We start from the raw sequence: 72089 nt of genomic DNA on the forward strand, positions 1-72089 counted from the left end.
GCGGTGGGTGGGGAGGGAGGCGGGGAGTATGGAAGTTGAGAAATGGAGAGGTATGTGGCGCGCTTGCAGAAAAACGACCAATGCCCCAATTCAAGCACCAATGGGAGCGCTAGTGCTCCAGTGGCAACTCACTTTGTTGAAACACTGTGTCTGAAGTAGGGCTGCTAGGCACAATCAAGTAGCTCAGGGGCGGGAGGGACGCGGGAACAGGAAGGAGCTGGCAATAAGCAGGGAAGAGGGAGAGTGAGGAAAGGGTCTATCTAGGGCAGCACACGCACCTCATCCACCAGCCAGTGCTAAGATGGCTGGGATGCAGATGTTGGGGAGAGGAGATCCTCAGAGATGGAAAATACAGGCTTCTAGGGCCAATAACGCAGCTCGGGGTAGGAGGTTGGCAGGAACAGGAAGGAGCTGGCAACACGCAGGGAAGAGGGAGAGCGAGCACGCAAAAACCAGAATTAAAGGCCAAATAGGTAAGCACACTCACCTCACCCACCAGCCAAAGCTGAGATGGCTTGGACGTAGGGGTCGGGGAGAGGAGACCCTCGGAGCTGTGTGCTGCATCGCATCCTAACTCGTGAGATAGCTCATTGAGTTACGCGTTCATGTAGCTAGTGAGATAGCAGAGTCAGCTAGGCTCAACCCCTAGGACCCCCACAGCCTTTGGACTGATTACTGACAGGCAGGGCCAGCCCTTGATCCTTATGTAATTGAAAAATGGAGTACAATTTAATTGGCTAATAATAACAGCTTTTATTACAGCGCTTAGAATAGCAAGGAATCGTGCATGACGCGCTGTGTATATCCATTGCAGCAGAAAACAGTGCTCACGCCATCCCGGTTCCAAGCTCGATATAACGAGATCACCACAGAACACCGTGCCACAAAGAGGGGATTTCAGGGGCCGAGGAAAAACACTGGCAAGTCCACCGCCCAGGGACCCCCACTCGCCGGATAGAGCTGACCTCGCTGGCCGCTGTCATTGAGCGCCTTCATGCCCCAAATATGATTTTTAAAAGGGATTATCCACTTCAAAAGAAGCCGAGCTTTGAAGATAACGTTTCCACACGGCTGCTAAAACCTCTATTCAAATCTTTTCATTTGTATTTCAGGAAAAACTGGTTAAAGCTTCCTTTGTCATCATAATATTGTAGAACAAATGTGCATGCGTCCTTCTCACTTCCCCTTCCGTTGCTCCACTCTCCGTTATTTCTCAATTTATGTCTTTTTTATTTCTCTCTCTCCCTTGTATATAGTTTATATTCAGAAAATAAATATATATATCTACTGTTGAAAATTAGGGATGTCTGCCTCTATTGTATTTTTGCTACTCCTTTTTATCTTTTTCTTCTTTTCCTCAGTTACGTTTCCTTTTTACTTATCATTTGAATCTGTTTAATTTCTGTCGCTTTTTTGCTTTCCTTCTTTAGTCTTTTACCTCTTTTTAGGTTGTGTCTATTGTTCTCTCGCTCTCCTTTTCTTCTGTCTCTTTTTCTCTTTTAATCCCTTCCTTTTTTATCCACACTCCTTCCTTTCCCTCTTTAGTTTCTTCTATCATTTTCATGCTCATTCATGCTAATTTCTTCCTTGCGTGTTTATTTACTTCATTCCCCGTGCTCATTTTACCACTTTTTTCTTATCCCGGTATTCTTTACTTTGCATTCCTCTGTCTCCTTCTTTCTCCTTCTCACTCTCTTTACATGTTTTCCACTGCAGCCTGTCTCACGGTCTATCCCTGTTGTCTAAATAATGCAAAGAGCTGCTGCCTTGGACAAAGAATGGAAAAATAACCCCATCTGACCCACCAAAATAAGAAAAATTACTTATTCAGATAGAAGAAAAGGCTGCCTGCGATCTTCAGATGCTGCGAGGAAAGATCTCTCCAGCGAGAAGCAAAAATGAGAAGAATTGAAAAAAATCGTGATAAACAATGCGTCCTCGGCCAAGATAGTTGGAGGGAAATGCTCAACTTTCAGACAGAAAATCAAAGGGGCAGGTTGGGAATCGTCAGGAGGACCTGGGCTGATGGACAGGTGAGGGGGGAGGTCTCCCTCTGCTTGCCTCATGTTTGGACTCTTGGTCCAGCAATTGTTTTGTACAGTTCCCCTTTGTGCAATGATTTCGTAAAGGGGGAGCAGTGTGGGCTTTATTTCTTATTTACTAAATATTCTCTTTTTCTCAGTGGAGGAAGCGCTCAGGTGGACTCAAAAAGCTCAATCGACCTGCTCACTTTTTTCCCTCCGGTAATCTCTTCGCTTCCGAATGGGTCTGTCACTCTTTATTAGCTGGATGGATGCTCTCTAACTTCCCTTGCGTAATGCGCCCTCTCGTTGTGCATTCCTACTGCGTCATACAAGCCTGGCCAACTCCACACATGATATGATATGATAGTTTATTTATATAGCGCCTATACACAATGGACCTCATTACGAGTATGGAGGTAGCCATGCCGCTTCTAGCGGCATGGCTACCCCCATACCGGGTACCGGTTCCGAGCTCCGGGTTCCAGGAATAAGGAATTACCAGGCCATTCCGACCTTGGAGGGCCCGGTAATTCCCTTTCCTGGGACCCGGACCCTGGTACATCCCCATTCCCATTTGAGCCCCGATAGGGCTCAATGGGAATGGGGAGGATTCTAACAACAGGCCCGTTACTGACGGGCCCGTTGTTAGCATCCTGGTCTGCTAGCGGGTCCCGCTAAGGATGCCTGGTTTTACCAGATGTCCTTAGCGGGACCCGTGAGCAGACCTCGTAATGAGGTGGTAGAGGGTTAACGGCGCCGGCAGCTCTACCAGCAACGTTAACCCTCTACCGCCTTCCTCGTAATGAGGCCCAATGTGTTTCAAAGAGCTTCAAGGCAAGGGAGGGAACAAGGGAAAATACAATGACATTCTTACAGGCCATGAACAGGAAGGATGTGAAATTAACTATCGTACTCGGCCTGACGAAATTTCAGATAGTGCAAGAGCTAAGACATAGATAAGGAAGGGAGGGGGAGAGTGGGAAGGAAATGGAAACAGACAGGGGACTACCATACTAGGCCTGATGACATTTCTGGTAGAGCCGGAGAAAAACAAAAGGTGAGGGAGAGGGGTGCAGAAAGGGAGGGGAGGAACAAAACAAGCAGCTATCGCACTAAGGCTGACGACATTTCAGATTATGAGCTCAAATGCTACAAGTGTGGCACGCTGATTAATTAGTACACAGGGACACCGCAGAGACCAATCCGGATGCAGGGGAATGGGGCTGTTATGTCTCCCTAGATGCAGTGGGACCCAGGAAACAAGGAAGACACGGGGACACCAGGTAAAGGGCGACTTTCCTCTTTATTTCTCCTATGTCCTACTGTCCTTTCTATCACTGCACTTTCTCCTCCTCCAACCCTCTAAGGGCCTCACCTCATATACTGCGGTGTCCCTGCAACAACTTCCCCCCTCTTATCTGTCCAGTTCTATATCTCTTCCACCCATCAGCAAGGTATTCTAATCACTCTTCCTGACCGTGCCTGGGTCATCTGCAAGTGAGGAGTCCCACCGAGTACCACCTCTCCGGTCACAGGGCTTTCCTCTGTGCCTTCCACCTGTTTCTGCTCTCCTTTGCCTCCTGCTTCTTCTTCATCTGCTCTTCGGAATGGTCAGAAGTGTGATGCGTTCCGAGTGACCTCCTTATCATCTAGGGCTACTGTTAGCATGGACCCTTGTAGAGGAGGTCCCAAATAAAGCCTGCACTCCAGTCGCCCATTTTGAAGTACCAGGAACGTTCACACCAAAATATGTGACGTATGTTGAGCAAATAAACCAGCAGAGAGCCGCAGAGGGCTCTGCCCAGTACCTATCAGAAGAGCAACACCTATTGAAGTACCGATACCCAGAAAACCATGGACAGTAAGGTATGCATTAAGAAAACCCTACCACAAATGAGACGAAATGAATAGTGCCTAAGTACAGTCACGGAAGAAACCAAAAAGGTCTTAATGGAAGACGAGTTGAGCTGTAAGCAAAATTAACACAGTCGATCAGTTTACACCTGTACATATGCTTGGAACTGCAAGAAAGCTAAGAAAACAGTGCGGCTTGCTATGCTAAGTAGAAGAATAGTGTGGCAAGTGCCATTATAAATAATCTACCTCAAACAAAGTACTTTAGTATAAGTATATTCCACTTTGCAAAAGAAGCAGAATCAACCCAGGTTACTAAAGGCCGAATGAGCAGAGATTCAGATTTAACAAAATGAGGAAGAGACGGCTGAATCGAAACTCGGCAGGAGCAACTCGTGCCAAGGAAGCCAAGGTCATACCAATAGACGAGGCGAACAGTAGCTACATATAGTTGAAACTTAAGAACAGAATATCCTGTCTCTGAAAGTTCAAGGTAAGGAGGCGTAGGCAGGTGGCAAGCTAAATAAGAATCAAATACACAAATTGAGAGAAACTGGACAAATTCATGGTGTGGGAAGCATGTGACATGCCGAGTGAGAATAAGCACAGGTTCACACCTACGCTTGGCATCCGCCCAGGCAGTGATATCAGAACTTTTCCAGACAAACAATGCAGAGTTGCGTCCAACACAGTGAAATAATTGACACATAGTTGCTGAACCAATGATTGATTGTAACCATAATTGGAGAAAGGCCAGGTAACTAAGGGGCACCCCGCACCTGGCCGACCGTTCTGCGTGCTGCTAAGCGAAGTTCAAGATGATGCATTGGGTTGGTGCCAACCCAATCACAACGGACCAAATAATCTAGGGTCCTATAGTTAGTAGAACCAATGAGACGTCGTACTTTTAGTGACGTTTTCAGTAGTCATTTTTGAAGGTAGGGCTTAGATGCCCACCTGACAGTGTTTACCCAATCCCCTCACTCCATATACAGATATAGTGCCTATATTAAAGTTATCTTTTCCTAACCAATAGAATTGCATGTTAAAGTTTGAGTGTTAAACGGCAATTATGATGAGTTTTGAGTATAAATGTTACAACTTGTATGAAGTTTGTTGGAGTTAAAGCGAGAAGGGCGATCGCATCACTGCTGATTTCCATGACTCCCTGTTTTGTGTACTTGTCATTAAACGGACTCCCTTTGCCAAACCATTGAGATGTCATTATTGATTGGAGTTGGAGTAATAAATCTGTACCCCCATCCATCTCAAGGGTGCAGCTATCTCGTCTTAAAGTACTTCTGAGCAAACCTCAGCTCTATGGGCCGGCCAGGGGGTCTCGGAGTATACTTGGTAGCAGAGATTGATGGTTATCGATGATCGATTATTGATTAGAATAAGACACCCATTGACCGTCGACATAAAGTAACTCTAGGACTTTGGCAATATCACAAGTCCTTTGCCATTCGGCCAAGTAGACTGTGAAGCTCCCGGTAGACAGTGGCAGTGTAAGAAAAAACTGCAGACCAGGGTCTGAAGGGACCAGTGTTCCCCACATTATCCCTTCACATTCCTACGGGCAGCTGAGAGGGTGAAAAGCTGAAGAAGGCGATAACAAAGGCAGTGATCCTGAGGGTCCAGAGAGATAGTTAGAAGTAGAGAAGAGTGTATATATATATATATATATATATATATATATATATATATTACACAATAGCGTCCATGTAGTTATGGTTAAGTTGGTGTTTCCATAGTAAGAGCATTTTTTGGGTGGCTTATAACTTCGCTCCTCTGGACGAATCCTCACCAAACTTTGCAAAAAAAGTATATGGCCCACTCTGAATATTTTTGCAAAGTTTGGTGAGGATTCTTCCAGGGGGGAAAAGTTATAGGGGGGGTCCCAAAACTTGTGTTTTTTCCTATAGACATAATGGGAAAAAACTTTGCGCACGGCCACAGGCCAAACCACTGGACGGATTTACACCAAATTTGCGGCAGGAGCGGGGGCTTGGTCCCGAAAGTGTGCTTTTGCAAATGTGGTGTAAATCCGTCCAGTAGTTTGTTATAAAATTACCAAAATGTAAGGCAAATAAATTAGTGATATCTGTGTTCGCTTCGCGGACGGACTTCCCTGTTCGCTCCGCGGACAGCACCCCGATTGGCCCATGGCCTTGCGTCATGTCCGCGGACATGCGACGCGTTCACTGATTGGACGGCGAGGGGCGTGGAGCGCGTCAGATTTTCTGTGGCGCACGCCTTCTTGTATTCGCCGTCGACCGCGTACAGCGCGGTGAAACGTGGATAAAAAATTGTATTTAGTGCCGTGTGTTGGTGTGTAAGAGTGTTTGGGGAGGGTGGGGGAGTATGAGATAGGTTCAATGTTTTGTTTTTTATGTGCTAGACGTTTTTGTTGTGTTCGATTTGTCCGCGGAGAACACGGCTGTTCTGACATTTTGTAGATAAACTAAATGGTGGGGTGTTTAGAGGACGGAGTATGTGTCATTTTTGTTCGGAAGGAAGGTTAAAATTAGCTATCAACACTCGCGGTGTACTTAATTGTTCGTAAATACACAAACTGGGGGTGTCCTCAGGACGCTGTCCGTATTGTAATCTGTCTAGTTGAATGTGTTCTAAGAACACTCGCGGTGTCCCGAAATGGTTGCAATTACACAAAATGGGGGTGTTCTGAGAACGTTGTTTGTATTGTTCGTTGTCAGGGTGAAAGTGTTTTAAGACCGCTCCTTTTGTCCGCTAATAGTACAATTTCCTATGGGCGTCAACCGACTTTTTGTCCACTAAAGAAACGATAAATCCGGCTGGTGTGCGCCGACATTATGTGATAATCCTATGACTGGCGCTATTGACCTGGCTGACTTGCTTTTGCGACACTAAATCATATCTCCCGCCCCTAAGCCTGATATTATCAAAGCATTCATATTCCCCGCCTCTCTCCGTGACGTTACAGGGTGCGTCATCAAACGCGCCCAGTCCTCTCCAGTCCTAAGTGACTTTACACAGAACCTGGAAGACAACACATATTATGTCACAACACAGCGCGCCACAATTCGGAATATGAAACAGTGATTTAAAAGCAAACAGCAAGATTGTAAATGTTGTAAAGTACATTTATTTGACATCAAATGTTTAGAGAATATTCAGCAATTTGCATTTGTCTTTGTTGTCGATCCGCAAAAGTTCATGTTGAGGCACGCGATGTTCCTTTGCGGTACAGAGGGTGTTAGATCAGCTTACAACTCAGTGCGCCACAATTCGGAATATGAAACTGTGGTTTAAAAGTAAACAGCAGGATTGTACATTTGGTAAAGTACATTTATTTCACATGAAATGTTTAGTGAATATTCAGCGATTTGCTATTGTCTCTGCTGTCGATCAGCAAAAGTTTATTTTGAGCCACGCGTTGTTCCTTTGCGGTAGATAGGCTGTTGGTTTATGATAAAAGCAGTAAATGGACGGTCTGATAATCGGAAGGTTGCTCCAACAACGAGCCATTAGACCACCCTATTGGTTGGCATGTTGTTTGTAGCCGCTAGTACTGCGTAAGGGCATATTGGTCCTTGGCGATTGTCCCATAAAATGGTGAGGGTCATGAAGTTGCATATTTGGACCTGCACCTGGCAGTTGAAGACCCCATCCGCTGGAGTCTGTAAATCGTGACATAGGCAAAATGGGGCGACATACCTGTTTTAAAAAACATAAATTAGTCTCACCAGCCGATCTTCATTAAAAATCATCATTTTATTTATTAGGGCGTGAAACTATTTGCTATCGAAGATAGTGCAATGGAGTATGTGCCATGATGCCTACCTCCAAGGAGCCAGGTCCGACCCAGCAACCCCAGAGGCAGGCATCATTCCCCCCAGGGAAGTTCCAGCGGGCCCAAGCTGGGGCCCTTTGGACGCAGTCCTGGCGCCTTAGGCGCCAGGCTCATGTTGGACCCCAGTCCTGGCGCCTTAGGCGCCAGGCTCATAAAGCTGGACATGTGTTCAAGTGTTTTAGTGTGCACTTACCTGATGCAGACCATGCTGCTACATCCAGGCCCTCTTGAGGCCTGAATGGGACTACTTTACCTGTGGGACTACTTTCCACCCGGGTGTGGTCGGGGAAGGATACATACCTGATCGGTGGAAGGATACATACCTGGAACTTCTTCCAAAGCTATTTAAACCCCACCCGAACAGCCACACGTGCTTCGCGTTGTTCTGCACCTAGCAGCTCGACGCTCACCATGTCTGCTCCTGCTTCTGGACTTCAGCCACGCCTGTCAGCATCCTGGGACACCTGCTAAGGGTAATAAGAAGAGAATTGGGGAGGAAGAAGGCTTACCTGCTAAACCTGCATCACGGAGACATTTCACCGACGATCCTGAAAAGGAAGACATCATTTTTTAAAGCATTTCGCTCCGATCGCTGCAGCGCTGCATTTCACTCACCTTTCTTGGGCACCTACATCTGGAGTACGATCATCCGGATCCGCAGCTACTTCCCAGAGCCTAGAGAGAAAAAGACAAGAACACAAGGTGAGAGAAGGAAGGGAATAGGAAAAGCTCAGTTTCCTTCTAAGACTTACCTGTTGGGTCATTCCCATTTCATTTCGGGTCTTGCTGCTTCCAAGCATTTTCCGGACCCCGGCCCCTATTGGGAAAAAAGACAAAGACATTAGATGAGCGAATGCAAAAACATTACCTGAGCGCTCATCTAGGATTTACCAGATCTTTACTGGAACTGCACGTTTCACTTCGGGTCGGCGCCATATCTCCGGCATTCCGAACCCCGGCCCCTATGGGGAAAAGACATCAACATTAGCGCTTTGTTGCAAGAAGTCTCCAAAGGAATCTTCATTCATCATCTGAAAAAAGACAATGAACATTATTATTTAAAGCTTGAACTTTTGAACTTGCAACAGAACTTTTACAGCGCCTTACCAGTATAATCAAGCTTACCTGAACTCCCATCCAACCTCAATCCAGTGAAGTAACTGGGTTCAACGCGCCCCTGCGTCAGAAGCAGGATGGAGAGCTCGTCCTTTCAGACCCTAAGGTGAGACTTCACGGGGAATCGTGGAAGGGTATCGAGGAGGGTTGGAAGGAAGTGGGAGGCTCGAGCATTATTCCGCCAGATTGTAATACTCCCTTTTCACGTACAGGAGGATATTCCTGCGAGCCAGATTAGCCAGAGTTGAGGGGCCCGTCCTATCCATCTTCAGAGCCCTGCGCTTCACCATTGAAGAGGCATCAGCACTCGAAACCAGGCCAGCGCCCCCGTGGGAATCAGGTGAGCGTGACAGAACGCAAAGCCTACCCACAATTTCCCACCCGGGCGCTATGGAGACTTCCGAGACTGACCAGCTGGCCCAGCTTTTGGGGGAATTACGGGCAGAGGTGCACTCAGCCCGCCAGGAGACTAACGCTCTCAAAAGAGAACTGATCCTATCCAAGGAAAGAACAGATGACCTGGCCAAAAGGTTATTGCAGGCCGAGGCAGGGCACACTCCTTTACCGAATTCCGGTGGTACTTCCACATCAATGGGATTGAATAACCCGGTACAAATCAATCTACCTGGACACATGCCTTTGGCCCCGCCTGAACGTTTTGCGGGGGATCCCAAGAAATATGCCGTCTTTATGAACCAATGTCGTTTACACTTTCATTGCAGACCCGAGGCCTTCCCTAACGACCAAACCATGGTAGCCTTTATACTATCTTACCTCAGTGGCAGTGCTGCCGATTGGTCTATTCCATTGGTAAATCAGGATGATCCCATTCTCCAGGATTTTCAGAGCTTTCAGGCCAGCATGGAAAGATTGTTTGCTCGACACTCTCAAGGACAGGCCCTTGATAACGAACTGCTATCCTTATGACAAGGTAATCAGGATCTCCTGTCCTACATTGCCACCTTTAATAGACTGGTTGTGGAAACTGGATGGCCAGAAAATAAAAGGATCACATTGTTTCATCGAGGCCTGCGCGGAGAGCATAAAGATGTTCTAGCTCAGATAGTAAATCCACCCCAGGTCTGCGCAGACTACATAGACTTTGTGGTTCAACTTGATCACAGACTTCAAAATAGAAAAGCAGATCGGTTCAAGTATGAAACCCGAGTACCGATCAAAACCCACGCTAACTCCAAGAGTGCCGATGTATCCGAACCTATGCAAATCGGTGGTGTTAAAGGACCATTAACGCAGAAGGAACGGGAGAGAAGGCGGCAAATGCAACTTTGTCTGTATTGCGGGGCTTCCGGTCACTTTCTTCGAAATTGTCCGGTTAAACCACCTAAGAAGGTGGTTGGAGCCACTGATAACGATTTATTGACACCTGATTCGGGAAACGACCTAGCCCGACAAGCCTAGGGGTCCGCTTGCCGAGCTTGAAAACAAACTCTTTGACCTCGCATTTTGTCATGCCAATGGTGCTCGTGGACCCAAAACAGCCTCAGCAGTTGCATGCTATAAAAGCATACATCGACAGTGGAGCTATTGGAAATTACGTAGACCGTGAATTGGCTTCCAGGATTAAGCTCCCTCTCCGCCCGAAAGTAACCCAAGATGTCATTACTACAGTAGATGGAACCGAAATAGCCTCAGGGCCTGTAACACATTCCACTGTTGAATTGACACTGGTGGGTCAGGATGGACATCGGGAAGCAATTGTGTTTGATGTGATCAAGGCCCCACAATTTCAAGTAATTCTTGGAATTCCTTGGTTAGAAACACATAATCCAAGAATAGACTGGCGAGCAAAGAAGATAAGTTTTCCTGATTGTGAACCAACTTGTTATCCAAGAAATTCAGCTATGGGTTTAGCCTCAGCAACTTCCACCTCTGTACAGCTACCGTCTGAATACCAAGAATTCCAAGACGTTTTTCAGAAAGAACAGGCTAACACGTTACCTCCCCATCGATCTTATGATTGCCAAATCGATCTGGTACCCAATGCTCAACTACCTTGTAGTAGGATTTATGCTCTTACGGAACCTGAGAACCTGCATTTGCGTCACTATTTAGATCAGTACCTGGCCAATGGTTTTATTCGCCCGTCCAAGTCTCCTGTCTCTTCAGCTTTGTTCTTTGTGCCGAAAAAAGAGGGCGACCTTAGAACATGTATAGACTATTGCGCCCTAAACCAAATAACGATTAAGAATCGTTATCCTCTGCCCCTGATCCCTGAGCTTATCGACCAGGTGAAAGACGCTAGTGTGTACACCAAGTTAGATCTCCGAGGAGCTTATCACCTGGTGCGTATAAAAGAAGGCGACGAATGGAAGACTACATTCCGCACCAAATTTGGGCTCTTCGAATATCAGGTGATGCCCTTCGGTTTGTGCAATGCACCTGCCGCCTTTCAGTACTTTATGAATTATGTTTTTCGGGAACTTATTGATGTTTGTGTCATTGTTTACATTGACGACATCCTGGTGTACTCTTCTTCAGAATCCGATCACAGAAAACATGTTAGGGCAGTTCTTGAGAAATTGCGCCAGCACAAACTATTTGCCAAGCTCGAAAAATGCGTTTTTCATACCACAGAAGTTGAGTTTCTCAGATTCATCCTGACACCTCAAGGAGTCCGAATGGACTCGCGAAAGGTGGACGCCATCCTCAAATGGCCATCTCCTAGCTCGGTGAAGGGAGTTCAGAGCATGCTTGGCTTTGCCAATTTCTATCGAAGATTCATCCCGGAATTATCCCGAACAGTCCAACCCATCACAGCTCTCCTAAAGAAAAATAAACGCTTCGAATGGACTCTTGAGGCCGAACAAGCCTTTCAGGACCTGAAAACCAAATTCACCTCTGCACCTGTATTGAGGCACCCGCACCCAGATCTCCCTTACATTGTGGAAACCGACGCATCCAGTTCGGCCATGGGAGCTGTCCTGTCGCAAAGAGACCCAGAAACCAACCAACTACACCCTGTGGCCTTTTGGTCCAGAAAATTCTCTCCTCCTGAAATCAACTACGCAATTACCGACAAAGAGTTACTGGCTATTAAATCTGCTTTCAAGGCTTGGCGTCACTACCTTCTCGGGGCCAGACACACCATCACCGTAATTACGGACCACAGAAATTTGCAGTATTTAAAGACGGCCAGAGCTCAATCTTCACGACAACTCCGATGGGCTCTATTCTTTGCGGAATTTGATTTTGTAATTACCTACCGCCCTGGCTGCAAGAATGGTAAAGCAGACGCCTTATCCCGGATTGGCATGGAAGAACCCAATTCGAGTTTAGAACCTGTGCCAATCATACCTGAACAAAGAATCTTAGGCTTAACTTCATTGCAAACTATTGAGGATATCCAAACGCAAGTAAAACAACTTCTAGACTCTTCAGCCTTACTGGAATGGAGTGAAAAGGGTCCTCATTACACCGTTAAGGATGATTTACCCTACTTCCAGGAGCGGTTGTTTCTGCCAAGTAAAGAATTGCAGGAACTTGTTATTGCCCATCATCATGAATCATTAATGGAAGGACACCCTGGTATCGCTAAAACGGAGGAAAAAATCAAACGCCACTTCTGGTGGCCTTCTTGGAGAAGAGGCATAAAGTCTTTTGTGTTGTCTTGCGGAATTTGCGCCCAAAACAAGGGTCAAAAGAAAAGGCCAGCCGGCCTACTTCAACCCTTGGATATTCCACCGGCACCATGGCACACCTTGTCAATGTACTTTATAACTGACCTGCCTCTTTGTGGTGGTTACAACACTATCCTTGTAATTGTGGATCTAGTCTCCAAAATGGCCCACTTTATCCCTTTAAAAGGGTTGCCTTCAGCTTCCACCTTGGCCAAGGCATTTCTGGAGAATATAGTTTGCATACATGGTTTCCCTTTCATATTAGTCTCGGATCGTGGCAGTCAGTTTGTCTCCCATTTTTGGAAGAAGTGTTGTCAACTAGCACAAATAGATGTGCGGTTATCCACCAGCCACCACCCCCAGACCGACGGACAAACCGAGAGAACCAATCAGACTCTCGAGCAATATCTTCGGTGCATGTTACACCAATCCGAGTTGAATTGGAAAGACATCCTTTGGATCGCAGAATATGCATACAACAATTCAGTGCATTCTGTAACCGGACAAACTCCTTTTTTATACTTTGTATGGTCACCATCCTCGGACCTCTGACCTAGATCCACCTCTGACCCTGGAAATGCCCGCATTAAATCATCTGCATTCCACAATAACCCGAGCCTTCAAAGAAGCTGCAACTCATTTACAGCAAGCCAAGAAAAAGTATAAAGAAAACGCTGATTTGCACCGAAGTAAAACTCCTCCTTACCAAGTAGGAGACCAGGTATGGCTAGCAATGAAACATTTACCCCTCAAGGGCCCGCGAACCTTCAATCCCAGATTCATAGGACCTTATCCCATCAAAGCTATAATCAACCCAGTGGCCTTTAAACTGGATTTAGCATCCAACATGCGTATTCATCCAGTTTTTCATGCGTCACTTTTGAAGCCAGTACAACCAGGAACCCGACTGTCCAAGCCTCCAGACCCAGTTCAAATTGAAGGGGAATTAGAATTCGAAGTTAAAGACATTTTAGACTCAAAGGTGTTAAAGTCAAAACTCTTCTATCTTGTTGACTGGAAGGGATATGGACCTCAGGAGAGATCGTGGGAGCCTAGTAACCATGTTCACGCACCTCGATTAATACAAAGGTTCCACTGGAGATTTCCGAACAAGCCAAAACCCCCAGAGGGAACAACCTTGGGAGGGGCCTTGAGGGGGGGTACTGTCATGATGCCTACCTCCAAGGAGCCAGGTCCGACCCAGCAACCCCAGAGGCAGGCATCATTCCCCCCAGGGAAGTTCCAGCGGGCCCAAGCTGGGGCCCTTTGGACGCAGTCCTGGCGCCTTAGGCGCCAGGCTCATGTTGGACCCCAGTCCTGGCGCCTTAGGCGCCAGGCTCATAAAGCTGGACATGTGTTCAAGTGTTTTAGTGTGCACTTACCTGATGCAGACCATGCTGCTACATCCAGGCCCTCTTGAGGCCTGAATGGGACTACTTTACCTGTGGGACTACTTTCCACCCGGGTGTGGTCGGGGAAGGATACATACCTGATCGGTGGAAGGATACATACCTGGAACTTCTTCCAAAGCTATTTAAACCCCACCCGAACAGCCACACGTGCTTCGCGTTGTTCTGCACCTAGCAGCTCGACGCTCACCATGTCTGCTCCTGCTTCTGGACTTCAGCCACGCCTGTCAGCATCCTGGGACACCTGCTAAGGGTAATAAGAAGAGAATTGGGGAGGAAGAAGGCTTACCTGCTAAACCTGCATCACGGAGACATTTCACCGACGATCCTGAAAAGGAAGACATCATTTTTTAAAGCATTTCGCTCCGATCGCTGCAGCGCTGCATTTGACTCACCTTTCTTGGGCACCTACATCTGGAGTACGATCATCCGGATCCGCAGCTACTTCCCAGAGCCTAGAGAGAAAAAGACAAGAACACAAGGTGAGAGAAGGAAGGGAATAGGAAAAGCTCAGTTTCCTTCTAAGACTTACCTGTTGGGTCATTCCCATTTCATTTCGGGTCTTGCTGCTTCCAAGCATTTTCCGGACCCCAGCCCCTATGGGGAAAAAAGACAAAGACATTAGATGAGCGAATGCAAAAACATTACCTGAGCGCTCATCTAGGATTTACCAGATCTTTACTGGAACTGCACGTTTCACTTCGGGTCGGCGCCATATCTCCGGCATTCCGAACCCCGGCCCCTATGGGGAAAAGACATCAACATTAGCGCTTTGTTGCAAGAAGTCTCCAAAGGAATCTTCATTCATCATCTGAAAAAAGACAATGAACATTATTATTTAAAGCTTGAACTTTTGAACTTGCAACAGAACTTTTACAGCGCCTTACCAGTATAATCAAGCTTACCTGAACTCCCATCCAACCTTAATCCAGTGAAGTAACTGGGTTCAACGCGCCCCTGCGTCAGAAGCAGGATGGAGAGCTCGTCCTTTCAGACCCTAAGGTGAGACTTCACGGGGAATCGTGGAAGGGTATCGAGGAGGGTTGGAAGGAAGTGGGAGGCTCGAGCATTATTCCGCCAGATTGTAATACTCCCTTTTCACGTACAGGAGGATATTCCTGCGAGCCAGATTAGCCAGAGTTGAGGGGCCCGTCCTATCCATCTTCAGAGCCCTGCGCTTCACCATTGAAGAGGCATCAGCACTCGAAACCAGGCCAGCGCCCCCGTGGGAATCAGGTGAGCGTGACAGAACGCAAAGCCTACCCACAATTTCCCACCCGGGCGCTATGGAGACTTCCGAGACTGACCAGCTGGCCCAGCTTTTGGGGGAATTACGGGCAGAGGTGCACTCAGCCCGCCAGGAGACTAACGCTCTCAAAAGAGAACTGATCCTATCCAAGGAAAGAACAGATGACCTGGCCAAAAGGTTATTGCAGGCCCAGGCAGGGCACACTCCTTTACCGAATTCCGGTGGTACTTCCACATCAATGGGATTGAATAACCCGGTACAAATCAATCTACCTGGACACATGCCTTTGGCCCCGCCTGAACGTTTTGCGGGGGATCCCAAGAAATATGCCGTCTTTATGAACCAATGTCGTTTACACTTTCATTGCAGACCCGAGGCCTTCCCTAACGACCAAACCATGGTAGCCTTTATACTATCTTACCTCAGTGGCAGTGCTGCCGATTGGTCTATTCCATTGGTAAATCAGGATGATCCCATTCTCCAGGATTTTCAGAGCTTTCAGGCCAGCATGGAAAGATTGTTTGCTCGACACTCTCAAGGAAAGGCCCTTGATAACGAACTGCTATCCTTATGACAAGGTAATCAGGATCTCCTGTCCTACATTGCCACCTTTAATAGACTGGTTGTGGAAACTGGATGGCCAGAAAATAAAAGGATCACATTGTTTCATCGAGGCCTGCGCGGAGAGCATAAAGATGTTCTAGCTCAGATAGTAAATCCACCCCAGGTCTGCGCAGACTACATAGACTTTGTGGTTCAACTTGATCACAGACTTCAAAATAGAAAAGCAGATCGGTTCAAGTATGAAACCCGAGTACCGATCAAAACCCACGCTAACTCCAAGAGTGCCGATGTATCCGAACCTATGCAAATCGGTGGTGTTAAAGGACCATTAACGCAGAAGGAACGGGAGAGAAGGCGGCAAATGCAACTTTGTCTGTATTGCGGGGCTTCCGGTCACTTTCTTCGAAATTGTCCGGTTAAACCACCTAAGAAGGAGGTTGGAGCCACTGATAACGATTTATTGACACCTGATTCGGGAAACGACCTAGCCCGACAAGCGTAGGGGTCCGCTTGCCGAGCTTGAAAACAAACTCTTTGACCTCGCATTTTGTCATGCCAATGGTGCTCGTGGACCCAAAACAGCCTCAGCAGTTGCATGCTATAAAAGCATACATCGACAGTGGAGCTATTGGAAATTACGTAGACCGTGAATTGGCTTCCAGGATTAAGCTCCCTCTCCGCCCGAAAGTAACCCAAGATGTCATTACTACAGTAGATGGAACCGAAATAGCCTCAGGGCCTGTAACACATTCCACTGTTGAATTGACACTGGTGGGTCAGGATGGACATCGGGAAGCAATTGTGTTTGATGTGATCAAGGCCCCACAATTTCAAGTAATTCTTGGAATTCCTTGGTTAGAAACACATAATCCAAGAATAGACTGGCGAGCAAAGAAGATAGGTTTTCCTGATTGTGAACCAACTTGTTATCCAAGAAATTCAGCTATGGGTTTAGCCTCAGCAACTTCCACCTCTGTACAGCTACCGTCTGAAAACCAAGAATTCCAAGACGTTTTTCAGAAAGAACAGGCTAACACGTTACCTCCCCATCGATCTTATGATTGCCAAATCGATCTGGTACCCAATGCTCAACTACCTTGTAGTAGGATTTATGCTCTTACGGAACCTGAGAACCTGCATTTGCGTCACTATTTAGATCAGTACCTAGCCAATGGTTTTATTCGCCCGTCCAAGTCTCCTGTCTCTTCAGCTTTGTTCTTTGTGCCGAAAAAAGAGGGCGACCTTAGAACATGTATAGACTATCGCGCCCTAAACCAAATAACGATTAAGAATCGTTATCCTCTGCCCCTGATCCCTGAGCTTATCGACCAGGTGAAAGACGCTAGTGTGTACACCAAGTTAGATCTCCGAGGAGCTTATCACCTGGTGCGTATAAAAGAAGGCGACGAATGGAAGACTACATTCCGCACCAAATTTGGGCTCTTCGAATATCAGGTGATGCCCTTCGGTTTGTGCAATGCACCTGCCGCCTTTCAGTACTTTATGAATTATGTTTTTCGGGAACTTATTGATGTTTGTGTCATTGTTTACATTGACGACATCCTGGTGTACTCTTCTTCAGAATCCGATCACAGAAAACATGTTAGGGCAGTTCTTGAGAAATTGCGCCAGCACAAACTATTTGCCAAGCTCGAAAAATGCGTTTTTCATACCACAGAAGTTGAGTTTCTCAGATTCATCCTGACACCTCAAGGAGTCCGAATGGACTCGCGAAAGGTGGACGCCATCCTCAAATGGCCATCTCCTAGCTCGGTGAAGGGAGTTCAGAGCATGCTTGGCTTTGCCAATTTCTATCGAAGATTCATCCCGGAATTATCCCGAACAGTCCAACCCATCACAGCTCTCCTAAAGAAAAATAAACGCTTCGAATGGACTCTTGAGGCCGAACAAGCCTTTCAGGACCTGAAAACCAAATTCACCTCTGCACCTGTATTGAGGCACCCGCACCCAGATCTCCCTTACATTGTGGAAACCGACGCATCCAGTTCGGCCATGGGAGCTGTCCTGTCGCAAAGAGACCCAGAAACCAACCAACTACACCCTGTGGCCTTTTGGTCCAGAAAATTCTCTCCTCCTGAAATCAACTACGCAATTACCGACAAAGAGTTACTGGCTATTAAATCTGCTTTCAAGGCTTGGCGTCACTACCTTCTTGGGGCCAGACACACCATCACCGTAATTACGGACCACAGAAATTTGCAGTATTTAAAGACGGCCAGAGCTCAATCTTCACGACAACTCCGATGGGCTCTATTCTTTGCGAAATTTGATTTTGTAATTACCTACCGCCCTGGCTGCAAGAATGGTAAAGCAGACGCCTTATCCCGGATTGGCATGGAAGAACCCAATTCGAGTTTAGAACCTGTGCCAATCATACCTGAACAAAGAATCTTAGGCTTAACTTCATTGCAAACTATTGAGGATATCCAAACGCAAGTAAAACAACTTCTAGACTCTTCAGCCTTACTGGAATGGAGTGAAAAGGGTCCTCATTACACCGTTAAGGATGATTTACCCTACTTCCAGGAGCGGTTGTTTCTGCCAAGTAAAGAATTGCAGGAACTTGTTATTGCCCATCATCATGAATCATTAATGGAAGGACACCCTGGTATCGCTAAAACGGAGGAAAAAATCAAACGCCACTTCTGGTGGCCTTCTTGGAGAAGAGGCATAAAGTCTTTTGTGTTGTCTTGCGGAATTTGCGCCCAAAACAAGGGTCAAAAGAAAAGGCCAGCCGGCCTACTTCAACCCTTGGATATTCCACCGGCACCATGGCACACCTTGTCAATGTACTTTATAACTGACCTGCCTCTTTGTGGTGGTTACAACACTATCCTTGTAATTGTGGATCTAGTCTCCAAAATGGCCCACTTTATCCCTTTAAAAGGGTTGCCTTCAGCTTCCACCTTGGCCAAGGCATTTCTGGAGAATATAGTTCGCATACATGGTTTCCCTTTCATATTAGTCTCGGATCGTGGCAGTCAGTTTGTCTCCCATTTTTGGAAGAAGTGTTGTCAACTAGCACAAATAGATGTGCGGTTATCCACCAGCCACCACCCCCAGACCGACGGACAAACCGAGAGAACCAATCAGACTCTCGAGCAATATCTTCGGTGCATGTTACACCAATCCGAGTTGAATTGGAAAGACATCCTTTGGATCGCAGAATATGCATACAACAATTCAGTGCATTCTGTAACCGGACAAACTCCTTTTTATACTTTGTATGGTCACCATCCTCGGACCTCTGACCTAGATCCACCTCTGACCCTGGAAATGCCCGCATTAAATCATCTGCATTCCACAATAACCCGAGCCTTCAAAGAAGCTGCAACTCATTTACAGCAAGCCAAGAAAAAGTATAAAGAAAACGCTGATTTGCACCGAAGTAAAACTCCTCCTTACCAAGTAGGAGACCAGGTATGGCTAGCAATGAAACATTTACCCCTCAAGGGCCCGCGAACCTTCAATCCCAGATTCATAGGACCTTATCCCATCAAAGCTATAATCAACCCAGTGGCCTTTAAACTGGATTTACCGTCCAACATGCGTATTCATCCAGTTTTTCATGCGTCACTTTTGAAGCCAGTACAACCAGGAACCCGACTGTCCAAGCCTCCAGACCCAGTTCAAATTGAAGGGGAATTAGAATTCGAAGTTAAAGTCATTTTAGACTCAAAGGTGTTAAAGTCAAAACTCTTCTATCTTGTTGACTGGAAGGGATATGGACCTCAGGAGAGATCGTGGGAGCCTAGTAACCATGTTCACGCACCTCGATTAATACAAAGGTTCCACTGGAGATTTCCGAACAAGCCAAAACCCCCAGAGGGAACAACCTTGGGAGGGGCCTTGAGGGGGGGTACTGTCATGATGCCTACCTCCAAGGAGCCAGGTCCGACCCAGCAACCCCAGAGGCAGGCATCATTCCCCCCAGGGAAGTTCCAGCGGGCCCAAGCTGGGGCCCTTTGGACGCAGTCCTGGCGCCTTAGGCGCCAGGCTCATGTTGGACCCCAGTCCTGGCGCCTTAGGTGCCAGGCTCATAAAGCTGGACATGTGTTCAAGTGTTTTAGTGTGCACTTACCTGATGCAGACCATGCTGCTACACCCAGGCCCTCTTGAGGCCTGAATGGTACTACTTTACCTGTGGGACTACTTTCCACCCGGGTGTGGTCGGGGAAGGATACATACCTGATCGGTGGAAGGATACATACCTGGAACTTCTTCCAAAGCTATTTAAACCCCACCCGAACAGCCACACGTGCTTCGCGTTGTTCTGCACCTAGCAGCTGGACGCTCACCGTGTCTGCTCCTGCTTCTGGACTTCAGCCACGCCTGTCAGCATCCTGGGACACCTGCTAAGGGTAATAAGAAGAGAATTGGGGAGGAAGAGGGCTTACCTGCTAAACCTGCATCACGGAGACATTTCACCGACGATCCTGAAAAGGAAGACATAATTTTTTAAAGCATTTCGCTCCGATCGCTGCAGCGCTGCATTTCACTCACCTTTCTTGGGCGCCTCCATCTTCAGCAGCGATCATCCGGATCCGCAGCCACTTCCCAGACCCTAGAGCGAAAAAGACAAGAACACAAGGTGAGAGAAGGAAGGGAATAGGAAAAGCTCAGTTTCCTTCTAAGACTTACCTGTTGGGTCATTCCCATTTCATTTCGGGTCTTGCTGCTTCCAAGCATTTTCCGGAAAGCATTTCCCCTATGGGGAAAAGACATCAACATTAGCGCTTTGTTGCAAGAAGTCTCCAAAGGAATCTTCATTCATCATCTGAAAAAAGACAATGAACATTATTATTTAAAGCTTGAACTTTTGAACTTGCAACAGAACTTTTACAGCGCCTTACCAGTGTAATCAAGCTTACCTGAACTCCCATCCAACCTCAATCCAGTGAAGTAACTGGGTTCAACGCGCCCCTGCGTCAGAAGCAGGATGGAGAGCTCGTCCCTTCAGACCCTAAGGTGAGACTTCACGGGGAATCGTGGAAGGGTATCGAGGAGGGTTGGAAGCAAGTGTGAGGCTCGAGCATTATTCCGCCAGATTGTAATACTCCCTTTTCACGTACAGGAGGATATTCCTGCGAGCCAGATTAGCCAGAGTTGAGGGGCTCGTCCTATCCATCTTCAGAGCCCTGCGCTTCACCATTGAAGAGGCATCAGCACTCGAAACCAGGCCAGCGCCCCCGTGCGAATCAGGTGAGCCTGACAGTATGTTAATAATAAAATAATAATATTTTCCCATTCATATAGCGCTAAGAACCGTGAGGTATCTAAGCGGTGCTTATTATTACCCACGGTGTGTGGTGCTCATTTATCGACCACGGAAGGATGAAAGGCTGAGTTTGGCCTTGCCGGGATTCGAACTTGCGTTAGCAAGCTGTGCACGGATGTCAAAGCGAGGGTTGTACTCGCTGTGCCACTTGACAGGCTACAGTGAAGTGGCACAGTGAGTAGAGTGCTTGACCGCCTATAGACCGGTTAAATTATTTCTATTAACCCACCCTGTGTCGTCTGCCTTTTTCAGAGCCCTCTAAACGACAGGGGATCAATTCGGCGGTGATAGTGCGCGTTAGAGAACATTATGCCACTTTGAACGAACAAATTCAACTTGAGCGGTCTTTAATGCTACGCTATTGTAATTATATTTGGTATGAAATAATCTAAAGGGTTACTTACAGTACAATTGCAATTTCCATTGTCTACGAGTAGTGCAGTCCCAAAATACGACTCCGCGTGTGCGAACGATCTATCGCATAGTGATATAATATATAAAAGTGGTTTCGTTTCAGAAATTTCATCCTTATCTTCTCTTACGTTTTAGTAACACTCCTTCAAGCGAAGTCTTTCATCACAATCTCTGTCTGTCAAGGTCAAAACACAATACAACCTTATAGTCCGCTTCGTGAGCCTCTCCGGGGCCCAAGAAAAAAATGGAAGCAGCTGACCTTCACTGTGAACGAGCATAAATTCTTACTTTGCAACATTCTGTGTAAAGCCATCTGTGAGAAGTTGGTTTTTGCACGCCATGTTTGTATATTGTTTGCATGATATTAAAAAAAGTTTGTTTAAGGGACGTTATGGTTCTAAGTACAGCCGAAAGACCCCTGAAAATCGCAAGTTATGGTAAGCTATGAAAAATAACTCGCGCCACCACTGTGCACTGCTAAGACTAACACCCAGGACATCAAAGATGACATCGCAAATGTCATTGATGAAATCACTGATGACATCACATGTGTATGTACTTTTCATGGAATTTGTGTACTAGGGATTTTTGCTATAATGTTGCGAAAAAAGTGTCAAGGATATTGTAATAAATATCATACCATTATTAGTGCTTTGAACGATGCATTGATATAAATAGCATTGTATTATGGGATTCTATCTAGTATACTGAGCTACTAATGGAGAAACATAGCATTGTGTGCAGAGTACAAGATGAAAGTATAATATTTGTAATGTTAATATGTTGAATAATGAAATGATAATTGTCCTGAAATGTTCGAAAATTCACAAAATGGGGGTGTTCTGAGGACGTTATTCGTATTGTGTGATTGCTTAGCTGTATGCAATGAGGGAATGGCACAGAGAGTAAAGTGGACGCCGTCCGCGGACACCGCGGCTGTTCATGGACAGGGCGTGCTACATCCGAGTTTTTCCAGGAAATCCTGCATGGAAAGAAGACTGTACGGATCAGCCAATCAGATGTCGAGGTTGTGGATTTGTGTTGAAAGAGACTGTGTGGTGAAGATGGCAGAAGTAGAGAAAGTCAGGGTGTTGGTGCTTGGAGATATGTTTGTGTATGATTTACAACAGTATGCTCAATGCAGGCATGTTGCAAAGAACTTTGATGTGAAAGGAGTGGAGGTGGTGTGGAGCACTGTGCCTGATTGCAATGTATAGGGAATTGTACAAGTTTGTGAGGATATGGCCACGATGAACAGTCCGCATGTGGTAGTTTTGCACTATGGTGCTTTCCATTTGGGCAACGTCAGTGCCCCTACTTTGTTGGCTGATTTGGAACGCTTGGTTCAAGCCGTAATGAAGATCCTTCCAAATGCGAAAGTAATTTTTTCTGGATTACTACCTAGGGCAATATAGGACAATAGTTCAGTTTTTTGTCCTCAGCAAAACATTGCTAGGTGTGTCATCAACCGAGGCATGTGTGCCTTCATGCTTAGAGCTGGTATGTTCTTCTGTAATAATGAGAATATTGATGCCAGTAATGCTGTTAATTTTAAAGAAGATGGCATCTCTTTATCTTTTACGGGAAATGCCTTTCTATTTTGGAATGTAAGGGTTGCTTTGGAGAAGGTTATGTGAAGATTTTAGGAGTAAAGTAAGAAAAAAAACAAGAAAAAAAATACAAATTAACAGGTGTCTGTCAAGCATCTGTAAAAAACCCAAAAAAAACGGCTCTTTTCAGAGCCAACTTCAAAGGGGAAATGGGGCACACTATTTAAATTTACATTCACCACGCTCAGATTTTCGAGATGTCCACGGACATGAAAATCACTACGAGGGGGTTAGTATGTTCTATGTTACATGTATATGAAGTCAGGGATATTATGGTTAAGTTGTGCTACTAAAAACCTATGAAATTCAGTGAAAAACTTTGTTAAAGGGACGTTATGGTTAAGTTGCGCTACTAAAAACCTATGAAATTCAGTGAAAAAACTTAGTTAAAGGGACGTTATGGTTCAAAGTAAAACCGAAAACCCCCTGAAATTCGGCAGTTATGGTAAGATAAGCAACCATAACTCGCGCCACCGTGCACTGCTAACACTAACACCCAGGACATCAAAGATGACATCACACATGTCATTGATGACATCACTGATGACATCACATGTCTGGCCCCCCTTTTTTCCTTTACTGACATATCTAGGCCACATGGTTTTGCTCAGTAACAGTCATGGGCCTCATTACGACCCTGGCGCTAAGGGATTACCGGTACCGGTAAGGGTACCGGTACCGGTAATCCCTTAGCGCCTGATTACAAGGTCCCTTTGCGGGTTACCACCTTAACGGCTGGTTTTACCAGCCGTAAAGGATTGGACCCGCAAAGGGACCTTGGTGCTAATTACGGTACCTTCACAGTACGCAAAACTCTAATAAGGAAGCAGTTATCTTTTCACTATTCAACATGGCAAGATTATGAATATTGCACCTTCATCATGTATGCTACGCACACTGCCTATGTTTCTGCATGAGTAGCTTACTATACTGGATAGAACTTCATAATAGAATGCTATTTATATCAATGCATTGCTTAATGCACTAATTAGCTCATGATATTTATCCCATTGATCCTTGACAGTTTTTAGTCAGCATTATAAGAATCCCTTGTACAGAGTTTTCATGAAAAGTACATACACATGTGATGTCATCAGTGATGTCATCAATGACATTTGTGTTGTCATCTTTGATGTCCTGGGTGTTAGTGTTAGTAGTGCACGGTGGCGCGAGTTATGGTTGCTTATCTTACCATAACTGCCGAATTTCAGGGGTTTTTCAGTTTTACTTTGAACCATAACGTCCCTTTAACAAAGTTTTTTCACTGAATTTCATAGGTTTTTAGTAGCGCAACTTAACCATAACGTCCCTTTAACAAAGTTTTTTCACTGAATATAGATATATATATATATGGGAATAATGACGCGAGAATAATTAAGTAAATAAAGGTTACCCGGGAGGACACCCGAAAAGAGAGAGGTTACCGGGGAAGAGCCTAAGAAGTGAGAGGATTTGCCTTATTCCTACACTTTTAATACGAGTGGCTAGAGAAACATGTACCCATAGTCCCAAAGAAAGGAGAACAAATAGACTATCATAGCGATTAAAGACGCTGTGAAAGGGGTACGTTTAAACTCAATGAAGAGGTAATGATTAGAGGCAGAGATACCTGTGACCAGCTGGTGTTCGTCTAGTCTGTTAAGCGTCTGTCTTACATGTTTTTTGTTGTGACGTCATACATCGAAAAAGTTTACTTGAGAAAACTGATTTAAATTTTACGCGATTGAATAGCCGAGATAATATTCTATACGAATTGATGTTTTTTGAGTAAAATAGGAGGTATAAAATATTTTGAAAAATCAGAATTGGAGCATGCAGTGTTTGGTGCTCGGTCAAATTGTTGGAACTGTTTAACGCGAAAGTGTTGACAAGTGTTATATAAGGGCCAAAGGGAACAGATTTAAGCATTGAAGACATAACTCCATTAACACACTTATGCAAACAGTTGCCGAAACACCCACCCAAATTGAAGAAATATAGTACAGAGTGGGTTAAAGGAACAGCCCACAAAATGTTTATGCCATGGCCACAAGGTGGGTCCTTATCTAAAGCTGTCTTGCAACATATGACGACATATTTGCACGCCACCGACATGGGCAAAAAGTTAGACAAATGCATAGCTATTTTAGAACTTTGGAAAATGTATGAACAAGAGAAGGGAGAGGAGCCGGCAGTAGATTGGATACTTAATGTATGCTCAGAGGGGGGTGAGACACCTACTGCGCCACCTGCCCCTTCCGAACTGAAAGTTGAAGAAAGTAAAGACGAGGGATTATACCAGCTGAGAGAACTTAAAGCAGCTACAGGGTACAGCAACCCCGCATATGTGTCATCTATGCAAAGTAGTGACGAACATTAATGCAAAGATAAGGATAAGGATATTACCTCCACAGTCCCAAGGGACAAGGGGAGATGCGATGATGAAAGAAGGGATCAAGCACAGACAAGCGCATCTCTCAACAAAGATAGAGAAGGGAAAAGATGGAAGGGAAATGAAGATAGAACTGATGAGATAGCATTCGCAAAAAACAAATGGATGGGGCAAATTTTATTAAAACTTGATGGCAAAGGCATTGATGACGTGAAACAAAAGGAGATGTTAGATGATAAACATAGAAAGGAGAAAGAGAAGGAGTTAAGAGACGAAAGAATAAGAAAGAAAGACAGACAAAGGCGAGAACAGCTATATCGCGAAGAGCAAGAAAGACAGCTTGATCGCAAACCAAGAGCAGCCAATGATCACGACAGACAAAAGCAGCAAAGGTCAGAGGAAAAACAAAGAATATGAGAGAAAAGAGGCAAAGAGATGATGAAATGCGAAGGGCAGATGAATGTAGGAATGAAAAGAAAAAGGAAGAAGATAGGGTTAGAGAAGAGGCGATGAAGCTCAAAGAATTCAATGACGATGTAGAACTTAAGCGATGACAGAGAGCACGTGATCTTGAATATCTGGGGAGAGAGGTTATAAAACCTGCTCCAGTAGTAGATTGAGAAGACATACAAGAATTCTTTCCTGCCTACTATTCAGTACCAGGCACGTCTACGGCAAATATGGAAGATGACTGACACCAGAAGCATCAGAGAAACGATCGATAAAATATATGATGAAATGGGGCTGGAACAAACACCCCAAGGGGAGGGGGAAGAAGAGCGCCTGGAGAGCACCCAGCTTTACGAGACTGAGGATGTCTCCCGAAGTAGTGGGAATAAGGAACTATCCCTGGATACACAAGAAATAAGTAGGAACAATGAAGATACAAGAAGTTGCACAAATTGGGGACAGACAATGTCCGACACAGAGAGGGAAGAGAGCGAGGAAAATGAGGAAGAGAGACAAAGTGAAAGACGACTCCCAAGGGAAAAAGGAATAAGATGGTCAGACACTAGTGAGTCTGCACCAAGAGCATCAGAATCAGCCACACAGTTAGACCGGCATGAAGAAGTATCTCACGGTCAGAAGGGGGTGTCTTCACCGCCCTACATGGACAGACTTAGGTCCCTAACAGGCAGGTGAAGATGCGGGAATATTACCCCTGTCATAGATAGAAGAACCATGAGAGAAGAGAGAGAGAACTATACATCCGAATTTCCGCTACTCGAGAAAGGGGGAGTAAGATCATAATATATTCCATGGCCACACATGGATCAAGAAAATTTGACGAACAAGCTTCCAATGCTGACATCGGGAGCTGGAAAGTGGATACATGAATTGGAACAAATGGCAGGAGGAAACACGCTAGCAATAGGGGAAATCGAAGGTCTCCTAATCGCCACACTTGGTGAGAGAGCAGACGATGTGTGGACATGGGCAGGCTACCCTGGTGTAACCACAATTAATACTGTGCATGACAGAGCTCCATTTAACAATTGTAGAGCTGCAGTATGGAAAGTGCTATAAGTGCTATATCCAGACACTTCTGACATGGGAGCTATAATGACACGAAAAATTAAGGAGTCTGAGGATCCGTTAATTTATATACAGAATTTTCAAGACGCATGGGTGCTCATGACTCATGAATTTTGGATGAAATCTATACCTGTGTTCTACCATATATTGTGCCAAGGGCTGCCAGAGCCGTTACCAAAACAGCTCAAGAAATTGGTAGGAATTGAGGCTAAACCTTGGGCAGAAATACAGCCGACCATCGCACACTATTGCAGATTGCTGCAAGAAAAGAATCGCAAAAAGGAAGCTGCACAAAAGGGTGAGGAAGCGAAATTGGTGCAGAAAAACTATCAAAGTATGCGCTTGAAGGAGCCATGATAACTAGCGCAGCATGCAGCAGGTCAATAATCCGCAGCAGACTAATCAGGGCAGTTTTGGGTTTTATCCCAGGGGAAGAGGATTCAGAGGAAGAGGATGGCAGAGCAATCAGGGAGGCTTTTGGAATAACCAAGGAGGTTTCCAGAATATGCAAAATGGCAATCAAGATATGTCAAATGGGCAAATGATCCGACCACCGCCAGTATGTTGGTTGTGTGGAATGACAGGGCACTTAGCGTGCACATGTGGAAACCAAGGTATGATGCAGAGCGGCCAGGGGACAAGAGCAGGCATGGCAAATCCACCTGCAGGTTTACAGCAGGGTGTTGCACAAAATCACACGGTGCAACAACAAGCGCCAGGAGCGCAACAAGGCGGGCAACCTCAGAACATGGGGAATTTTCCACAAGGACAATCCCAACAGGCACCAATGCAACTATCACAGACGATGAGCACAGGGCAGACCACGGACCCTGGAATGGGAAGTAACAATGGGAATGGGGGAAATCCACCAGCACACAGTGGGCCAAATTTGTATATGGACTAGGACAGCTCACTGGGAACCCTGATGTGTTCTATCCTATCAGTGACACCAGACCCTCACAGGGAACCTAGGGTGGATGTCGTTATAGGGGATAAAGAATATTCCTTCCTAGTTGACACGGGTGCAACACGCTCGTGCATACGTGAAGCAAGTTTTCCTTGTCCGGCAAGGCAATAAATACTCAGAGTTTTACAGGAGCTACAAGTCGTGTTCCCTTCACAAATGCACTTCCAGTCTCCATAGGATAATGTGAAATTAATGTGCCTTTACTATATTCACGTCAGACCCCAGTAAACATTTTGGGTCGAGATTTAGGGGGTAATTCATAGAATCCAGCGCACAAGTGGCGCACGCGGCTGGCGCACAGTGTGCGCGTGCGAATCCCTGCACCAGCCGCGTGCGCTAAAATCCATTTCCGCGCACAGCGTATTCATGGATTCCAGCCACCAAAACCAGCCGTGGCGCACAGTGGCGCAGCGACCCTGCAGCAGCGCCAGTTACGCCCCCAAGAACGCCTCTCGCGCAGGGAAAAGCCATCAATATACCCAATCCAGCGCAAAGGGCTGCGCCAACCCTGTACCAGCACAGCAAGCGGGCTACATGTACCACTGGGGTGCGCGGGAAGTACCTCACGCGATTGGCCCCGTGCGAGCAGGGTACGCGTATTTCAGGGGTGCGCGGGAAGTTCCACACGCGATTTCATCATGGTACGTGTATTTCAGGGGTGTGCGGGAATTTCCACACGCGATTGGGCCCGTGCGAGCAGGGTATGCGTATCTCAGGGGTGCGCGGGAAGTACCACAAGCGATTCCATCAGGGTACGTGTATTTCGGGGTGCGCGTGAAGTTCCACACGCGATATCAGCAGGGTATGTGTATTTCAGGGTGCAGGGGAAGTTACACACGCAATTTCCGCAGGGTACGTGTATTTCAGGGGTGTGCGTGAAGTTCCACAGGCGATATCAGCAGGGTACGTGTATTTCAGGGTACGGGGGAAGTTCCACATGCGATTTCAGCAGGGTACGTGTATTTCAGGGGTGCGCGGGAATTTCCACACGCGATTGGGCCCGTGCGAGCAGGGTACACGTATCTCAGGGGTGCGCGGGAATTTCCACATGCGATTTCAGCAGGGTACGTGTATTTCAGGGGTGCGCGGGAATTTCCACACGCGATTCCATCAGGGTACGTGTATTTCGGGGTGCGCGTGAAGTTCCACACGCGATATCAGCAGGGTACGTGTATTTCGGGGTGCGGGGGAAGTCTCACACGCGAAATCAGCAGGGTACGTGTTTTCCAGGGGTGCGCGGGAATTTCCACACGCGATTGGGCCCGTGCGAGCAGGGTACGCATATCTCAGGGGTGCGCGGGAACTTCCACACGTGATTTCAGCAGGGTACGTGTATTTCAGGGGTGCGCGGGAATTTCCACACGCGATTTCAGCAGGGTACGCGTATCTCAGGGGTGCGCGGGAATTTCCACACGCGATTTCAGCAGGGTACGTGTATTTCAGGGGTGCACAGGAATTTCCACACGCGATTCCATCAGGGTATGTGTATTTCGGGGTGCGCGTGAAGTTCCACACGCGATATCAGCAGGGTACGTGTATTTCGGGGTGTGGGGGAAGTTTCACACGCGATTTCAGCAGGGTACGTGTATTTCAGGGGTGCGCGGGAATTTCCACACGCAATATCAGCAGGGTACGTGTATTTCAGGGGTGCGTGGGAAGTTCCACACGCGATTCCATCAGGGTACGTGTATTTCGGGGTGCGGGGGAAGTTCGACACGTGATTCCATCAGGGTACCTGTATTCAGGGGTGCGCGGGGAGCACCACACGTGAATTGCACATGTGGGCCCTCCCAGGTGTTCCCTCTACACCCTCCACAGCCCCTGCAGGTGGCTCACACCACAGGGGCCTACCCTGCACATGTCCTGCAGGCACCCCATCCACCATGGCCATGCCCCCCAGCCAACCCACATGTCAACTTGCACTACTGCCCACCAACGCATGTCCCCCTGCACCCCCAGCCACCAGGGGCACCCTCCACCAGGCCCCCACCCATGTCTCCCACCACCCCCACCCCCCCAGTCACCAGGGGCAACCTCCACCAGGCCCCCACCCATGTCTCCCACCCACCCCCACCCCCCACTCCCCAGGGGCAGCCTCCACCAGGCCCCCACCCATGTCTCCCACCACCCCCACCCCCCACTCCCCAGGGGCAGCCTCCACCAGGCCCCCACCCATGTCTCCCACCCCCCCACCGCCCAGCAGTGCAGGGGCAGCCTCCACCAGGCCCCCACCCATGTCTCCCAGCACCCCCACCCCCCAGCCACCAGGGGCAGCCTCCACCAGGCCCCCACCCATGTCTCCCACCACCCCCACCCCCCACTCCCCAGGGGCAGCCTCCACCAGGCCCCCACCCATGTCTCCCACCACCCCCACCCCCCCAGTCACCAGGGGCAGCCTCCACCAGGCCCCCACCCATGTCTCCCACCACCCCCAGCCCCCCAGTCACCAGGGGCAGCCTCCACCAGGCCCCCACCCATGTCTCCCACCACCCCCACCCCCCAGCAGTGCAGGGGCAGCCCCCACCAGGCCCCCACTCATGTCTCCCACCACCCCCACCCCCCCAGCAGTGTAGGGGCAGCCCCCACCAAGCCCCCACTCATGTCTCCCACCACCCCCACCCACCAGCCACCATGGGCAGCCTCCACCAGGCCCCCACCCATGTCTCCCACCCCCCACCCCCCAGCAGTGCAGGGGCAGCCTCCACCAGGCCCCCACCCATGTCTCCCAGCACCCCCACCCCACAGCCACCAGGGGCAGCCTCCGCCAGGCCCCCACCCATGTCTCCCACCACCCCCACCCCCCACTCCCCAGGGGCAACCTCCACCAGGCCCCCACCCATGTCTCCCACCACCCCCACCCCCCAGCAGTGCAGGGGAAGCCTCCACCAGGCCCCCACCCATGTCTCCCAGCACCCCCACCCCCCAGCCACCAGGGGCAGCCTCCACCAGGCCCCCACCCATGTCGCCCACCACCCCCACCCCCCACTCCCCAGGGGCAGCCTCCACCAGGCCCCCACCCATGTCTCCCACCACCCCCACCCCCCAGCAGTGCAGGGGCAGCCTCCAACAGGCCCCCACTCATGTCCCCTATCACCCCCACCCCCAGCAGTGCAGGGGCAGCCCCCACCAGGCCCCCACTCATGTTTCCCACCACCCCCATCCCCCCAGCAGTGCAGGGGCAGCCCCCACCAGGCCCCCACCCATGTCTCCCACCACCCCCACACCCCACTCCCCAGGGGCAGCTCCACCAGGCCCCCACCCATGTCTCCCACCACCCCCACCCCCCAGCAGTGCAGGGGCAGCCTCCACCAGGCCCCCACCCATGTCTCCCACGACCCCCACCCCCCCAGCAGTGCAGGGGCAGCCCCCACCAGGCCCGCACTCATGTTCCCCACCACCCCCACCCTCCAGCACTGTGGGGCACCTGCCAGCAGGCCCCCACCCATGTCCAACTCATGTTCCCCACCACCACCACCCCCCAGCACTGTGGGGCACCTGCCAGCAGGCCCCCACCCATGTCCAACTCATTTTCCCCACCACCCCTACCCCCCAGCACTGTGGGGCACCTGCCAGCAGGCCCCCACCCATGTCCAACTCATTTTCCCCACCACCCCCACCCCCCAGCACTGTGGGGCACCCTCCACCAGGCCCCCACTCATGTCCCCTATCACCCCCACCCCCAGCAGTGCATAGGCAGCCCCCACCAGGCCCCCACTCATGTCTCCCACCACCCCCACCCCCCCAGCAGTGCAGGGGCAGCCCCCACCAGGCCCCCACTCATGTTCCCCACCACCCCCACCCCCCAGCACTGTGGGGCACCTGCCAGCAGGCCCCCACCCATGTGCAACTCATGTACCCCTGCACCCCCACCCCCCAGCACTGTGGGGCACCTGCCAGCAGGCCCCCACCCATGTCCAACTCATGTTCCCCACCACCCCCACCCCCCAGCACTGTGGGGCACCTGCCAGCAGGCCCCCACCCATGTCCAACTCATGTTCCCCACCACCCCCACCCCCCAGCACTGTGGGGCACCTGCCAGCAGGCCCCCACCCATGTCCAACTCATGTTCCCCACCATAAGGATTTGCCTTATTCCTACACTTTTAATACAAGTGGCTAGAGAAACATGTACCCATAGTCCCAAAGAAAGGAGAACAAATAGACTATCATAGCGATTAAAGACGCTGTGAAAGGGGTACGTTTAAACTCAATGAAGAGGTAATGATTAGAGGCAGAGATACCTGTGACCAGCTGGTGTTCGTCTAGTCTGTTAAGCGTCTGTCTTACATGTTTTTTGTTGTGACGTCATACATCGAAAAAGTTTACTTGAGAAAACTGATTTAAATTTTACGCGATTGAATAGCCGAGATAATATTCTATACGAATTGATGTTTTTTGAGTAAAATAGAAGGTATAAAATATTTTGAAAAATCGGGATTGGAGCATGCAGTGTTTGGTGCTCGGTCAAATTGTTGGAACTGTTTAACGCGAAAGTGTTGACAAGTGTTATATAAGGGCCAAAGGGAACAGATTTAAGCATTGAAGACATAACTCCATTAACACACTTATGCAAACAGTTGCCGAAACACGCACCCAAATTGAAGAAATATAGTACAGAGTGGGTTAAAGGAACAGCCCACAAAATGTTTATGCCATGGCCACAAGGTGGGTCCTTATCTAAAGCTGTCTTGCAACATATGACGACATATTTGCACGCCACCTACATGGGCAAAAAGTTAGACAAATGCATAGCTATTTTAGAACTTTGGAAAATGTATGAACAAGAGAAGGGAGAGGAGCCGGCAGTAGATTGGATACTTAATGTATGCTCAGAGGGGGGTGAGACACCTACTGCGCCACCTGCCCCATCCGAACTGAAAGTTGAAGAAAGTAAAGACGAGGGATTATACCAGCTGAGAGAACTTAAAGCAGCTACAGGGTACAGCAACCCCGCATATGTGTCATCTATGCAAAGTAGTGACGAACATTAATGCAAAGATAAGGATAAGGATATTACCTCCACAGTCCCAAGGGACAAGGGGAGATGCGATGATGAAAGAAGGGATCAAGCACAGACAAGCGCATCTCTCAACAAAGATAGAGAAGGGAAAAGATGGAAGGGAAATGAAGATAGAACTGATGAGATAGCATTCGCAAAAAACAAATGGATGGGGCAAATTTTATTAAAACTTGATGGCAAAGGCATTGATGACGTGAAACAAAAGGAGATGTTAGATGATGAACATAGAAAGGAGAAAGAGAAGGAGTTAAGAGACGAAAGAATAAGAAAGAAAGACAGACAAAGGCGAGAACAGCTATATCGCGAAGAGCAAGAAAGACAGCTTGATCGCAAACCAAGAGCAGCCAATGATCACGACAGACAAAAGCAGCAAAGGTCAGAGGAAAAACAAAGAATATGAGAGAAAAGAGGCAAAGAGATGAGGAAATCCGAAGGGCAGATGAATGTAGGAATGAAAAGAAAAAGGAAGAAGATAGGGTTAGAGAAGAGGCGATGAAGCTCAAAGAATTCAATGACGATGTAGAACTTAAGCGATGACAGAGAGCACATGATCTTGAATATCTGGGGAGAGAGGTTATAAAACCTGCTCCAGTAGTAGATTGAGAAGACATACAAGAATTCTTTCCTGCCTACTATTCAGTACCAGGCACGTCTACGGCAAATATGGAAGATGACTGACACCAGAAGCATCAGAGAAACGATCGATAAAATATATGATGAAATGGGGCTGGAACAAACACCCCAAGGGGAGGGGGAAGAAGAGCGCCTGGAGAGCACCCAGCTTTACGACACTGAGGATGTCTCCCGAAGTAGTGGGAATAAGGAACTATCCCTGGATACACAAGAAATAAGTAGGAACAATGAAGATACAAGAAGTTGCACAAATTGGGGACAGACAATGTCCGACACAGAGAGGGAAGAGAGCGAGGAAAATGAGGAAGAGAGACAAAGTGAAAGACGACTCCCAAGGGAAAAAGGAATAAGATGGTCAGACACTAGTGAGTCTGCACCAAGAGCATCAGAATCAGCCACACAGTTAGACCGGCATGAAGAAGTATCTCACGGTCAGAAGGGGGTGTCTTCACCGCCCTACATGGACAGACTTAGGTCCCTAACAGGCAGGTGAAGATGCGGGAATATTACCCCTGTCATAGATAGAAGAACCATGAGAGAAGAGAGAGAGAACTATACATCCCAATTTCCGCTACTCGAGAAAGGGGGAGTAAGATCATAATATATTCCATGGCCACACATGGATCAAGAAAATTTGACGAACAAGCTTCCAATGCTGACATCGGGAGCTGGAAAGTGGATACATGAATTGGAACAAATGGCAGGAGGAAACACGCTAGCAATAGGGGAAATCGAAGGTCTCCTAATCGCCACACTTGGTGAGAGAGCAGACGATGTGTGGACATGGGCAGGCTACCCTGGTGTAACCACAATTAATACTGTGCATGACAGAGCTCCATTTAACAATTGTAGAGCTGCAGTATGGAAAGTGCTATAAGTGCTATATCCAGACACTTCTGACATGGGAGCTATAATGACACGAAAAATTAAGGAGTCTGAGGATCCGTTAATTTATATACAGAATTTTCAAGACGCATGGGTGCTCATGACTCATGAATTTTGGATGAAATCTATACCTGTGTTCTACCATATATTGTGCCAAGGGCTGCCAGAGCCGTTACCAAAACAGCTCAAGAAATTGGTAGGAATTGAGGCTAAACCTTGGGCAGAAATACAGCCGACCATCGCACACTATTGCAGATTGCTGCAAGAAAAGAATCGCAAAAAGGAAGCTGCACAAAAGGGTGAGGAAGCGAAATTGGTGCAGAAAAAACTCTCAAAGTATGCGCTTGAAGGAGCCATGATAACTAGCGCAGCATGCAGCAGGTCAATAATCCGCAGCAGACTAATCAGGGCAGTTTTGGGTTTTATCCCAGGGGAAGAGGATTCAGAGGAAGAGGATGGCAGAGCAATCAGGGAGGCTTTTGGAATAACCAAGGAGGTTTCCAGAATATGCAAAATGGCAATCAAGATATGTCAAATGGGCAAATGATCCGACCACCGCCAGTATGTTGGTTGTGTGGAATGACAGGGCACTTAGCGTGCACATGTGGAAACCAAGGTATGATGCAGAGCGGCCAAGGGACAAGAGCAGGCATGGCAAATCCACCTGCAGGTTTACAGCAGGGTGTTGCACAAAATCACACGGTGCAACAACAAGCGCCAGGAGCGCAACAAGGCGGGCAACCTCAGAACATGGGGAATTTTCCACAAGGACAATCCCAACAGGCACCAATGCAACTATCGCAGACGATGAGCACAGGGCAGACCACGGACCCTGGAATGGGAGGTAACAATGGGAATGGGGGAAATCCACCAGCACACAGTGGGCCAAATTTGTATATGGACTAGGACAGCTCACTGGGAACCCTGATGTGTTCTATCCTATCAGTGACACCAGACCCTCACAGGGAACCTAGGGTGGATGTCGTTATAGGGGATAAAGAATATTCCTTCCTAGTTGACACGGGTGCAACACGCTCGTGCATACGTGAAGCAAGTTTTCCTTGTCCGGCAAGGCAATAAATACTCAGAGTTTTACAGGAGCTACAAGTCGTGTTCCCTTCACAAATGCACTTCCAGTCTCCATAGGATAATGTGAAATGAATGTGCCTTTACTATATTCACGTCAGACCCCAGTAAACATTTTGGGTTGAGATTTAGGGGGTAATTCATAGAATCCAGCGCACAAGTGGCGCACGCGGCTGGCGCACAGTGTGCGCGTGCGAATCCCTGCGCCAGCCGCGTGCGCTAAAATCCATTTCCGCGCACAGCGTATTCATGGATTCCAGCCACCAAAACCAGCCGTGGCGCACAGTGGCGCAGCGACCCTGCAGCAGCGCCAGTTACGCCCCCAAGAACGCCTCTCGCGCAGGGAAAAGCCATCAATATACCCAATCCAGCGCAAAGGGCTGCACCAACCCTGTACCAGCACAGCAAGCGGGCTACGTGTACCACTGGGGTGCGCGGGAAGTACCTCACGCGATTGGCCCCGTGCGAGCAGGATACGCGTATTTCAGGGGTGCGAGGGAAGTTCCACACGCGATTTCATCATGGTACGTGTATTTCAGGGGTGTGCGGGAATTTCCACACGCGATTGGGCCCGTGCGAGCAGGGTACGCGTATCTCAGGGGTGCGCGGGAAGTACCACAAGCGATTCCATCAGGGTACGTGTATTTCGGGGTGCGCGTGAAGTTCCACACGCGATATCAGCAGGGTATGTGTATTTCAGGGTGCAGGGGAAGTTACACACGCAATTTCCGCAGGGTACGTGTATTTCAGGGGTGCGTGTGAAGTTCCACAGGCGATATCAGCAGGGTACGTGTATTTCAGGGTACGGGGGAAGTTCCACACGCGATTTCAGCAGGGTACGTGTATTTCAGGGGTGCGGGGGAATTTCCACACGCGATTGGGCCCGTGCGAGCAGGGTACGCGTATCTCAGGGGTGCGCGGGAATTTCCACATGCGATTTCAGCAGGGTACGTGTATTTCAGGGGTGCGCGGGAATTTCCACACGCGATTCCATCAGGGTACGTGTATTTCGGGGTGCGCGTGAAGTTCCACATGCGATATCAGCAGGGTACGTGTATTTCGGGGTGCGGGGGAAGTCTCACACGCGAAATCAGCAGGGTACGTGTATTCCAGGGGTGCGCGGGAAGTTCCACACGCGATTCCATCAGGGTACGTGTATTTCAGGGTGCAGGGGAAGTTACACACGCGATTTCCGCAGGGTACGTGTATTCCAGGGGTGCGCGGGAATTTCCACACGCGATTGGGCCCGTGCGAGCAGGGTACGCGTATCTCAGGGGTGCGCGGGAATTTCCACACGTGATTTCAGCAGGGTACGTGTATTTCAGGGGTGCGCGGGAATTTCCACACGCGATTTCAGCAGGGTACGTGTATCTCAGGGGTGCGCGGGAATTTCCACACGCGATTTCAGCAGGGTACGTGTATTTCAGGGGTGCGCAGGAATTTCCACACGCGATTCCATCAGGGTACGTGTATTTCGGGGTGCGCGTGAAGTCCACACGCGATATCAGCAGGGTACGTGTATTTCGGGGTGTGGGGGAAGTTTCACACGCGATTTCAGCAGGGTACGTGTATTTCAGGGGTGCGCGGGAATTTCCACACGCGATATCAGCAGGGTATGTGTATTTCAGGGGTGCGTGGGAAGTTCCACACGCGATTCCATCAGGGTACGTGTATTTCGGGGTGCGGGGGAAGTTCGACACGTGATTCCATCAGGGTACGTGTATTACAGGGGTGCGCGGGGAGCACCACACGTGAATTGCACGTGTGGGCCCTCCCAGGTGTTCCCTCTACACCCTCCACAGCCCCTGCAGGTGGCTCACACCACAGGGGCCTACCCTGCACATGTCCTGCAGGCACCCCATCTACCATGGCCATGCCCCCCAGCCAACCCACATGTCAACTTGCACTACTGCCCACCAATGCATGTCCCCCTGCACCCCCAGCCACCAGGGGCACCCTCCACCAGGCCCCCACCCATGTCTCCCACCACCCCCACCCCCCCAGTCACCAGGGGCAACCTCCACCAGGCCCCCACCCATGTCTCCCACCCACCCCCACCCCCCACTCCCCAGGGGCAGCCTCCACAAGGCCCCCACCCATGTCTCCCACCACCCCCACCCCCCACTCCCCAGGGGCAGCCTCCACCAGGCCCCCACCCATGTCTCCCACCCCCCCCACCCCCCAGCAGTACAGGGGCAGCCTCCACCAGGCCCCCACCCATGTCTCCCAGCACCCCCACCCCCCAGCCACCAGGGGCAGCCTCCACCAGGCCCCCACCCATGTCTCCCACCACCCCCACCCCCCACTCCCCAGGGGAAGCCTCCACCAGGCCCCCACCCATGTCTCCCACCACCCCCACCCCCCCAGTCACCAGGGGCAGCCTCCACCAGGCCCCCACCCATGTCTCCCACCACCCCCACCCCCCCAGTCACCAGGGGCAGCCTCCACCAGGCCCCCACCCATGTCTCCCACCACCCCCACCCCCCAGCAGTGCAGGGGCAGCCCCCACCAGGCCTCCACTCATGTCTCCCACCACCCCCACCCCCCAGCAGTGTAGGGGCAGCCCCCACCAAGCCCCCACTCATGTCTCCCACCATCCCCACCCACCAGCCACCATGGGCAGCTTCCACCAGGCCCCCACCCATGTCTCCCACCCCCCCACCCCCCAGCAGTGCAGGGGCAGCCTCCACCAGGCCCCCACCCATGTCTCCCAGCACCCCCACCCCACAGCCACCAGGGGCAGCCTCCACCAGGCCCCCACCCATGTCTCCCACCACCCCCACGCCCCACTCCCCAGGGGCAACCTCCACCAGGCCCACACCCATGTCGCCCACCACCCCCACCCCCCACTCCCCAGGGGCAACCTCCACCAGGCCCCCACCCATGTCGCCCACCACCCCCACCCCCCAGCAGTGCAAGGGCAGCCTCCACCAGGCCCCCACCCATGTCTCCCAGCACCCCCACCCCCCAGCCACCAGGGGCAGCCTCCACCAGGCCCCCACCCATGTCGCCCACCACCCCCACCCCCCACTCCCCAGGGGCAGCCTCCACCAGGCCCCCACCCATGTCTCCCACCACCCCCACCCCCCAGCAGTGCAGGGGCAGCCTCCACCAGGCCCCCACTCATGTCCCCTATCACCCCCACCCCCAGCAGTGCAGGGGCAGCCCCCACCAGGCCCCCACTCATGTCTCCCACCACCCCCAGCCCCCCAGCAGTGCAGGGGCAGCCCCCATCAGGCCCCCACCATGTCTCCCACCACCCCCACCCCCACTCCCCAGGGGCAGCTCCACCAGGCCCCCACCCATGTCTCCCACCACCCCCACCCCCCAGCAGTGCAGGGGCAGCCTCCACCAGGCCCCCACCCATGTCTCCCACCACCCCCACCCCCCCAGCAGTGCAGGGGCAGCCCCCACCAGGCCCGCACTCATGTTCCCCACCACCCCACCCTCCAGCACTGTGGGGCACCTGCCAGCAGGCCCCCACCCATGTCCAACTCATATTCCCCACCACCCCCACCCCCCAGCACTGTGGGGCACCTGCCAGCAGGCCCCCACCCATGTCCAACTCATGTTCCCCACCACCCCCACCCCCCAGCACTGTGGGGCACCTGCCAGCAGGCCCCCACCCATGTCCAACTCATGTTCCCCACCACCCCCACCCCCCAGCACTGTGGGGCACCCTCCACCATGCCCCCACTCATGTCCCCTATCACCCCCATCCCCAGCAGTGCATAGGCAGCCCCCACCAGGCCCCCACACATGTCTCCCACCACCCCCACCCCCCAGCAGTGCAGGGGCAGCCCCCACCAGGCCCCCACTCATGTTCCCCACCACCCCCACCCCCCAGCACTGTGGGGCACCTGCCAGCAGGCACCCACCCATGTGCAACTCATGTACCCCTGCACCCCCACCCCCCAGCACTGTGGGGCACCTGCCAGCAGGCCCCCACCCATGTCCAACTCATGTTCCCCACCACCCCCACCCCCCAGCACTGTGGGGCACCTGCCAGCAGGCCCCCACCCATGTCCAACTCATGTTCCCCACCACCCCTACCCCCCAGCACTGTGGGGCACCTGCCAGCAGGCCCCCATCCATGTCCAACTCATGTTCCCCACCACCCCCACCCCCCAGCACTGTGGGGCACCTGCCAGCAGGCCCCCACCCATGTCCAACTCATGTTCCCCACCACCCCCACCCCCCAGCACTGTGGGGCACCCTCCACCAGGCCCCCACTCATGTCCCCTATCACCCCCACCCCCAGCAGTGCAGGGGCAGCCCCCACCAGGCCCCCACTCATGTCTCCCACCACCCCCACCCCCCCAGCAGTGCAGGGGCAGCCCCCACCAGGCCCCCACTCATGTTCCCCACCACCCCCACCCCCCAGCACTGTGGGGCACCTGCCAGCAGGCCCCCACCCATGTCCAACTCATGTTCCCCACAACCCCCACCCCCCAGCACTGTGGGGCACCTGCCAGCAGGCCCCCACCCATGTCCAACTCATGTTCCCCACCACCCCACCCCCAGCACTGTGGGGCACCCTCCACCAGGCCCCCACCCATGTCTCCCACCACCCCACCCCCAGCCACCATGGCCAGCCCCCACCAGGCCCCCACTCATGTCCCCTATCACCCCCACCCCCCAGCCACCATGGGCAGCCTCCACCAGGTCCTCACAATCCCCAATCATGTGCCTTATGGTCAGCCTCCACAGCCAAAAAGCCCTACCAAGTAACCCATTCACCCACATGGAAATTGAAATTACATGTTACACCCCCAACGTCCATAAAGCAAATGAACCCATGTCTGTCACACACAATGGTTGCAATTGAATGGGAAAACACCCAACATGACATGCATGAAACCAATGAGATGATACCACACAGTGAAGAATGAAAACAAAATTGTATTAAAAAAAAAAGAATGCAAATGAAATGAAACAAACTACAATGGCAAAGAAAAAAAGAGAAGCTGCATGTCCGTCTAAAAAAATAAAAACTACAAATCCAAATCCAAAAAAATGTTGTCCAAAGTCACATTAAAAATAAAATCAATCCAATGAAGAACTATGTACAAAACATCCAAGGGTCCATGAGCCCAACTGAACAAAGGAAACCTACAAAAAACCCTAACTAAAATGCAACTATATACAAAAAGTGGAGCAGTGTCCGTCGACTCCAAATCATAATAAGAAACAAAGGAAACCTAAAACTAAAGAACTATATACAAAGGCGGCAGGCATGTCCAGCGGCTCACTGCGTGGTGTTCCGGGCCAGGGCATCATCGAACTCCTGTTCGATGTCCCGGAGGCGGTCCTGTTCCATGGCCCGAGGGTCCGCAGGGACGACGCCGTCTCCTCCTCCAACCCCCTGCGGATTGCTTTGAGGCACTCGGCCCGCCTCAGGGCCCTCCGCATGGAGTTCTCCGCCCTGACCTTTGTGAGCCGCGCCTCTTCCGCCCGCCGCCGCTCCGCACCTATCTGCTGGCCCAACCGCTGCCACACAGAAGACACACCCCGTCCTGGGTCAACCTGCCCTCCGGCCGATGCCTGCCCCTCCGATGTTGAAGGCCCCGAGCCTTCATGGCTCCCACCACCTTGCTGCTGCTGCTGTGCCTCTGCCCGTGCACTGCCTCCTGCTGCCTGCACATCCTCCGCCGGCTGGGGTGCAGTTGTTGATGTGGCCACCCCTGCTGGACGTCCGACTCCCGACTCTGGCAGGGAGGCCTCCTCCACCAGCCTGGCCGCACCGTCAGAGGCAGCTCCACAGGGCACCCAGGTGACTGATGGGTGGGAAGATGGCACAGAGGACGACTGGCGCGTAGGGGGTCCAGTTGAGGAGGGGGTCGGAGCAAGCCCCATCAGACGGAGGAATCCGGCCTGTGTGACCTGTCCCAGCAGGCTGACGTGGTCAACGAGCCATTCGAGATGACGTGCAGTCTCCCCATGAAAAGACTGCAGGTCACCTCGCATGGCCCGTTGACGCAACGCCACACCAGCCAGGACAGGCTCAACCCGGACCTGGATAGCCACGTCCGCAGGCAGAGGAAGGCAAGTTGACGTGAGCTCATCCCCTGCCTGTAAACGGGTCTGGATGTAGGCATCCCTGCTGGTGCAAGATGATGCAGGGACAGGATCGGGGACAGGATTGCACACAGGCACCTCTGCGGCGGCCTGTGCTGCCTCCTGTCCCTGGTCCTGCACTGCACCACTAGCACCAGTGGGATCCCCACCTCCAGACCCCGTCTCTGGTGCTTGCACGGCCTCCTCCTCCACCAAACCCCCCACCAACCTGGATGACTCCGTGCCATCTTCCCCTGTTGGGCCATGTGGGGTCCCAGCTGCCCCTTCTGCTGCCGAGGAGTCCAACTCCAACCTCCGCCTCTTGGACCTCCCCCCGGCAGCTGCGGCCTGGGACACGGCACCGGACTCCTCACTCCCCGACGAGATGACAACACGGGAGGGGAGCCAGGCCTTGCGTCTCCGGCTGGCGGTGGGATCCCCGCCGCTGTGCTCCACAGCACCTTCTCCGCCCTCTTCATCAGTTGACGCTGCAGACAGGGAGAAACAAAACACAGGCATCAGGGCACTGTACAATGGACACATACACACATGACAGTTGCACATGAGTGGCATTGGCAAACCTCAGACATGTCATCACAATCCCCAACACACATGTCATTACAACTCGCACACATGAGCCATACCACAGCCATATCGCAACTGCCACCACCATCCACACACATACAACAGCATGAGCAGCCAAAGGTGAGCCAGACATCACATGCAACACAGGAAGTGCACCACACATGTACACACACCACCACACTTGCATGCATGTGTACACCTCTGCCAAGTGTCGCACTGTTCAGACGGGCATCCATGTCACATCTGCCAATCAGGCTTCCACATACCGCTGTCACATGCATCCATGTTGCATCACTGTTGCACCCTTGTCAAATACACACACATGCACATGTACACAGTGCTGATGCATGCAGCCGAAAACAACATACATGCGTGACATCACGGACATGTCTACTTACATACACATTCATCCAAACATGTGTGCCCACACAACTGCATTTGGCATGCAAGCCTACACACACAAGCACCATCCATGTCTCACACATCACAGCCCTCGCATGTGTCAGCCCCACGGCCCTGTACACCCCCACCCATACTCGACCCCATACAAACAGATGTGCAACCTGCACACTACTGAATAATCACCACACGCACTGCTCACAATCAGGATGCATGTACACTCACCGCTCGACTCCAGACGGGTCTGCTTCTCTAGGACCTGGACGTGGAGCGCTGGGGATATGCGTTCCAGGACCCTCATCTGTTCTTCCGACAAGTGGCCCCGGCGCCCCTTGGCATCCGCTGCCTTCAAGAGGCGCCGGGCCTTGTTCAGGGTCCTGGACCTGAAGTCCTCCCAGCGCTTCCTGACATGTTGTAAGTCGCGGACTGCCACCCCCTCCGCGTTGATGGCAGTCACGATGTCAGTCCAGATCTGAGTCCGTCCTTCCTTGTCGGCGTGGGAACTTCCGAAGAGGGCATCATACTGCCCCAGGACTTGCTCCACCAGGACACCAACTTCGGTGGCACTGAAGCTGGTGCCCCTCTGCCTCTCTGGCCGGGGGTTGTCAGTGGTCACAGATGGTGTTTGCCCCGACATGACAACCCCAGAGGCAGGAGTGGGTGGGCAACTGGGTCCTGGGGCTGGGCTGTGGAGCGATGGAATCCCAGTCGGGAGTCTTCGGTTCCAGCAGGGGTGGTCACAGCAACAGCACCCCTGGCTGATGTGCAGGCAGCAAATGGCAGTGCACGTGGTCAGCAGGCAGTCAGGCAGCAGCAGATGGCAGGTGGGAGCGTGCTCGGGGCTCTGGGGGGGCAGTAGTTCGGCCTTCTGGGCAGGAGCGTGGTCTTCTGTGTGCTTACGCGTGGCCAGCTTGATACGGAGTGATTTGGCACGTGAAAAATCTGCACGTCAGCGTGTAATTCGAGGAAAGGCCCTTAGCGCGTAAGCGCGTCTGCACGCATACGCATTTTCATTGGACAGAAGGCCCCTCAAGCGCAAGCGCCCCTGTGACGTGATGCGTACAGACGTGCATGGCCATTTCAGCGCACGTGAAAAACTGCTCGTCCGCGTGTAATACGTGGAAAGGGCCATGCGCGTAAGCGCACGTGGAAACTGAACGTCGGCGTGTAATACGTGGAAAGGGCCATGCGCGTAAGCGCTTGTGGAAACTGCACGTCCGCGTGTAATACGTGGAAAGGGCCATGTGCGTAAGCGCGTGTGGAAACTGCACGTCCGCGTGCAATACGAGGAAAGGACCCATGCGTGTAAGTGACGTGACACGCGCGTGCGTTTCCCTAAGCACGGGTTAAAGGTGAGCGGGCCCAGCAGTTCGCTGTACGTGCCTTTCGTGGAGACCGACGTGTGTTGCTGCTTCCTGTTGTTTCGCGCGCCATCACAAGTTCACAGTTATCAAGGACGTATCTCTTCTTTTGGCGGGGGTATTGGCTACGCGTGTTTTTCTGCATCGCGCTAGTCAGACGGTGAGTTGCACACGCTCTTTTTCCCACTGCGGGTGCCCCTGTGTATCGCACCCATTTTTGATGTCATAGTAGCCTGCGTGTCCCACGCGTACGCGTAATTCGTGTTACTGGGTGCAACCGCGTACTGCGGGAGGTTGAATCCACGCACGTAGGCTGCAGGGTTGCGTGCACGGTTTTACTGCAGTTTTGGGGTGCCCGAGCGTTGCGTGACCCGTCACCACATCACCGGGGTCACATACAGCCTTGCAGGTGCAGGGGGGCTGTTAACATCTTGCTTCCCACCCCCTTCACCCCAATTGCCCAGGTCAATTGTTGTGTACACCTCCCATTGGCACCACTCCATCTGTGCCAGCACTACTACATCTGTGCCATGGTTGGGAGGCCACCAAAGGTGAGGGGCGCCTCAGCTGGGCATACTCCTCGTGGTGGGCGTGGTCGGGGACGTGGCCGTGGTGACCAGGGAGTAGGGGGACTCCAGGGTGTCCAGGGCAGCCACAGAGGGGGAAGAGGCAGGGGTGCGCCACTTGAGCACAATGTTGTGCCATGTGTCGGTGCAGCCATGCCACCACCCCCTGTGGTTCCGGGGGATGCAGCTCCTGCATCTGGCACTGGCACCCGTATGACCCGGCAGTCCGTTCCATCGACTGCCACGGGCCCAAGGGTAGTGGCAGCTGCAGGTGCAGCTGTGGACACCGCCACCCAGGCTCAGGGTCTGCCAGCGCAGGCTGCGTTGGCACTTGAAGAGCCCTTGGTAGATCTCCAACAGGCCAGGGGGGAAACCATAGGGGCAGGCCGGGCTGCTCAGACCAAGACACGTGTCCCTGGGGCAGTCATGTCATCTGCTGCCCCGAACAGTCGGGTGTTGGCAAGTGCAGGGGCAGATGCACCCAACAGCACCCCGGTTGTGAGTCTGCCAACCAGGACCGTTGCGGCCAACGACCCTGCCACACCTGATGTTGCTGCGCAGGGTCCATTAGTGGGCACCCAGCTGCCACTGACACAAGTCAGACCTTTGCTCATCCCTCCACCTGCCACTCCCTTGGCTCAATCCACCGAACCCACTGGCCATACTGGTCAGGGCGGCATTAGCCAGCCAGGGTCTGCTCCACAGTCCAAGAGGAGGAAGGTTGCACCTGCAGCACAGGCTGGGACCCTACACACAGCCACGACCTCCTGCACGTCGAGGAAGAAGCCTTTCTGTAAGCAGGAACTGGACTTCCTCGTGGACTACGTGCGGGGCCACAGCCGTGACATGCTAGTGGGTGCCAATAGTTAGACCACGGCTGCCCAACGTGACACCCACTGGAAGCATGTTGCGGAACATGTCAGTTCATTTGGCCATGAGGTGCGCACGGCGCAGGAGTGCAAAAAGCGCTGGAATGACATCAAGCGCAGCACTAAGGCCAAGCGTGCCTCAAATTACAACTTGACTCTGGTGACTGGCGGTGGGCCTGCACCAGAGGAGGAAGAACTCACTCCGCATGAGGCTCTCGTTGCGGAGTTCATACCACCTGAATTGGTCGAAGGAGTGGGAGAGAAGCTGGACTTTGATGCCCAGTCCAGTGAGTGTTGATGCGTGTTTGTTGAGGACGTGTGTGTTTCACTTGTGGGATGTGTTGTGCATGATTGCTGCTACATGTGACGTGTACATGGTTCTGATGTGTAAGTAATGCAATGCTACCGTCATGCATGTCTCCTCTGCCTGCATGCGGGACTCCATGTAGGCATGCTCCCTTGCCCCTCCTCCGCCACTCTGCACCCCAGTTCCACCTTTGCACTGGTCTGCTTCAATCTTGCCAATGTGTACTTTCTTGTTCATGTGTCCTGTGTAGATGCTAACTTCCAGCGTAGAATCTGCCAGACATATGCCGTGTGGTACAGCCTTAGTACTCGATGCAGGGTATCTCACTTGTACTGTGCATGGGTCAGATGTCCCGCAGGGACATGAGTGCCCATTCATGCTCCATGTGCATTGCACGCATGCCCCTATGTGTCCTTTACTGGATGATCACTGTAATATAAGTCCTTGGTTACATACATTGCCTGCCATCTCATCAGCCTTCCCATGTCAACTGTGGCTCAGTCCTGCGTTGCACACATGTTTAGGCTCTGACAATCTGTGTGGCTCACAGGCCTCAGCCTGTTCAATGTCCAATGACTCTGTCCAACTCTTGTTGTGTCTTCTTCACACGTGGGCGGCCTCCGGAGTTTCCATCATGTGTCCTGCCCACTGTCCCAGCATCATTTGCAGTGTTGTAATTTGAATCACATTAAGCTGTTGATGCCAGTCAACACTGCCTGTCAATACACAGGTGTATGGTCAGCCTTCTGATACCATGCTAGGCATCCCTGCTTTGGTACTGGGGTGGAGGGGTGCTTGGCTTCTAGACATGGTACACATTGAGTGCACAATGCACGTGATGTCTGAATTTGACATTGCACTGCCTTCACATTTCCTGGCACACACCATGTAGTGCTTGTACATGTAGGCAGTGAGTGGCGTACACATTTTCTGCACTGCATAGACCCACTTCCATGGAAACTGCCACCTTTCAACAGGTCTGATCTCAGAAGCTATTCAAAGTAGACCCAGCATGCATGCCAGGTCATATGTTGTGTGTCACATGTCTGCCGGATGCCTTTGCTGTCGGTGTGTGTGTGTGTCGTGTGCTTCTGACATGTGTATTGACCTTTTTCTCTCTATTTTTCAGGTGATGACGCAATGGAGGCAGAGGATGGTGTTGTCATGCCAGACACAGGGTTGGTAACACCACATCAACCCGGCACTAGTGGGGGTCGTGGGGTGGTAGGCCACGAAAACCCCCAAGTGCTGCAGTCCATCTTGTCTCTGGCTGCCTATGAGTCCAGCCTTGATGACGACTCTGACGTCCATGTTGAGTTGGATGACCATCAAGTCCATGTGTCAGGGGTGAGTGATTCTGATGTGGACACTCCTCTGTCTGCGACACCTGCACTGAGGGATCAGACAGTCTTGGTTCCTCCGCCCGTGGTGGATCGGGACGCAGGGTCACCCTCCACACCAGTCAGTGATGTGCCTGGGACATCACGTCGATGGGGGCATGTAGTCGTGCAGCCGCAGGCGGTGCCAACACAGCGAGGACCCCCGGTCCTTGGGTCCCACAGGGGTCAAGCCCGGCAACGCGGTCGCCGCGCGCAACCGCTGTATACTGAGTGGGAGCAAGACATGACTGCCAATTCCGAACGGCAGGGGGCAGCAATGGAGAACATCGCTGAGAGCATGGAGCGTGTGGCCCGATCTGTGCTCCCCACTGCTAGGCAGGTGCTTCTCCAGCAGCAGGCGGAACGGTCCACGGCCCGCTCGCTCAGGCTGGGCATGGCGGCCTCAGACAGGGCACGCCAGGCTGAAATGTCGTCTCTGCGTCAAGCAATTGCTGCTCACGCAGAGGCGCACATGGATGCCCTGAGGGAGGAGTATGCTTCCCTCAGATCCACTCTGGGTGTCCTTATGATGTCCCAGAGGCAGCAGGCAGAGGAGAGGTTTGGACAGCTTGAGCGTACCATCTGGGCTGAGCTACAGGCTTGCCGGGAGGTGCAGCGGTTGTCCAGCCAGGCCTTGCAGGAGGAACTCCGTGTTACACGTGCTACCTTACAAGAGGAAGCACGTGTATCACGGGAGGTTCTGCATGCAGACCTACATCACATCGCCACACAGAACCAGGCTCACCCGTCCGGCAGACTTGCTGCCGACGAGGGGCAAGCTGCGGCTAGGCGTGGCCAGGCTACTGTGTCACGTCCTCCTTTCCAGGATGAGCCAGACTCGCACGACCATCTATCTCCCACATAGGTCGTGCTGTGCAGGCGTTGAGCCCATGGAGGATTTTTTTTTTGGCTCAGCATCATCGCATGTGGATGTTGAGCAGCACCCTGTACCTCCCCCCTCCTGGGTGCCTCCCCTCCCCCCCGGGTCGTATGTGGCCATTTTTGATTTTTCCTTTAGTTTAGTTAGTTAAGTTTCTGTTTGATAGTTAGTTTAAATAGGTAATGTAGGTTTTCCATAGTTAGTGTAATTAGTTAATAGTTGATTTAGTTTAAAATTGCTAGTCTATTGTGCTTTCATGTGACGGTGCGGTGCTTTGTGGCTTTTGAAGGCATCCACTGTCTGTTCCAGCTGGGCCCTTCATGGTTGTCTTGTGTATGTGTTTGCTGCTTGGGTTCCTTGACTCACATATGCCACTCCTGCCTCCCTTATCCATGGGCTCGCAAGGATGGTTCGGTGTTACAGCATTTTACACAAGGGCTTTGGACTGTCATATCTGTGGCATGTCTGGTGCTGTGTGACTTGTGTTGACACCCCTAGTGGGGATGATTTAGGTGTCATTGTCCACTGTTCAGCTTTTGCTAGATGGGGTGTGTCATGATTAATGTGGACATTGATTGCTATGCATTGTGTAGTATGTTTCATATCTTTCCTGTACATGTGCTTGTTGCAATTCATGCTGTAGATAGTGTTCCACACTTTGGAGGTGAAAGACGGACTGATGGTGTGATTTGTGATGTGACTCTCTGACATGGTCAAGTAATGAGATGCCTGATGAGACACACACAGATGACTTTGAAGCATTAATCATGTGTTTCATGCCCTTTCTGCAGGGGGGATGAGCCTCCAGAGCACCTTTGCCAGCAGACATGGCCCATTGGACGACGGTATTCTGGACCCGTTTGTTGGTGCCCACATGCACATGTGTGCAGAAGCAGAGGCACAGTGATTGCAGACCCACATCTTAGAACTGCTGACATGTTCCAAGGAACTCCAGGCAAGGTGAGCATCACAGGGGGGCCACGACACAGCAAAGCTTGCACCAGGCGAGTTGCACATGCAGGCTTAGTCACAGCACTGAGGGTGAGGTTAGACGAATATTGGTTTTGAAGCACGCAATGCAGCTCAGATGTGTATGTGGACTGATGGCTGCTGATAGTAGGGTTGTCTGGGACACATGCAGGGGCAGTGGCACATACCCTCCGGTTCACCAAGGTCCATTGAGGCACTTGTATCAACCATGTAGCCTTCCGAGACATGGAAAGGGGCAGCTCACAGGGACATACAGCAAGGGACATACTCGGGGGCAGTGCATGTCTTTTCCACGTACTTCATGATAAATGCACTGCCAACTTTGTTTCGGTCATGGTGGTACGCAACTTGCTCTGTAGTCATGGCTTGCTATATGGGTCAGTCTGCTTACCCAGGGAACATTGCATGTTGTGTGAATTGTGACACATTGGTGTTCCATTTGCCACGCACCCAGTAGCGGCTGCCTTACTGCATTGACTGTGTATGACCCGTCACAGGGGTGATGTTATATATGGGCATCAACCACAGATTGTCTGTTTGTAGAGTAGTCTGTTGCTGTGGGGCATGTTTGGTGTTGTGTTATTGTGCAATTGGCACTTACAGGTTGTTGACTGTGTCTCTCTTTGCAGCATTGCAGTGCTCCTGTAATCGGACCTGAGAGTGCGCAGGCAGGAGGCCAGCACTCAAAACCAGAGCTAAGTGTCTTGTTGTTTTTCTTACGAACTGCTCTGCATAGGCTTGCTGGGGAGTGTACTGATGCATGGATGTATGTGTGGTTCCATTTGGTATGTTTTTTTCTCCCTATTCACCCGTGATCCTATGCAATTTTGAAACCTGTACCCTCTACCCGGTGTTCCTGCTTCCCGTGCCTATCCAAGCAACGTTCCCTGACTCTCTTTCCCCACTGGGGTTGCGGATGCCTGTGTAAGCCCCAAGCTTGCAGGTGCCAAAACCCTAGAGGGGGTGGTTGGTTCGTACCACTCCTGAGCCTGGACTACAGAAGCTCATGACAATGATGTCCAAGTTTGTTTGGATAGTGTATGTGTTCATGCAGGTTGTACATTTTCGTGCATTCCCTAGTTTCATGTGTCATTCCTCCTCCCCTCTCCTGCCGCTCATTCCAGTCATCCAGTGTGTCAACACCTGTCCCGACTGCATATCCCTGAACCTCATTCCCCACCAGGGTCTCAGGGGCCTGTGTGAGTTTGACCTTGCAGGCACCCGGGACATGGTGGGGGTGGTTGTTTCGTGACACTCCCGCGCCTGTACAGGGGACCTGTGACAGTACACATCCATTCATGGTGCATCATCCTATGTCATGTACCACACATGTCTCACATCCTGTTGTGACGTTGTTTCGCTGTTCTACCCTGGTTGTTGCATCATTGTGGTAGTACTTGGCCTTTGTGAGGTACTGCTACGTCAAGTCATCTACTGGTGGGTGTTCGGGTTCTTTTTTATGCCTTGGATTTTGTGATTTTGGAAATGAGTGTGGATTCTGAGGGTTCAGGCATCTTTTTACACACAAGGTGGGAGATGGTGACGAAGGGTAAAGGTGATCCTGTGGCCAGGTGGAATTGAGGTTTGGAGGCTCCATGACAAAGGTGCAGTTGTTCAGTGGGTCATGGTCATTTGTGAGGGAGGGGGGGGGTTGTTAGTGTTAGTTGCCTTGCCCTGCAGTGTGATGGGAACTCTGACATAATAATGGTGGTATCCTATGTACATGTTGTGTTCTGCTGATCAATGCCTGTTAATGTGTTGTGTTTTCCTTTCAGGTGCGAGGGGATAGTTGTGGTTTGACATGCTGGGGTGTACACATGGTGGATGTTCACATGTGATGTGTAGGGAACACTGATGGTCACTTGAGTGCACATGCATATGTGGAGTGCATGTCCTTGCAGGACCACACACTTGCACTCTGATGAACTACATGTACTCCCACCCTTGCATATCCACGTGTACACTGTTTGCCTTCTGGTACCCACTGTGTCCCGGCAGCACATGTTCTGTGACCGATCGTGGATCCAGTACATGCCTAATTTGATGTTTGACGTGGTCTGTCACTTAGATGTGATGCTCAGGGTGTGCATCACACACAATGGCTGTTCACTGTGCTGTGCGCTGAGCAGTGTGATGCAGGAGTAGGACACTGCACACATGAGCTGCAGTGTTGAATTTGCAATGCATAATGTGCATGTAGACAGGCATTCATTGTGATGTTACGTCTGCGACTGTTGTAATGCATTTGGAAATGACTTATTTTGGGTGGGAGATTTTGTTGGTCTGTCATTTCATCTGATTCCGGGTCAGGCAGCAGTGTCCGATGCCACTGTACATTTAGGACATGGCAATGTGTACCTTATCGTTACTGCATTGGTGTATGGGTATTGCTTGCCATGTCATGTTGATGTTTGGGAGGGTTTGACTGACATGACAGTGATGGCCATGGCCTGTTTTGCAGGTGTGTGTGATGCACACCTTGCATGTCCGGGTCATCCGCTTCTCAGAGCAACTAGCTGGGGGTAGATTTCTCTCCGCAGCAGGGCCCTCCCCCTGGAACAGACTTCCGGCCTGACTTGAACTTGAGGGGAACCATCTCCAGTTCTGGAAGCACCTCAAGACCTTCCTCCTTGCTTCTGCTTACTGTCTGCCTCTCCCTTGCAGAATTCTCCACTGGAACTGCACAGGAGCTGCAACTGGGCCACTCTCACCAACCTCGGTCCCTGGCCCAGCCACTCTCCACTTGCACTGCCTCCCTGGCAACCCCTGCACTGCAGTACTGTCTCTCTATCCCTACAGCCCTCCCTTCCCAGCACTTGTCTGCACTTACCTTTGTAGTTGCCACCAGGAGACCTATGTATTACTGGACTCCCCCCCACCCTTCCCCTTGCACTTTTCCCATTCCCCCTACCCCTGCACTTGCACGATCTCAATGACACCTGGCCTAGTAGTACCGTTCTCTGTGTTCCCTTGTTCCCCCCTCCCTGCCTCATTGCGCCTTGGAATACTTGTGTATGGCCCATATCATGTCATATGTCATATGTGTGCCTTTTGGTCACACAGGATAGCTTGTGTTTAAGTAGCTAGGGATGCAGACGATGTGGCACTTCCATGGCAACTTTCTCAGGGTGGTAGGGTTGTGACAGTTAACTGTCTCTTTGTCATCATCGATTGTCACCTGGTATGTGCCAGGCCTGTGTGCACTCCGCAGGGGTGGAAGTTTAGGTGAAAAATGTGGCCACAAGCTGGGTCCGGGCTTCCTCGCCACGTGCCCTGTCCCCTCCCATGGGCAGCGCCTGTGCCTGTGGTTGGGGATGTGGGGGCACCACCATGTCCACCGGGACGCCCTGCCGTGTTGCAACATTGTGCAGGACACATGCTGCCACAATGATCCTGCACACTACTGGTGGTGCATAGAGTAGTTGCCCACCAGAGCGGTCAAGGGAGCGGAAACGTGACTTGAGCACTCCGAATGTGCGCTCCACTATGCCCCTGGTTGCAATATGGGCGGTGTTGTATCTTACCTGGGGTGGTGTGGTGGGGTTCCGGATTGGCGTCATCATGTGGTTGCTAAGAGGGTAGGCACTGTCCCCTGGGGAGGTGATAATAGTTGAGATTATTAGGGTTTGGATATTTGTCTGTGTGTGACGTGTGCAAGGGCATTTGTACTGTCGCCATGCTGCCCAGCTTCCAGGGCCCGGCTCAGGGCAGACATTCTGTATATGAAACTGTCATGGGTGGAGCCAGGGTAGTTTGCATAGACAGAGGTGATGATTCCCTTTGCATCACATACCACCTGTACATTGATGGAATGCCAGTGCTTGCGGTTTCGGTAGAAGTGCTCAATGGCCCTAGGTGGACGTAGGGCCACATGGGTGCAATCTATGGCACCGAGCACTTTGGGGAAGTGTGCCACCCTGTAAAAATCCAGGACAACGGCCTGCCTTTCTGCGGGTGTTCTGGGCATGTATATGTGCCTGCAAACTGAGGGGCGCGCTGTCATGATTGCCAGTACCTGGTGTAGGCAGCATGACTGCGTGGCCTGTGAGACCCCCCCCACTATGGCAGTGGTCCGCTGAAATGGCCCAGTGGCCAAAAAATGCAGGACATTGAGCAGCTTCTCCAAGGGGCTCAATGCTTGGGAGCAAAGGGTGGGGGATGTGAGGTCATCTTCTCACTCCCTGACCAGGTCTAGGATGATATGGGGTGGAAACCTATACCTGCCGTAGACCTGGTCGTCAGGCATCCCAAAAAGGCTTGTCCGTGGTGCGAAAATGCGTGCCCTGGCTATTCTCCTCCTCCTGCGGTGTCCCACGATCAGTGCAGCGACAAATGGGGCATTCATCGTAGCTGTATATATGCGTTAGTTGTTTGCGCGCACTTTTATGCTGTGCGCGGGGACGCTTCCGCCTGCCTTCGTGTGGCAGACGCGTTGACGCCTGTGCACGTCTTTTGCCGTGCGCGGGTTTCCCGTATTCTGATACGGTCCGAGTGTCATCGCGTGTGATCGGAGGGGAGTGAGCGTACACGCAACTGGCCTGGGTACGTGTGTTTCGGGGTGCGCAGGAAGTTCCACACGCGATTAGCCTGGGTACGTGTGTTCCGGGGTGCCGGGAACTTTCACACGCGATTGGTGGAAATCCACGTGTGTTCTGTCATCACGTGCAATGAGGGAAACACCTGCGTGCGTCACGTCACAGACGCGCTCACGCGCTAAGGGCCTTTGGTCCAATGAAATCGCATATGCGTGCTGCCGTGCATACGCACTAAGGGCCTTTATTCGTATTACACGCGGACGTGCAGTTTTTCATGCGCGCTTACGCGCATGGCCCTTTCCACGTATTACACGCGGACGTGCAGTTTCCACGCGCGCTGAAATGGCCATGCACGTCTGTACGCGTCACGTCACAGGGGCGCTTGCGCTTGAGGGGCCTTCTGTCCAATGAAAATGCGTATGCGTGCAGAGGCGCTTACGCGCTAAGGGCCTTTCCTCGAATTACACGCTGACGTGCAGATTTTTCACGTGCCAAATCACTCCGCATCAAGCTGGCCACGCGTAAGCACACGGAAGACCACGCTCCTGCCCAGAAGGCCGAACTACTGCCCCCCAGAGCCCCGAGCACGCTCCCACCTGCCATCTGCTGCTGCCTGACTGCCTGCTGCCCACGTGCACTGCCATTTGCTGCCTGCACATCAGCCAGGGGTGCTGTTGCTGTGACCACCCCTGCTGGAACCGAAGACTCCCGACTGGGATTCCATCGCTCCACAGCCCAGCCCCAGGACCCAGTTGCCCACCCACTCCTGCCTCTGGGGTTGTCATGTCGGGGCAAACACCATCTGTGACCACTGACAACCCCCGGCCAGAGAGGCAGAGGGGCACCAGCTTCAGTGCCACCGAAGTTGGTGTCCTGGTGGAGCAAGTCCTGGGGCAGTATGATGCCCTCTTCGGAAGTTCCCGCGCCGACAAGGAAGGACGGACTCGGATCTGGACTGACATTGTGACTGCATTAAACGTGGAGGGGGTGGCAGTCCGCGACTTACAACATGTCAGGAAGCGCTGGGAGGACTTCAGGTCCAGGACCCTGAACAAGGCCCGGCGCCTCTTGAAGGCAGCGGATGCCAAGGGGCGCCGGGGCCACTTGTCGGAAGAACAGATGAGGGTCCTGGAACACATATCCCCAGCGCTCCACGTCCAGGTCCTAGAGAAGCAGACCCGTCTGGAGTCGAGCGGTGAGTGTACATGCATCCTGATTGTGATCAGTGCGTGTGGTGATTATTCAGTAGTGTGCAGGTTGCACATCTGTTTGTATGGGGTCGAGTATGGGTGGGGGTGTACAGGGCCGTGGGGCTGACACATGCGAGGGCTGTGATGTGTGAGACATGGATGGTGCTTGTGTGTGTAGGCTTGCATGCCAAATGCAGTTGTGTGGGCACACATGTTTGGATGAATGTGTATGTAAGTAGACATGTCCGTGATGTCACGCATGTATGTTGTTTTCAGCTGCATGTATCAGCACTGTGTACATGTGCATGTGTGTGTATTTGACAAGGGTGCAACAGTGATGCAACATGGATGCATGTGACAGCGGTATTTGGAAGCCTGATTGGCAGATGTGACATGGATGCCCGTCTGAACAGTGCGACACTTGGCAGAGGTGTACACATGCATGCAAGTGTGGTGGTGTGTGTACATGTGTGGTGCACTTCCTGTGTTGCATGTGATGTCTGGCTCACCTTTGGTTGCTCATGCTGTTGTATGTGTATGGATTGTGGTGGCAGTTGCGATATGGCTGTGGTATGGCTCATGTGTGTGAGTTGTAATGACATGTGTGTTGGGGATTGTGATGACATGTCTGAGGTTTGCCAATGCCACTCATGTGCAACTGTCATGTGTGTATGTGTCCATTGTACAGTGCCCTGATGCCTGTGTTTTGTTTCTCCCTGTCTGCAGCGTCAACTGATGAAGAGGGCGGAGAAGGTGCTGTGGAGCACAGCGGCGGGGATCCCACCGCCAGCCGGAGACGCAAGGCCCGGCTCCCCTCCCAGGTTGTCATCTCGTCGGGGAGTGAGGAGTCCGGTGCCGCGTCCCAGGCCGCAGCTGCCGGGGGGAGGTCCAAGAGGCGGAGGTTGGAGTTGGACTCCTCGGCAGCAGAAGGGGCAGCTGGGACCCCACAGGGCCCAACAGGGGAAGATGGCACGGAGTCATCCAGGTTGGTGGGGGGTTTGGTGGAGGAGGGGGCCGTGCAAGCACCAGAGACGGGGTCTGGAGGTGGGGATCCCACTGGTGCTAGTGGTGCAGTGCAGGACCAGGGACAGGAGGCAGCACAGGCCGCCGCGGAGGTGCCTGTGTGCAATCCTGTCCCCGATCCTGTCCCTGCATCATCTTGCACCAGCAGGGATGCCTACGTCCAGACCCGTTTTCAGGCAGGGGATGAGCTCACATCAACTGGCCTTCCTCTGCCTGCGGACGTGGCTATCCAGGTCCGGGTTGAGCCTGTCCTGGCTGGTGTGGCGTTGCGTCAACGGGCCATGCGAGGTGACCTGCAGTCTTTTCATGAGGAGACTGCACGTCATCTCGAATGGCTCGTTGACCACGTCAGCCTGCTGGGACAGGTCACCCAGGCCGGATTCCTCCGTCTGATGGGGCTTGCTCCGACCCCCTCCTCAACTGGACCCCCTACGCGCCAGTCGTCCTCTGTGCCATCTTCCCATCCATCAGTCACCTGGGTGCCCTGTGGAGCTGCCTCTGACGGTGCGGCCAGGCTGGTGGAGGAGGCATCCCTGCCACAGTCGGGAGTCGGACGTCCAGCAGGGGTGGCCACATCAACAACTGCACCCCAGCCGGCGGAGGATGTGCAGGCAGCAGGAGGCAGTGCACGGGCAGAGGCACAGCAGCAGCAGCAAGATGGTGGGAGCCATGAAGGCTCGGGGCCTTCAACATCGGAGGGGCAGGCATCGGCCGGAGGGCAGGTTGACCCAGGACAGGGTGTGTCTTCTGTGTGGCAGCGGTTGGGCCAGCAGATAGGTGCGGAGCGGCGGCGGGCGGAAGAGGCGCGGCTCACAATGGTCAGGGCGGAGAACTCCATGCGGAGGGCCCTGAGGCGGGCCGAGTGCCTCGAGGCAATCCGCAGGGGGTTGGAGGAGGAGACGCCGTCGTCCCTGTGGACCCTCGGGGCCATGGAACAGGACCGCCTCCGGGACATCGAACAGGAGTTCGATGATGCCCTGGCCCGGAACACCACGGAGTGAGCCGCTGGACTTGCCCGCCGCCTTTGTATATAGTTCTTTAGTTTTAGGTTTCCTTTGTTTCTTATTATGATTTGGAGTCGACGGACACTGCTCCACTTTTTGTATATAGTTGCATTTTAGTTAGGGTTTTTTGTAGGTTTCCTTTGTTCAGTTGGGCTCATGGACCCTTGGATGTTTTGTACATAGTTCTCCATTGGATTGATTTTATTTTTGATGTGACTTTGGACAACATTTTTTTGGATTTGGATTTGTAGTTTTTATTTTTTTAGACGGACATGCAGCTTCTCTTTTTTTCTCTGCCATTGTAGTTTGTTTCATTTCATTTCCATTCTTTTTTTTTTAATACAATTTTGTTTTCATACTTCACTGTGTGGTATCATCTCATTGGTTTCATGCATTTCATGTTGGGTGTTTTCCCATTCAATTGCAACCATTGTGTGTGACGGACATGGGTTCATTTGCTTTATGAACATTGGGGGTGTAACATGCAATTTCTATTTCCATGTGGGTGAATGGGTTACTTGGTAGGGCTTTTTGGCTGTGGAGGCTGACCATAACGCACATGATTGGGGATTGTGAGGACCTGGTGGAGGCTGCCCATGGTGGCTGGGGGGTGGGGGTGGTGGGAGACATGAGTGGGGGCCTGGTGGGGGCGGCCCCTGCACTGCTGGGGGTAGGGGTGATAGGGGACATGAGTGGGGGCCTGGTGGAGGGTGCCCCACAGTGCTGGGGGTTGGGGGTGCAGGGGTACATGAGTTGGACATGGGTGGGGGCCTGCTGGCAGGTGCCCCACAGTGCAGGGGGTGGGGGTGGTGGGGAACATGAGTTGGACATGGGTGGGGGCCTGCTGGCAGGTGCCCCACAGTGCTGGGGGGGTGGGGGTGCAGGGGTACATGAGTTGGACATGAGTGGGGGCCTGCTGGCAGGTGCCCCACAGTGCTGGGGGGTGGGGGTGGTGGGGAACATGAGTTGGACATGGGTGGGGGCCTGCTGGCAGGTGCCCCACAGTGCTGGGGGGTGGTGGTGGTGGGGAACATGAGTTGGACATGGGTGGGGGCCTGCTGGCAGGTGCCCCACAGTGCTGGGGGGTGGGGGTGGTGGGGAAGATGAGTTGGACATGGGTGGGGGCCTGCTGGCAGGTGCCCCACAGTGCTGGGGGGTGGGGGTGGTGGGGAACATGAGTTGGACATGGGTGGGGGCCTGCTGGCAGGTGCCCCACAGTGCTGGGGGGTGGGGGTGGTGGGGAACATGAGTTGGACATGGGTGGGGGCCTGCTGGCAGGTGCCCCACAGTGCTGGGGGGTGGGGGAGTAGGGGTACATGAGTTGCACATGGGTGGGGCCTGCTGGTAGGTGCCCCACAGTGCTCGGGGGTGGGGGTGGTGGGAGACATGGGTGGGGGCCTGGTGGAGGCTGCCCCTGGTGACTGGGGGGGTGGGGTGGTGGGAGACATGGGTGGGGGCCTGGTGGAGGCTGCCCATGGTGGCTGGTGGGTGGGGGTGCTGGGAGACATGAGTGGGGGCCTGGTGGGGGCTGCCCCTGCACTGCTGGGGGGGTGGGGGTGGTGGGAGACATGAGTGGGGGCCTGGTGGGGGCTGCCCCTGCACTGCTGGGGGGGTGGGGGTGGTGGGAGACATGGGTGGGGGCCTGGTGGAGGCTGCCCCTGGTGACTGGGGGGGTGGGGGTGGTGGGAGACATGGGTGGGGGCCTGGTGGAGGCTGCCCCTGGTGACTGGGGGGTTGGGGGTGGTGGGAGACATGGGTGGGGGCCTGGTGGAGGCTGTCCCTGGGAAGTGGGGGGTGGGGGTGGTGGGAGACATGGGTGGGGGCCTGGTGGAGGCTGCCCCTGGTGGCTGGGGGGTGGGGGTGCTGGGAGACATGGGTGGGGGCCTGGTGGAGGCTGCCCCTGCACTGCTGGGGGGTGGGGGGGTGGGAAACATGGGTGGGGGCCTGGTGGAGGCTGCCCCTGGGGAGTGGGGTGTGGGGGTGGTGGGAGACATGGGTGGGGGCCTGGTGGAGGCTGCCCCTGGTGACTGTGGGGGGTGGGGGTGGTGGGAGACATGGGTGGGGGCCTGGTGGAGGGTGCCCCTGGTGGCTGGGGGTGCAGGGGGACATGCGTTGGTGGGCAGTAGTGCAAGTTGACATGTGGGTTGGCTGGGGGGCATGGCCATGGTGGATGGGGTGCCTGCAGGACATGTGCAGGGTAGGCCCCTGTGGTGTGAGCCACCTGCAGGGGCCGTGGAGGGTGTAGAGGGAACACCTGGGAGGGCCCACACGTGCAATTTACGTGTGGTGCTCCCCGCGGACCCCTGTGATACACGTACCCTGATGGAATCACGTGTCGAACTTCCCCCGCACCCCGAAATACACGTACCCTGATGGAATCGCGTGTGGAACTTCCTGCGCACCCCTGGAATACACGTACCCTGCTCGCACGGGCCCAATCGCGTGTGGACATTCCCGCGCACCCCTGAAATACACGTACCCTGCTGAAATCGCATGTGGAACTTCCCCCGCACCTTGAAATACACGTACCCTGATGGAATCGCATGTGTAATTTCCCCTGCACCCCGAAATACACGTACCCTGATGGAATCGCGTGTGTAACTTCCCCTGCACCCTGAAATACACGTACCCTGATGGAATCGCGTGTGGAACTTCCCGCGCACCCCTGGAATACACGTACCCTGCTCGCACGGGCCGAATCGCGTGTGGAAATTCCCGCGCACCCCTGAAATACACGTACCCTGCTGAAATCGCGTGTGGAACTTCCCCCGCACCCTGAAATACACGTACCCTGATGGAATCGCGTGTGGAACTTCCCGCGCACCCCTGGAATACACGTACCCTGCTCGCACGGGCCCAATCGCGTGTGGAAATTCCCGCACACCCCTGAAATACACGTACCCTGCTGAAATCGCATGTGGAACTTCCCCCGCACCCTGAAATACACGTACCCTGATGGAATCGCGTGTGTAACTTCCCCTGCACCCTGAAATACACGTACCCTGCTGATATCGCGTGTGGAACTTCACGCGCACCCCGAAATACACGTACCCTGCTGAAATCGCGTGTGGAACTTCCCCCGCACCCCAAAATGCACGTACCCTGATGGAATCGCGTGTGTAACTTCCCCTGCACCCTGAAATACACGTACCCTGATGGAATCGCGTGTGGAACTTCCCGGGCACCCCTGGAATACACGTACCCTGCTCGCACGGGCCCAATCGCGTGTGGAAATTCCCGCGCACTCCTGAAATACACGTACCCTGCTGAAATCGCGCGTAGAACTTCCCCCGCACCCCGAAATACACGTACCCTGATGGAATCGCGTGTGTACCTTCCCCTGCACCCTGAAATACACGTACCCTGCTGATATCGCGTGAAAAAGTTCACGCGAACCCCTGAGATACACGTAGCCCGCTCCCCCAGGCCCGATCGCGTGGAAAAGTTCACGCGAACCCCTGAGATGCACGTAGCCCGCTCCCCCAGGCACTATTGCTGTATGTTGCCACTTTTGTAATGCGCAGGGACGCTACCGCCTGCCTTCGTGTGGCGGACGTGTTTCGGCTTGTGCATGTCTTTTGCTGTGCGTGGCTTTGCCCTATTCGATTCCATGAATACGTGTGGTTCGGGTGCGTGTGGGCGTTCCGTCTGCTTCCCTGCAGTACATCCCCAGTTACGCCCTTATTTTCGCGAGTTGTTCCCCATTCCGCGCGTTACGCCCCGTGTTCCGCCCACTTTCGAGTGTATGCGCCGAGGTTGTGCGCTTTCACTGTGCGCGTCGCGCACGTCTTTCGGGATGTTGCAGTGACATGTGCGCCATGCACGGGTTTGGCGCACATCCCGAGGAAGACACGCGCAGGGACTTCCATGTATCGCATGTTTTTTTCCGCTTGCGCCTGCTTGCGCCTGCTTGCCCGTAGATTTTCGGCGCACGTTTGTTCCATGAATTGGCCCCAAAATGACAAAGTTAAACATGACAATCTTGTTCACGAATGTATGTGAAATAATCAGAGCATACGCAGGACACACAGCCATGAGGGCTATACCATTAGAGCCAGAAATATTCGCATATGGTATGCGTGTGCTTATGGCAGGACTGCCAGGCCTTGCAGACAGAATCATGAGAACCCCTGATGAGTTCCTATTCAGACCAAGAATACCGATGCACGAGGAAAAGGGACAAGTATTTCCCTTGATGATACACACAGCTGCAGTACGAGGGAGAATGGCCTTGATTGATGGTTATGATGACGAGGGCCGACAATGGTGAGCAGTAATCGCCATTGAAGAAGGCTATCGATTGACTGACGTCACCGATGACAACCTGTATGAAGAGCAAGCAGATATGGGAGAGACAATGGTGGAAGTGAGTCTCACATTTTGGGTGAAAATGATCAAAAGAGAAGTGCCTCAGAGGATGATGTTGGCACGAAACCATCCTGAATATTTTTATGACGACATGGCCCAGGTGCCTGTCTCAGTATGGACCACAGGCCCCTATGACGTAGGCCTCTTGAAAGGGGTTGGAGAAGTGAAAATTAAACTGAAACCAGGAGCAATTCTACCAAAAGCCCAACAATATCCCATTTCCAGAGAGTCAAATGAGGGGATTTTTAAGACAATGGGCCTGATCACGACTTTGACGGTAATGCCGGCGGTATTACCGCCAGAGGTATTAGCCCTACCGCCGAACTCCCCGGCGCTAATAGCGCCGGATCACGAGTTCGGCGGTAATGTAATTCCCCATTCCCCATTGAGCCCATTCGGGAATGCCCCATTCCCCATTGGGCTCAATGGGGAAAATTTGCGCTCTTACCGCCAGCGGACCCTTAAATCTGGTGGTAATAGCATGACCGCCGGATTTAAGGGTTACCGCCAAAGTCATGATGAGGTCCAATTTCTGTAATGATGGAGCAGGGCATCTTAGTGACGTCAGAGTCGTCATGCAATACTGCGGTTTATCCGATCAAAAAAAAAAGGGGAGGGTCTTGGCATTTCATCCAAGATCTGAGGCCAATGAATGATATTGTTGAGGCCTTTCATCCAAGATCTGAGGCCAATAAATGATATTGTTTAGGCCGAGTTCCCTCTAGTCCCTAACCCGGCTACAATCCTATGTAATATACCCGTTGAGGCAAAATATTTCACGGTGATTGACTTGAAAAATGCATTTTTCTCAATCCCATTGCACCGTGACTCACAAGATCTGACGTCATTCACATTCAGACAGATGCATCTGAAAAGCACAAGGCTACCCTGAGTGGTATTGCGAGTCCCCATCTATTTTTTACCAGAGTCCTGCAGATGGACTTGAGCAATATTGCACTAAAAAGTGTTGTCCTGCAATATGTGGATGACATCTTAATTTGCAGCACAACAGAAGAGCAATGCAGGCACGATTCTGTTCAGCTACTGACTATACTGGCTGAGAAAGGATATAAGGTTCACAAGGAGAAGCTACAATAATGTCAACAGGAAGTGCTGTACATAGGCCAGCTGATCTCACATGAGGGAAAGAGAGTGACCCCAGAAAGGGCTGAAGCCATACTGAACACGGCTAAGCCACACACGATAAAACAGATGCAGAGATTTCTAGGCCTATGCAACTATGTTAGGACATGGGTCTTCAACTATAGCTCTTTCACTGAGCCTTTACTTCAAAGAAGGCTCAAGTGACAAAAGAAAACAATTGAATGGTCTGAGACCATGTTGAACTCAAAAAAGCCATTTGCACAGCACCAGTTCTAGGGATTCCCAATTATGCAGAGGAATTTTACCTGTTTTCACACACGAATGGCAGCGTTATTACAGCAGTGCTCAACAGAGAACCACACTGGCATACTATAGTGGAAATTTGGACCCAGTAATGAGAGGACATTTCCTGTGTGAACAAAGTTTAGCTGCCGTAGTGTTCGCCATAGAGAAGGCTACAAACATTGTGATGGGATGCTCCATGACGTTGTACGTCGAGCACTCACTATTTGCCATTCTAGAGAAACCAAAGGGCACATTGACATCTCAGAGAGCTTCTGCTTATGAAGTCATCATATCAAATCCATCGATTAAGGTAGTCCGATGTAAGATAGTGAACCCAGCTATGTTTATAGCAGAGCCAGTCACTGAAGGAGAGCCAATACATGACTGTGCAAATTATGAAGAGTTCTATGATGAAATTCCCAGAGTGAAAGAAAATGCCTTGGCAGAAGGAGAAAGCATATTTATTGACGGTTCTTCGAGAATTGATCAAAAAGACGGACAGAGTTATACAGGCATTGCTGGGGTGAAGCACACAGCAAATGGAGAATTCCGAGTACTTATTAGCACATGAATACCATCTCACTATTCAGCACAGGCTGCAGAATTATTGGCGTTGATACTCGCCATTGAGAATCACGCAGACCAGAAAGTAACGGTGTACAGTGACTCCGCCTATGTGATGTGTGAAAAGTGCACTTAGGCTTAGCATGCTGAAAGAGGAGGGGCTACCTCCGAGCAGATGGCACGCCAGTTGGAGCACGCAGCCTTATTGGACAGGCTGATTAAGGCACTACAGCTCCCAGTGGGCATAGCGGTCTTAAAATGCACCTCCCACACAAAGGTGACAGATTTTATCTCACGCGGAAATCAAGCCACAGACACGGAAGCCAAGTGTATGGCATCCAAAAATTAAACGATCATGGAAGTGGAAGTTATCCATGCCAATGAGCGAATGATGGTGGCAGGGATTGCACCTGAAAGTTACAGTAATTTCAAACACAGCTAACGGAACTCCAAGGGGAGGCACCACAGGAAGAAAAGAATATTTAGAAATGACGAGGATGTTCTTTAAACCCCTCTGACAGCTTGTGGCGACAAGACAGCACAGGTAAACCAGTAATGCCTGTAGCCCTATTAAAAATAGTGCTGGAGCAGTTACATTATCCGGCGCACATGACAAAAGAAAATTTAGAAGCAACACTCGCAGAAGACTGGTTCATGCCGAATTTAGCCAAGCACGTTGCATTTTTATAGTAAATTGTATAATATGCCAACAAGTCACACCTGGGCACACATTAAAAGTAATGAGAGGAGTCATCCTAAGGTCAAATGGGCCTTTTCAGCACTTGCATGTCGATTACTTTGACATGATTCAAGTATGTAATGGGTACAGGTACTTAATTGTTTTGGTGTGTCTATTCTCTAGATGGATTGAGGCAGGTCCCTGTACACACCGTACACACCCAGACTCTACCTGTGCGGCCACATTTTTAGTGAGAGAGGTGTTCCCCAGGTGGGCAGGGGGTGTGAAGTCATGAGATCAGATAAAGGAGCTCACTTTGTAAACGAGACATTCAAACAGATTAGCTTGTTGCTTGGTATAAAGCACAAGTTCTTATTGGCATATCATCCACAAGGTAACGGATTCTGTGAGAAGCTCAACGGCTTATTAAAGGAAAGGATAGCCAAGTTGAAGCTGACTCTAAGAAAGGGATGGTTGCACTGCCTTCCTTTGGCACTATATGCACTTAGGAACCAACCCGGTTCTGACCATCATCTTACGCCACACGAGATAGCCACAGGAAGAAGAATGCAAACTCCCCTGACACCCAGAGATAGAGCTAGATGTGATGCCCAATCAACAGGAGAAATTTTAGGGTCTGAAATGCAAAACTACCTGAACTGCATGACATCTTGCCTTACTCTAATTTCAGATTAGCTGCAGCGACGACGAAAGGGGTGCAGGGCAGCACGGAACACAGAAGGAGATACTACTACAGACACAGCTCAAGGACTTTGTATACCATCCATCTTCCCTGGAGACACCATCCTTGTAAGGAACCATACAAGGAAAAAGTGGGACGAGCCAAGATTTGACGGTCCCTTTACACTGGAGGACTGCACTCCATCCACAGTGAAACTACAAGGCAGGAGAGCTTGGATTTTTTTGGGCGATATCAAACTCTTCATCGGAGAAGGCCCCCTGCCTGCACCCCAATGAGAGGGGTCGACGAGCAACGGGGAAGAACCACAGCACGTGCAGACGAGATCCATGAAGAGGAAGCAGGATGCATGACCAGCCAGACAAAGAACTTTTGCAAATTGTGTCTTAAGTTGGACACTTCCTCTAAGCAAAAAAGGGGATAAGGACACAAAAACGGACACTCTGTGCATCCTAGTTGCAGAGTGAAGAAGAAAATTGCACGTATAGGCTACAACATAGTCTGTTGAACTGTGAAATTTGGACTGAGGCCCACTTAAGCCTTGATGAGAAAAGAATATGCCAAATTTTGACCGAGAACACTTACATTGGAAGCAAATACAGTATCCTGCCTCATTCCACACCGAGACCCTATTCGGAATCACGTATGGTGTCCCACAGTAGTGACATCACAAAAGACGTGATAACTTATTTCAATCTAGTGCTAAGATCATACCCTTCATTGGTGGGAATGCTCACCGGTGTCACTCACTATCTTCAAGATCCTGAAAACGAAAAGACAATAAAGAGATTGCTTACTGTTATTACCGAACAATTCCTCTTACTTCCTGAGTACAGTGAGAAAGAACCAAATGTCTCAAACACAGACGGAAATAAATGAGCTTATCAACACATTGTTCTTTCGTATAATCGAAGACTGTCCAAATCTTGTCGGAAGAACAACAGACACACTCACGTTTCTTCGAGATCCAGCAAATACAGAACACTTAAGCCAACGCCTAAATAAAATTGTGATCTTAGTTGCACTTCACTCAAATGGAACGTGCAGTCATTGTTTGCATTAAGGAGAAAGTATACAATCCTGAAACTCAGCAAGACAGGACGGATGTCCCTGTCACTAGAAGACAGCAGGTTAGCTCACAACGTCCTCTTTCGTCTAGTCACTGACTTTCCAGAGCTACTGGGGAGACCGATCAATGCTGATGTCCTCACATTTATCAGAGATCCAGCTAATGTTGCACAGATTGGCATGCTCTTGCATGGAATCATACTACAAATAGAACTCTCTAACCATCAACAGAACTATCTGAGGAGATTCTAATAGCTTTCTGCCGAGGGACAGATCGAGGAAGCAGTGTCAAGGGTTTCACATTATTCCATTTGTTGTTATTTTGTCTCTATTCTTCATACTGACCAGGATACAACATGTCTTCAGGACTGAAGCAAATCCGATGCATGGACAGGGAGTTGACCTACTTTGAACATGCACAGTGAAAGGACTTGGCGAAGTGTTATTTGATTTTATGTTTTCCATAGTTTAGCAAAGGAACTGTATCCTGAAATAAGAGATAATTCATCACCCACAAGAGGGGCGGGGGGACACTTGTGGAGCGCCTGACACTTTTAAACATAGAACCCGAAAGACACTATGTTTAAAGGAGTACAATAAAAATTGACATTTGGCGAATGATAGAGATGGGGATCCAGAGCAGCAATCTGGTCCTCCCGCAGGAGGAGGGACATCCACGTTTCTCTGGAAGTAAATGCTGCCACCTGACATACAGGGGCATATTGTATTTATGTATCATATTCATCATTGTTTTACTGTCATTAACGATAAGAAAATTAATTTTATATTGGTTCACAAAGCGTTACAATTCCAGTGCACCCACCTAATGATGCACACATGAAACCCACAAAGGCACCTCAACCTTACATAGTCATTCCAGTCCCTAGAAGATCTGATGGGGGAATGAATGAACTCAAAATGGATGTGATTAGCAATGACACACACACACTTGTGGTAACAAACAAACAGAAAAGCCGGAGACAGGGTTGGCAAGGAATGAATGAAGAAAGGTTACTGACAACCACACGCATGCAAACATGCACACGAAATAGGCCTAGTGTCAATGACTGCAGAACCACAAGCCAAAACAATAGAGAAGAAGAGACTGCCTGTCATAAGAAACTCCACAGCAGAGATTGTGGAAAGACAAGGAGAATTGGGAAGAAAGCCAACAGAAGCAGCCACGTCCAAAACTCTTAAGAAAACAAGAGCCAACTCGGAGAAGCTCTCTGCATGAACACAACTGATAGTAGACTCATTATGGCCGTTCATAGCCAAAGAAAGGAAAAGACAAGAGAAACTGAAGAATAAAACCACAGAGACTGTATTGCCAAGCATATATGTTCCAGTGAAAGGGACAAGCACAAGTTCCACAGTACAACCATGTACGAGACCAATGCCAGAATGGATACAGACATTTCTGGCCCGAAAGAAAAAGAAGTATGAGGAGAGGGAAAGAGCTGCCAGACTTTTGTCCACTCAAATGGCGCAGGTGAGGAAGCCTGCACCATGGACCGAGATACCTGAGAATCCTCCAGCAAGAAAAAGCCATAAAGATGCATTCAGGGATGTAGTCATAGCCAACTACAGGAAAACACTAAGAATCAAGAGAAGCATGCATGGAGATGACAACGAACTAAACGACTACCTGGATAGCACAGCACATCTGGGAAACAACAATTGGTACAGGAAAACACTAAGAATCAAGAGAAGAATATGGAGATGGCAACAAACTAAACGACTACCTGGATAGCACAGCACATCTGGGAAACAACAATTGGTACAGGAAAACACTAAGAATCAAGAGAAGCATGCATGGAGATGACAACAAACTAAACGACTACCTGGATGGCACAGCACATCTGGGAAACAACAATTGGTACAGGAAAACACTAAGAATCAAGAGAAGCATGCATGGAGGTGACCACGAACTAAACGACTACCTGGATAGCACAGCACATCGGGGAAACAACAATTGGTACAGGAAAACACTAAGAATCAAGAGAAGCATGCATGGAGATGACAACGAACTAAACGACTACCTGGATAGCACAGCACATCTGGGAAACAACAATTGGTACCAGCACATGAAGGAAGTTGGAAGACAAATTTCAGAAGGGGAATGCTTTGTTTGTGACCTCCTACCATACAGCATGGGGAAATCCAAGATCTTCGCAGCTGTAGAAGTTGATGTCCAGACAGAACACTGTCTTTCACATGTAGCCATGTGCAAAACTAGAGGCCAATTTATGGGAAGTGACGCTTCCCTAATGTGGCAACTGAAACAGCCTATCCCAATGAAGGTGAGTATGTTCAAGACATTAAGACGAGAAACAGAGCTCATACTAGGAATCATGTGATCAGGTACGAGAAGCCTGGAGTTAAAAAAGCAGAAATAAGAGGGGAAGTGAACCCGAGACTAAATGTCCAAGGAAAAACTCCAGAGGAAGCTCGAAAGTGGAAGAACAGAGCCCAAATGCAGATTTGGGGAACAGTGCTTTCACCAGATGGATTGGAGAAAGGAGTGGTGATTTACAGAGCCTGGGTAATCACTGGACTCTACAAAGAAACTGTTGACATTGTGCAGAATGGATGCAAGCCATTATGGCCAAGACTTGCAAAACTACTGACATGGGTTGAAGACAGAGGGGGACCCTTACAGAGAGTGCCACTGGAGAGCCCAAAGTTCTGCTTCAGAAATAACGGCACAAGAAAGATGGGAGAGAATCAGAACTGTGGATGAGTTTTTGATGCTCTAGGAATGGTTCACGGAACTGCAGTAATATTATGGATCATTATTGGGCATGCGGATTCAAAGCATACATCAGACTACCAAGAGACTGGGAGGTATATGCACAATAGTGAATGTCCACGTTCCAGCATTGGTGATCCTGAAAAGTGACCTGAATATTGACAGTTTCCCGAAAGCAGATACTCATCTGAGGAAGAAGAGATCTGTGGAACTGATAACTCGAATGAAGAGAGAGAATTACTTCTCTGCTAAATCAGAAGAAGCATTTCATGCAATCCCATATGAACACAGGCTGTTCAGCCTCACCTAATCAGTGTTCATGACGATCATCATGACGAGAATCCAAGTTGGAGTAAATACTAAATGGTTGCAGATAACCAGATGGGAGTTACTGCAGACCATCAACACGACCATAAAAGGATTCAATGTGATCAAGGAAGAATTAAGAGCCATCCGACTGATGACTCTCCAGAACAGATATGTCCTTGACATGATCACAGCTATGGATGGAGGAGTTTGTGCAAAGGTAGGAGAATCATGTTGCACATTTATACCTTCTCACGATGAAGAAATGGAACCTTAAAGGAAGCCATAGGTATGCTGACAAACCTGCAGAACCAGATGATCGATGAAACTGATGAAGTTGATGATGACAGCTGGTTTGGATCACTATTCTCGTGGGTCCCACAATGGATGGCAGACGTATTCAAGTTCCTGGGAGCCTTGCTAGTTGTGATATTACTAGGATTTTGTGTTATCAAGATAATAATCACTCAATGCCGGAAGACTGCGAAAAAAGCCATAGGGATGAAGATCATGATTGATGTCAAGCCAGGATGGAAGCCCAACGACCTGACTGATGAAGAAATAAGAGACTTTGTGACAGCCAGCATTCACGCACCAGAAGGAACAAAGTTTCTCTATCCTAGGAAGCACATAAATGATGTGGGAAGATGGATTTACTGTAGCCCAAATGGACAATGTCAACTAATGACATGGAATAAAGATGAACATGTAAGGGCAGCAGGAAGTCTGAAAGGAGTAATAAAAATATGGACTCCAAAAAGACACTTCTTCAAACGATCATGTATAGACCTAGAAGATGAAGAAGGAATGAACCCAGGCGATGGAGTGAAGATAAAAACAGAAGAATCGAGTAAGATGAATCCAAAGACGGTGGTGAAAGTGGTTGATGAATCAGCCAGAGGGGGGAGTGTAGAGGAGGTCCCAAATAAAGCCTGCACTCCAGTCACCCATTTTGAAGTACCAGGAACATTCACACCAAAATATGTGACGAATGATGAGCAAATAAACTAGCAGAGAGCCACAGTAGTGCTCTGCCTAGTACCTATCAGAAGAGCAACACCTATTGAAGTACCGATACCCAGACACCCATGGACAGTAAGGTATCCATTAAGAAAACCCTACCAGCAAATGAGACGAAATGAAGAGTACCTAAGTACAGTCCCGGAAGAAAACAAAAAGGTCTTAATGGAAGACGAATGGTGATGTCATGAGGAACCCGGACAGACTGACAGATAGAACAAATGACGAACCGAGAAAGACACAAAGAGACGAAATGCCATGAGTATGGCTATTAAGGACCTAGACAAAGGAATAAAGTCCAAAACGTAAGAGAGTTAAGCTGTAAGCAAAATTAACATAGTCGATCAGTTTACACATGTACATATGCTTGGAACCGCAAGAAAGCTAAGAAAACAGTGTGGCTTTCTATGCTAAGTAGAAGAATAGTGCGGCAAGCGCCATTCTACATAATCTACCCCAAACGAAGTACTTAAGTATACGTTTATTCCACTTTGCAAATGAAGCAGAATAAACCCAGGTTACTAAAGGCCGCATGAGCAGAAATTCAGATTTAACAAAACGAGGAAGAGACGGCTGAATCGAAACTCGGCAGAAGCAACTCGTGCCAAGGAAGCCAAGGTCATACCAATAGACGAGGCGAACAGTAGCTACATATAATTGAAACTTAAGAACAGAATATCCTGTCTCTGAAAGGTCAAGATAAGGAGGCGTATGCAGGTGGCAAGCTAAATAAGAATCAAATACACATATTGTGAGAAACTAGACAAATTCATGGTGTCGGAAGCATGTGACCAGCCGAGTGAGAAGTAGCACGGGTTCACACCTACACTAGGCATTCGCCCAGGCAGAGATATCAGAACTTTTCCAGACAGACGATGCAGTTTCGAGGCTAACCACAGTGAAATAATTGACACATAGTTGCTGCAGCGATGATTGATTGTAACCATAATTGGAGAAAGGCCGGGTAACTAAGGGGCACCCCGCACCTGGACGACTGTTCTGCGTGCTGCTAAGTGAAGTGGAAGAATATGCATGGGGTTGGTGCCAACCCAATCACAACGGACCAAATAATCTAGGGTCCTATTGTTAGTAGAACCAATGAGACGTCGTACTTTTAGTGATGTTTTCAGTAGTCATTTTTGAAGGTAGGGCTTAGATGCCCACCTGACAGTGTTTACCCAATCCCCTCACTCCGTTACCATATACAGATATAGTACCTATATTAAAGTTACCTTTTCCTAACCAATAGAATTGCATGTTAACGTTTGAGTGTTAAACGTCAATTATGACGAGTTTTGAGTATAAATGTTACAACTTGTATGAAGTTCGTTGGAGTTGAAGCGAGAAGGACGATCGCATCACTGCTGATTTCCATGACTCCCCGTTTTTTGTGCTTGTCATTAAACGGACTCCCTTTGCCAAACCATTGAGTTGTCCTTATTGATTGGTGTTGGAGTAATAAATCTGCACCCCCATCCATCTCAAGGGTGCAGCTATCTCATTTTAAAGTACTTCTGAGCAAAACTCGGCTCTATGGGCCGGCCGGGGGGTCTCGGAGTGCACCCAACATATATCGGGGGTCTGCTTCCTGGTCTGTCTTTCTTGCACAAGGACTTCATGTCTAACCTCAAAATCCTTGGGAGATACCCCACTACGTTGATCTGTGTATGCTCTTGCAGCAACCTTCCCTTTGTTGTCTCTTTCCCAGATTTCCGCATCACTCCTGTTTGTACTCATGACACGACAAGGCATCCTTGTCTTTACAGCCCTGGCCACCATGAGCTCAGCGGGAGTGACCCCTGTCGATTCATCCAGGGTAGTTATGTATTGTATTAATACCTTGCATAGGGCTTGCTGCAGCGGTATGTTGTCAACTTCCGTTCTTTGTGCTGTTCTTTTAATTGTCCCTATGAACCTCTCGGCCATACAATTGCCTGGGGCCACAATGGTGTTATTTTCTGGTGCTGAAACCCTAGGAGTGTTGCTAGCCTTGCAAAGCCATGGCTCTGAAATGGTGTACCTATGACCGATTTAATGTTTTCTGGAACACCCCACTCACTGAATACTTCATCTATCGCCTGGGCTGTGGACTTGAAACTTGTTGACGATGTGATCTGGTAATTTATTTTATTTATTTATTTATGTAGCGCCAGAGGCTGCAGGCATCAGGGCGCACTACAAAAAGATATGGACGGACGAGTTGTAACGGGACAGCAGAGCAAAATTACAGACCTATATAGATTACTTTACCTGTTTTTTGTCATGAAGATGGAAAATTTATTTAAACACTAGTGTTTTCAATTTCTTCCTAAAGATTAGATAGTTGGGTTCTAGTTTTAGGGTGTTTGGTAACTCATTCCACATAGTTGCCGCTTTTAAGGGAAAAGCCAGACCAAGTCTGTTGGCTTTTTTGTCATGAGTAACTTTCACCAGTCCTCGGGATTTGGATCTTAACTGGTTCGTATGTTGATAGTTGTGCTTTTAGGTAAGCTGGGACAGATCCAAATATACAATTGTTGGACAATGGTCATTGCCTTAAAGGAGATGCGGTCTGCCAGATCTAATCAATGGAGGGACTTTCTGTCCTCC

Source organism: Ambystoma mexicanum, chromosome 2p, assembly GCF_040938575.1.
Source record: "Ambystoma mexicanum isolate Mex_15411 chromosome 2p, UKY_AmexF1_1, whole genome shotgun sequence".
Taxonomy (NCBI): Eukaryota; Metazoa; Chordata; class Amphibia; order Caudata; family Ambystomatidae; genus Ambystoma; species Ambystoma mexicanum.